The sequence below is a fragment of the Emys orbicularis genome, chromosome 4, assembly GCF_028017835.1.
Source record: "Emys orbicularis isolate rEmyOrb1 chromosome 4, rEmyOrb1.hap1, whole genome shotgun sequence".
In the NCBI taxonomy this organism is placed as follows: domain Eukaryota; kingdom Metazoa; phylum Chordata; order Testudines; family Emydidae; genus Emys; species Emys orbicularis.
The window spans coordinates 133,848,080-133,909,027 of record NC_088686.1 but is presented as its reverse complement, the minus strand read 5'-3'; the positions used below and the strand labels follow the sequence as shown (position 1 = coordinate 133,909,027).

Here is a 60,948-nt window from a genome sequence, read left to right as displayed (position 1 = left end):
GGACCTCTTGATTTGTACTGTCTTTTGCCTGTGCTGCTGCCTGAAAGCACAATCACGAGCAGGCAGATTTTGAAGACAAGGAACAAAATATGACTCTTTAGTTCTTCCAAGAGGCTAACACGCCCAGCTACCAAGGACAGCAGGGGTACATCAGGGGGTGTGCTTTGAGTTACTGGCCCCCAGAAGGGGTGCAGCATATATAGTTTAGGGGAATGTGCTTCCTCTTTGATTGTACATTACAAAGCTGCCCCTTATTCCCATGATTAAGTGGCATTGTGCTTTCAGCTGGGGCTGTTCCAGGATTTGCTCCCTGGTTAAGAGGAAGGATAGTTTTGTGGCTAAAAATCCAGGGAGCAGATCCTCAGCTGGTGTAAACCATCCTCGCTCCATCCATGAAGCTGTGACCATTTTCACCAGCTGAGAATCTGACCCGAGGGCCTTTGGATTCAGAAAGAAATGGACATTAATCCGGCGGCTGGGAAAGAGTCCCTGTTAGGGGCCATTTCAGCCAAACACAAGCTGTATACAACATGAGCTTAGGGGAAACGCCATACCCCTGCTCTCACATGGGTCCTGAATATGATGCCACAGGAGGCTCTTGTTAAATTAGGGTTAAGTGCAGCCAGATCATGGTAAAATCGGTCACTGCATGGTTCCAGACAAGGAGCCATTCCCAGGTGGCCACAGCCAGCGTCAGGACCAGGAGGGTCATGGGGGCGCATATCGATTTCACTTTAAATCTCAGAGGGCCCCACTTCCCAGGTCCTCAGCTTCAGCCGAATCAGCGTCAGGCTACGTCAGTGCTTTCAAGAACAGGCAGCCGGGGGGTTGGCCCGGGCCCTTCTGGGCTCGCGGCAGGGTTATTGTGGGTTCGAGAGGCATTCCGATGTCCGCCCAGCCCACGCTGGCTCAGGGTGGCATTCAGACTCCTCTTGACAACCTGCAGACAGGGTCCCCATGTAAGAGTCAGGGTCATGATTTTCAAGAGTGGCTAGTTGTTTCAGGGGCCCAGCCCATGACCCCTTAAAGAGAAAGCCCTGAGCACCCCCTGGCTGGAGGTCAGGCCCCTGTCAAGTGTCAAGTTGGGCCCTCCAACAATCAGAGGCCCTTTTTCAAAGGCTAAGGGGGGCCTTTGAAAAAAAAAAAAAAAAAGGCTCAGACCGTGAGGTAGCTTAACCAAAAGAACCCCCCATATGACACCCCCTCCAATGAAAAAAGACCGCACGTGCACACACAACTACAGTACAACACGGCCCCCGCCTGCTCTCCCTGCCACACAGGGAGAGGAGCCGGCAGGGGCACCTCAGGGGAAGGGCTTTGCCCAGCACATGGGAGCTGACAGTGGACACACGCCAGGTGCTCTGAACTGGATCATCTGATGCCGGCTGGCTGGGCGCCAGCCATGGCCTCGGGACAACTTAGGAGGAAATTTCCATCTTTCAACCTGCTTGTTCCTATTGACCTCCTGTAGGGTTTCGCTGGCCGGGAACGCCACGAGATGCAATCGCTTGGTGCGAGACAGAGGCCCAGCCCCCATGAGCGCTCGGTCTTGCGACGTGCTGCGGGTCACTGGAGTGGCGTTGCCTGGGATTAGCCCCGAGGGAAAGAACCGGGGAATCCCAAGAGGTGGCCACTGGGCTACATGCAGGTGAAATCTTCCCTTCTCATGCAGCGACCCCCACTGAGCGCGTGATCCAAACTCCATGGAGGTCAATGGAAGACTTTCGGCTGGCTTCGGATCAGGCTCTTAAAGAGCAGATGAAGCCCCATTAAAGCAGAGACACCCCTGCCCTGGCTGCCTCCTGCCCCCAGAGCCAGTCACACCTGCCAGGGCAGAGCGGATGTCAAGTGTTACCCCATGAGAGCAGTTGCATTCAACAGCCGCTGTGCCAAGCAGAGACTCAGACATCCTCCTCCAGGGTACAGGCCACCCACCCACACCCCAGTGATATGAGTGGCAACTCAGAGCCCCTAGCTCCCATCCTCTTCATTTCAGACAATTCACGTTTGCTTGTCCCTCTTGTTGCCAAATGGGAAAAAAGTCCATCTTTTCTCTCCCAGCCAGTTTAATCCTGTTCCATGGGGTGGGATCTTGGATATAACCCACTCTCTCGGTAGCTGGAACGCATCACTTTAACCTGCATTCCCCTCCCCCATGGCATCGGCAGAGCCTGGGGACGCTTCTCCTTTCGTTGGGGGCAGGAGTGGGAGAATGACGGGTGGTTGTCATGCGTAGCTGAGCAAACCAAGTCACTGTGTTTGGATCCCCCAGAGCCAGCACCCTGGCAGGACTTCCAAGCTCCCCATACTGGTCAGTAGCCCGATGCTCAGAGGCATGATGCAAATGAACACATTTTCCCACCTCAGAAACACTGCTTTGTTTCCACAGAGCAGCAGCGATTGGAGGCAATTTTTACTTTGTCCAGCAGGGGGCGATCAATCACAGTTTTTGTAGGGTTTGCTACTGCAAGACAGGGCAGCTGGATTATCAAAAGGCAAAACAAATAAATAAAGAGGCTGCTGATGTTTAGAAAGTGGAAACATTTCCCATTCCGTTTATAAGTTTGAAAGGAGGTCAAATCTGGGGTAAGAACCCCTTGGTGTTGTCCTTCGAGCTGCCGTGTAGAAGGACACCAGGGGAAATCACCTGTTAACCAAGGATACTGACGCTCTTGGATCCCAGAGAACACACAATCCACTGCTGATGGGGTTAGCTGAAAAGCCAACACTTCACCGCCCCCAGCACATCAACGGGAATCAATCCGTATAACCAGACTCCAACCGCCGCTTCCTACATGACGTGCAGAGCGACACAAGAAACGCACCCGGGGAAAACGGCCAGGCTGCTGCGGTTCCCTCAGGTCCGATTCGCGGCAAGTTCTGCACCCCCAGGGCGTTAAGCAGCAGCGAGAAGCTGGCTGACGAAGGGTGCGACTGCACTGGGCGTTGGCTGCGTGGGACTGGGACACCTTAGCCAGTCCTTAGGGGAGGGAGTGAAGGTAGCGAAAGACCCCAGTGAAAGTGAGTCCATGTGCTCTGGGGAATGCAGCGCTGTGGGGTGCCCACGTGGCTCTGGCAGCTGCAGGCACTTGGCTGCGGATGCCCCGGAGGAAGGGGGGCACCCAAGCATGGCAGGAGATGGTGGCGAGAGACCTTACGGAATTTTGACCTTTATAAAACCCAAATCTGGGGTGACCTTGGTGATTTAGTGTCTCGTGCCAGACTGGCAGTGCAGGTGGGTGGCAAGCAGAGCATGGGCAGGCCATGGGCAACCCCTCATTGCCCCCCCCAGCTCTGCTAATGCACCTCAAGTCTCATGTGGGCCCCTCCCGCTACCCCCGTCCTCCCCTTCATCCAGCTCCATTCTAGCCCTGCCCCGCTCCCTGCTGCAGATCCCATCCAGAGCGCCCCATGCCCTCTGCCTTTGCCAACGCACCTCTCTCCTGCCCATATAACCACCCCCTGCCCGCCCTTCCACTACTCTAATCCCAGACCTCTCCCGAGCCAGGCCCCACAGGCCGGCAGGCAGGGAACTGCCCCAAGCAAACCTAAACCCCTCCTGTGAGATGGTGTGGAGAGCTTAGCCCTTTTCCCAGCATTAAAGCCTTTCCCGGCTATTAAAAATCCCCAGGTCCCAATCCGTTCTCAAGGGTGCTTAAAACATTCTTTAAAACCCCACTATAAAAGCTTCGATCCCTTCCCGCAGCAGCTGGGAATGAGCTAGTCCCACGCACAGCAGAGATGGCACCAAGCCGGGTGTCCAAATGGGCAGTGAGGGGACCACAGGGAACAGCGAACAGACCAGTGCGGAATTAAGGCTCAGTCAGGTCAAGGGGTACCCAGAGTGAACAGATCCAGAAATTCCGCTTTTCCTTGGAGACACCCACAGGGATTATCCCCATGTGCCAGCTTCCTTCTCTCCACCCCCGGGGCAGAAGGGGGGGCATCCTGGCTCAGAACGAGGTGGGTCAGATGCAGAGGTCGACAATTGCCAGGCAGCATGGGGATTTGGTCAGGAGACCCAGCGATGGAGCTGCTGCCGGAGCCCCTTGCAAGGAGCCCCAGTGCAGTGCCGGGACTCGGAAGCCGTCTTTGGGAGCGGGTCATTCCCCAGCGGTGCTCCATGCACCCTGCTGGTGCTAGGCTGGGGTCGGCAGCACACAAGCCCTCTCCGTATTTCGGTACCGGCCGGCAGATCCCAGCTCTGCTGAACGACGAAGTGTGGAGAGGGGCCTGCAGCCGCTTGCAGAAGGAATGAGACCCCAGGCACCCAGGAGGTGCAGAGGCCAGCAGCAGGATGCAGGTGGCAGGATCCCTCTCGCACATCCAGGCTCTGGGGCTGCTGAACGGGCTGCGGGACAGACTGGAATGATCCCGTTGAGTCTCTCAGCTTGGGGTCCTCCCTGTGTCTGGCAAGGCCATGTCCCAAAGCACTGCCCTGGTCAGCAGAAAGCCCTATGCATCATGGAAACCCAGCGTGGGGCTGGACGGGAACGACGCCCCCTAGCCGTGGGAGCTGGCAGTTCACAAAGCCCCAGCTGAGACACCGTCACCCCAGAGTCCTGGAAACTGGAGCACACACAGGCCAGGCCGCTCCCAGCTCTTCACAGCCAGGGAGAGGGGCTGGGGCCTGGGCCCGCCAGGGAGCCTGACAGTCGCCCTGGCTCCGGCCTTTCCAGTGCCTAGGTTGGGCCGTTCAGCAATCTTCTCCTGCTCCAGAGCTTCACTGTCAGGTCGCTGGGGAAGGAAGAGAGAGAGGAAGTGAGGCCGGGGGCTGCCCCCGCCCCAGCTGGGAGAGGCAGCACAGCGAGTACAATCAGCTACAGGCCACGCCCTGCCCCCAACTCCCCCACCCCCAAATGCATCACGCTGCAGCCCAGGAGAGCAAGGCCGCTGTGCCCCAGGCGGGCGGGCACCGGCGCAAGGAGGGAGCAGATGCGCCCAGCTGCCCGCCAGCGGGATAATCCCCCAGAGCGCCAGTAACGGGGCACTCTGCCAGAGCGCAGGCTCAGCCAGTGGCACCTCACTGGCAGTGGCCAGTGACGCAGTGGGGGGTGGGGATGGGGCAGGGATCCCCCCAGCAGTGGCCCAGGAGGAGCAGTAGTCAGATGGGCAAACCCCATGCAGCACCGAGCTGGCCGCTGGATCCAATCACCGGGGGGGGGGGGGGGGGGGGGCAAGAGGACAGTCTCCTCTTGCAAAGAGCTCTACATGGGGGGAAAATCCAAAAGAATCTCATACCGTTAAGAAGCAGCTGAGACCAGAGCGGAGAGAGAAGAGACAGAGAGAGAAAAAAGGAGAGAGAGCCAGAGAGGGGGTGAGAGCCAGAGAGAGCAGGAGGAGGGTCAAGGCAGGCTAGTGGCACGCCCCTTTATGGCAAGGACGCGGCGAGGAAGGCAGGGGGTGAGCCCAGGCACGTAAGTCCATAGCTTTACCCGGCAGTCACTGCGGCACAGAGAGAAACAGAGGGGGGAAGAGAGGAAGAGAAAGGAAAGGAGAAAAGGGACATGGTCGGAAAAGAGGAGATCAGAGACCGTGCCAGAGACATTGTGAGCCCGGGGACCCTCTCTGGGGGCCAGGGCTGTGCACAGGGGCCGGGGAGCGGAAGGAGGGGGCGGTGGTGCTCTCATTGGAGATGCACAAGGTGCCCTCGAGGAGGAGCTGGTGCCCGGCTGGCAGGAAGCCCGTTCTCTGCACTGAGGGTGGCAGGGCCAGCAGCACCATGTCTGGCTAGTCCCGGCACATCGAAGGAGCTGGCAAGAGCATCCCAAAAGCATGGCGGGGCAGGACCAGCGCTTGGCATAACTGGATGGGGCAGAAGAGCCTCACTGTGGGGCGACCTAACAACGGCTGAGAGATGGAGGAGACGAGAGGCTAGATGGGGAGGGGTTGGGGGCCCTGCAGCCGACTGCTGCCCCACACCAAACCGCCTGCAGCCCGGCTCCGGCGCTGTTCCCATCCATCGCTCCCAGTGCCATTCCAGGCCCTGCCACATGGGGGGAGCAACAGTGGATTTGGAGAGCTCCTGAGGCTCTGCTGCACCGGGGTGAGTTGGGGGTCAGACCTCCCTGCCCCCCGCCGCAGGGGCCTAGCCCTGCCCACCGCCCTCACCTGGAAGCAGTGAATATGTGCTTGGAATTGGTGCAGATGGCATTGATGGGGCTGTCGTGGCCCTTGATCTCCCCAACAGGTGTGAAGTTCTCCACGTTCCAGACCTTCACCACGCCCCCGCGGCAGGCGCTCAGCAGCATGGGGCGGCCGGGGACGAAGGCCAGGACGCAGACCCAGTCCTTGTGCGCGTTGGGGATTTGCTGGCAGGCACAGAGACGGGGCAGAGCCAGTGAGGGCCCTGGGGCCAACAGAACACGATCCACACTGCCAGCCGGGGCCATCAAGACTCAAACCGCCCCCTGAGCTCCAGGGCAGGGTCAGGCCAGCAGCCAGAGCCAGATGCTGGGTTTGCAGCTGGCTGCTGGCTCTGTAATGGGCTGATGCAAACCCCCCACATCTGTACCGTGGCTGAGAGCTGGAATTTTTAAGCTCCGCTCGATTTCTCATCAAGCAGCAGCCGAGGATTTGAATTCAAGACAACCGGACTCTGGTGAGCTACAGAAGCAGCTCAGCAGGAGAGAAGAGGGCTCCGCCCCAGGACATAAGAACATAAGAAAGGCCGTCCTGGGTCAGACCAAAGGTCCATCTAGCCCAGTATCTGTCTACCGACAGTGGCCAATGCCAGGTGCCCCAGAGGGAGTGAACCTAACAGGCAATGATCAAGTGATCTCTCTTCTGCCATCCATCTCCATCCTCTGACGAACAGAGGCTAGGGACACCATTCTTACCCATCCTGGCTAATAGCCATTTATGGACTTAGCCACCATGAATTTATCCAGTCCCCTTTTAAACATTGTTATAGTCCTAGCCTTCACAACCTCCTCAGGTAAGGAGTTCCACAAGTTGACTGTGCGCTGCGTGAAGAAGAACTTCCTTTTATTTGTTTTAAACCTGCTGCCTATTAATTTCATTTGGTGACCCCTAGTTCTTGTATTATGGGAATAAGTAAATAACTTTTCCTTATCCACTTTCTCAACATCACTCATGATTTTATATACCTCTATCATGTCCCCCCTTAGTCTTCTCTTTTCCAAACTGAAAAGTCCTAGCCTCTTTAATCTTTCCTCATATGGGACCCTCTCTAAACCCTTAATCATTTTAGTTGCTCTTTTCTGAACCTTTTCTAGTGCTAGAATATCTTTTTTGAGGTGAGGAGACCACATCTGTACACAGTATTCGAGATGTGGGCGTACCATGGATTTATATAAGGGCAATAATATATTCTCAGTCTTATTCTCTATCCCCTTTTTAATGATTCCTAACATCCTGTTTGCTTTTTTGACCGCCTCTGCACACTGCGTGGACATCTTTAGAGAACTATCCACGATGACGCCAAGATCTTTTTCCTGACTCGTTGTAGCTAAATTAGCCCCCATCATGTTGTATGTATAGTTGGGGTTATTTTTTCCAATGTGCATTACTTTACATTTATCCACATTAAATTTCATTTGCCATTTTGCTGCCCAATCACTTAGTTTTGTGAGATCTTTTTGAAGTTCTTCACAATCTGCTTTGGTCTTAACTATCTTGAGTAGTTTAGTATCATCTGCAAACTTTGCCACCTCACTGTTTACCCCTTTCTCCAGATCATTTATGAATAAATTGAATAGGATTGGTCCTAGGACTGACCCTTGGGGAACACCACTAGTTACCCCTCTCCATTCTGAGAATTTACCATTAATTCCTACCCTTTGTTCCCTGTCCTTTAACCAGTTCTCAATCCATGAAAGGACCTTCCCTTTTATCCCATGACAGCTTAATTTACGTAAGAGCCTTTGGTGAGGGACCTTGTCAAAGGCTTTCTGGAAATCTAAGTACACTATGTCCACCGGATCCCCCTTGTCCACATGTTTGTTGACCCCTTCAAAGAACTCTAATAGATTAGTAAGACACGATTTCCTTTTACAGAAACCATGTTGACTATTGTTCAAGAGTTTATGTTTTTCTATGTGTCTGACAATTTTGTTCTTTACTATTGTTTCAACTAATTTGCCCGGTACCGACGTTAGACTTACCGGTCTGTAATTGCCGGGATCACCCCTAGAGCCCTTTTTAAATATTGGCGTTACATTAGCTAACTTCCAGTCATTGGGTACCGAAGCCGATTTAAAGGACAGGTTACAAACCTTAGTTAATAGTTCCGCAACTTCACATTTGAGTTCTTTCAGAACTCTTGGGTGAATGCCATCTGGTCCCGGTGACTTGTTAATGTTGAGTTTATCAATTCATTCCAAAACCTCCTCTAGTGATACTTCAATCTGTGACAGTTCCTCAGATTTGTCACCTACAAAAGCCAGCTCAGGTTTGGGAATCTCCCTAACATCCTCAGCCGTGAAGACTGAAGCAAAGAATCCATTTAGTTTCTCCGCAATGACTTTATCATCTTTAAGCGCTCCTTTTGTATTTTCATCGTCAAGGGGCCCCACTGGTTGTTTAGCAGGCTTCCTGCTTCTGATGTACTTAAAAAACATTTTGTTATTACCTTTGGAGTTTTTGGCTAGCCGTTCTTCAAACTCCTCTTTGGCTTTTCTTATTACACTCTTGCACTTAAGTTGGCAGTGTTTGTGCTCCTTTCTATTTGCCTCACTAGGATTTGACTTCCACTTTTTAAAGGAAGTCTTTTTATCTCTCACTGCTTCTTTTATGAGACAATGGCTCATTGGGATTGGCCAGGGGATCTCCAAGCTCCGATCAATCCAAGCTGTGCTGGCAACCCGGATACGAGACACACAAGATGGGGGAGAGAATCTCTTTGATTGGACCAATTTCTGTGTGTGTGGGGGGGGGGGGGGGGGGAGGGACAAGTCTGCAAACTCAGCTCTTCTTCCAGGGTGGGGCTTGAAAGCTTGTCCCTTCCACGCACAGGAGCTGGTCCAATAAAAGAGATTCCCCCCCACCCCCATCTCTCTAATTATTTGTCTGCCATCAATCCTCAGCGCTCCAGTGGGAAGAAAAATGAGCATTAGCCTCATTTCATAGGGGAGAGACTGTGGGGGAGGGTCACACAGCCACAAATGGTGACTAGCTCTGGGCAGCTCCATTTTGGGGGACACCCCGACCACCCCATTTTCAGAGGGGTGGAGCCCCCACTGCTCCCCTCGACTCCCACAGTGCCCAGCTCCTCTGAACAACCCGGCCCTGGGCGGGCACACAGTAGGTTCTCCAAAACAGAGCCTCCCCGCCCCCCCACCAAAAAATAAAAATAAAAAAAAATCAATGGAGGTCTCTGAAATGTTAGCCAAGTCTCATGGCAGAGCCAGACCTCCTGCCTCCCAGCACCGGCCTGCACGCCCCCTTCAGCTGCTGCTCTATCCCAGACCCACCGGAGGCCGTCCCCGCACTGCTGCGTGCCACCACTGACCTGGAGAGCCAGGCACTGCGGCCTATGGGGCCCGGAGACCAGACAGCCACACTCACCGGGGTCAGAAATAGGGACAACGCCGAGCGCTATCTACCCCCAGACCAACCTGTCCCCCTTCCCCATAGGCCACTGAGCCCTTTAACCGCAGCAGGTGGGGCCCAGCCCTATAGAACTGGCTACCGTGCATTGCCCACGGCTGTAAACTGCCTTCGGGACCCACCCTGCCAGCCACTGTCGTTTGCAACCCCCGGGGCTCTTCCATTGCCTGGAGGCCCCATGTGCAACGTAGGGATGGGGTCCCTGTGTCTACCCTCTGATCCTCTGCCCCCAGGACGGCGGGAGCACGCTCCAGACTGGACAGTGACTCTCCAGCAGGTTCTAAGTCCTCGCTCCAGACCCTGGCACTGGCCCTTGAAACGGCACGCTGCGGGTCTAGCCCATCTCTCTGCCCCCCGCCCAGCAGCAGGGCCTTCCTGCTCGTCCCCCTCCGTACCTGGAGGAGCTCCTGCTGCTCCAGGTCCCACTTCTTGATCCCGTTGTCCCTGGAGCCGCTGAAGAGCACGTCGCCCTGGATGGCCAGACACTCGATGCCATCGTAGTGTGGGGGCTCGAAGTTATGGGTGGGGCCGACGTTCCCCACCACGCTGTCCGCAATCTCAAACATCTGCAAGGCAACAGCCCGGAGGGCAGCTGCTGTGAACCCCGGTGGCAAAGGAGACCAGTCGCTCTCAGGTCATTAGGCCAGCAACAGCCCTTTCAGCAAGGCGGGGATGGCGAGAGCGTCCGACCACACAGCTACCACTGGGATGCTGAGCCACGGCCCAGTGAAATGAGACAGGGATGGATTGGCAGCGGCAGGGTTCTGCCTGCTTACGCCACGCTGGGATCCTTGGGCAGAGGCCATGTGGGGACACAATGGCTCAGCACTAGGGCTGAGATACAGGTCGCGGGTTCGAACCTCGCCCGGCTCAGCTGGGACTGGAAATCTCCGCCTCCTCCAATGGTTTGGTGGCCAACGTGCGGGCACAGCTCAGCGTCCGGCTGGCAGGGGGCCACGTTGCAAAGACAAAATAGCCTCCTTGGCAGCAGGTTCAGCAGAGGCCACGGAGGGCAGGAGGAGGTGGGTTCCACCTTCCACGCAGGAGGCGTCAGGAGGAAGCGGGGGGTGCGGAGGGGAGGCCTGGGCCGGGCACCTGGAATTCTGGTCTCCACGGCTGCCGAGCTGCCCAGCACTTTGAGACATGGCAGCTCCTCCATCATTTCCCGGATCTGGGTTCCAGGACGCTCTTAGGGGCAGTGCACAGACCCTGCTCCCCGTGACCCACAGACACACCTGGCAGGTGTGGGGACAGGAACGCAGGCCAGCTGCAAAGCCACCAGGTCCTTCAGGCCACGAGCGCTGGGGGGCTCATGGCATTTCTCAGACCCTGGTGGCATTTGCAAATGTGCTCAGTACTGGCCTCCCTCTGCGCCCGCTGCGATCAACAGAACGGCTCCTTCCCGCCCCCCATGGGAGCAGAGTTAGGCCGACGCTGGGCGCTCTGGACAACCCCACCCAGCGCGTCCCCTCCTCGCCAGGCCTTTGGTGGACAGCGAGCCCCTGTAGCTGGCACCTACAGGAGAGCGGCTATGCATGGGGGTGGGGAGGGCTGGCACAAGCAGCAGTTCCTGGGCTCAAAGGCCCCTTGTGCTGCCTGTGAGCGGGAGGGAGGGAGGGAGGGTCCCAGGGTACCTTGACGTAGTGATCCTTGGAGCCGGTGACGACCAGGTCAGGGTTGCTCACGGTCTGGTTCACAGTGAGACACATCACAGGCCCGATGTGGCCGGTCAGCTTCCCGATAGGCTGCAACCTACAAGCAGGAGCCCGGGGCCTCAGGGTGTGGGGTGCGCTCAGCAGGAGGCGCTCTTCGCTGGCCCAGTCTCCAAGGCTCCCAGCAGGGACCCTCCCAGCCCCAGGCCCCTCTCCACCATCCCAAGCAGAAGCGGGGACCTCGGGCTCCGGGGCGCAGAGCACGGAGCAATCTCGGGGATACCACATCCCTCAGCACCATGGGCCGTGATTGTGGCCTTGGGCTAGGGGCAGGGAGCTGGGCTCAGATGCGGTGTCAGGGGGTGACCGTCTTGTCCACCGATCTCCTAAGGCAGGGGCGGGGAAAGCTACGGCCCGCAGGCTGGATCCAGCCCGTTGGTTAATTTCATCTGACCCGTGGCGCCCTCTCCCACCACCCGCTGCAGGGGAAGCCCCAAGCCTCCGCGCCCCCCTGGCAGGCAAGTGGCCCGTGATTGATTTTTTCTGTGGGTCAATGGCCAGTGACAGAGAAAAGGTTCCCCACCCCTGCCCTAAGGGCTGCAGCTGGGAGAGGAGCACTGGGTCCTGCTTTCAGCCACCCTTGGGCGTGATCAGCAGCTGCTGGGGCTGATGTAGTGCAAAGCCCAGGAGCAAACAGGCTAAGCTGCTCCACGCTGGGGTTTGTGCCAGTGCAGCTTCCCCCGGTGCCAGTCCAAATCCGCCCCTGCCTCAATAACACAGCTTCCAGCCGGGAGGGAGCGGGCCCCCGCCCAGCCCAGAACGACTGCTCCCTCTGCCTACGCAGCACCCGTCTGCCTCCCCACAAGAGCTGCCCTTGCCTGGGGGCCCAAGTTAGCCCCGCCCGGACCTGTTGAGCTCCCAGATGCGGACAGAGTTCCCGGCGGCAGCGTAGAGCATGGTGCCGGCGGGGTTGAGTGCGATCTGGTTGATCTGGTGCTCGCCCTGCACGCTAGCGATGGTGCGGGTGGTGGTCCCGGCACAGGCGTCCCCAGAGATCACCTGACCTGAAGAGCTAAGCCAAAGAGACAGAAACAGGTGAGCCTCAAGGCAGAGACCCTCGCGGGAGGGAGGGGGCAATTTACACAGTGTGGAATGGAAGATCTAGCCTGTTGTGGACTGATTAGAAGGCTGGAGAGCGTCTGTCCCCAGCCATCTATAGGGTGAAGCAACGCCACTTCCTGGCCACATGCAGTGCCAGTGGTGCCAGGATGAGACCCCCCCGCTCAGCCCCACGTCCCCTCAAGCCAGGAGCAATGGCACAGCAAGGGTGACCCAGGCAGCAGCTTTCGGCACCCAAGGGAGGTGCCTTGCCGCGCAGCCAGCCAGACCCGTACCAGCAGGCGTGCCAGCTCCACGCCCAGGGCGGAGCGACACAAACCCCACCCCTGGCCTGGAGTTGATGTTGACAGGCAGCCCAGGCATATTCCCGCCCAGGGCCGGCGCTTCCTTTTAGGCGACCTAGGCGGTCGCCTAGGGCACCAGGATTTTGGGGGGGGGGGGGCGGCAATTCGGCGGCGGGGGGTCCTTCCGCGCTCCGGGTGTTCAGCGGCAATTCTGCAGCGGGTCCTTCACTTGCTCCAGGACCCGCCGCCGAAGTGCCCCGAAGACCGGGAGCATGGAAGGACCCCCCCGCCGCTGAATTGCCGACGACGACCGGGAGCACGGAAGGACCCCCGCCTAGGGCGCCAAAAACCCTGGCGCCGCTCCTGTTCCCGCCAGTCAGATTGGGGAGGCCTAGAAGAGAAGTCTCAGTCTGTGGCTGGGCACCAGAGAGAGGGGCTGATACGCTGGGGTCTGGAAACGGTGCTGGCAGCTGCAGATGGGTCATTACCCATCCCTGATCAAAGCAACTGTAGGGTGCACGGTGCCCCCCGAAACAGACGAGAGGAGCAACTGCCCTGAGAGCAGAGCACCAAGCCACGGAGCCTCCACGAGCCAGGCCAGGCTAGAGCGACCAGCATTGCAGCATTCCTAGACTCAGCCCTGCAGACCAGCCCGGCTGCCTGGCCTTTGCAATGCTGCCCTGGGTGCAGAACGCTGGCAGGGTAGCGCGTCGAGCTTGGCCAGGCCCACAGGGCAGCCTCGGTGCGTCAGGTACTTACGTGAGGGTGCGGACGCACTTGGCCGAGTCCCGGATATCCCACACCTTGATGTAGGAGGTGGAGACAGTGAAGACCAACCCTGAGTGGCTGCAGTACTTGATGGACACCACATTATTGGGGTGGCCCTTTAGCGAGGCGATTTCCTGGCCCGTCACCAGGTTCCACATTTTGCAGCTCCGGTCTGCGGGAGGAGGCAGGAGCACATGACATTGCGGGACCCTTCCTGTCCTCAGCAAAGGATCCCCATGGCTTCCTCCCTCCCTCCCCCCCCGCCACCCCCTGCTCCCACGAGTGCCCCAGGGGAGCTCAGTCCCTGTGGCCCATCCAGCCCCTGGCACCTCCGCCAGACCTGCCAACGGGGGGAGGGTCTATTAGTGCCAGGTGCGAGGTGAACATCCAGCCACTAGGAACCGTGTAGAGGCCCCAACAACTCGCTTCAGGGATGTCACCACACAGCTGTTCAGCCTAAGGACTCGTGCAGCATTGCTGCCCTCTGCTGGGGGGACCCAGAACTGCACCGGCCCGTTGTGGCTTTCAGGCAGGCCGGTGCCATCCGAGCAAGAGGCTCCTGTCCTGCCCCCGCACTTTGGGGTGGCTCAGCCCCTCCCCTGGGTAACAGGCTCACTCCCCAGTGATCACACCCAGAGCTCAGCAGCCGGCCCACCCCCGAGGCGCGCACCTTTGGATCCGGAAAAGAGCAGCTCGTCGGTGGCGTCCACACAGAGAACGGGCTTGGAGTGTCCTTCCGCCACGGAGATGCACTGCAGCGGGGCCGTCCGGGTGCTCCTGGCACCGCCCACGGGGTTAATGAGGCCCCTTCCGTGGGAGAGAGAGAGAGCAAGGGCGTCAGCAGGGGGGCGCTGGCTGGGTGACCCAGGACGAAGCCAGATCCCGCCCCACGAGGCTGCCAGGGCCTGCTAGTGGGGCTCCGGAGCAAAGCAAACCACAGACAGAAGCTGCTGGGCAGCCTGCTCCCCAGACAGGCCCCCCGGGGGCAGGTCACACCCCGTTGGTGCTAAGGGCTCAGGGACTCGTGCAGACCCTGCCTTGGCTTGGGGCAGGGGCTTGGAAAGGAAACGGGCTTCACCCCCTGGCCATCTCACTGCTGGCACAGATGAGCTACCCCCTCCCCCCGTGAGAGCTGTGGGTGGCCCCTGTGCCCCATCCAGGCAAGATCCCAAAGCCAACAGAGTCCAGGCTGCTGCATGGCACACGCTGCCCCATCCCCTGTGGAGTCAGAGACTAGCAGGGACAGGCTGGCTCCGGACCCAACCCCCAGAACCTCCGGGCTTGAACAAACTGGGGCCCTGCTCCAGCCGTGCTATGTGGGGCATAAGGGCACCACCCCGTGGCCAGCGGGGGGGGGGGGGGGGGGGAAGCGCCCTCTCTTCATCTGACCCACTCCGGTTTTGCAATGAGCTTCACCCTGCTTTGGCAGATGGGGAAGGGATTTTTAACAGGTCACGTGGCGGATCAATGGCAGAGCTGGGAACGGAGCCCAGGAGTTCTCAATCCCCCGAGAACAGGGAGAGAACCCAGGAATCCTGGCTCCCTGGCCAGGAGACAATCCTGTCTCAAACCAGTTCTAGGCTTTGCCCCAGCAACAGCCAATGGGGCTGTGAGCAGAGTTCAGAGGGAGGTTCTAGAGCGCTGAGCACATGAGAATCGACACCCCTGAGGAAAGAGCCCAGGTGGAAGAACCCATCATGGAGAGGGTTGATAGCCCCAAAGCAGCATCCCAGCCAGGATCTCTAAGCACCTCCCCTCCTCCCAGCAGGGTTGGATTACAGGTGGGGACACTGAGGCAAAGGGAGGGGAAAGGGCTAGCCCAGGGTCACACGGCACATTTGTGGCATGGTTGGAATGGATTTTTTGAGGGGCGCTGAGCACCCACTACTCCAGCTGATGGTGCTCAGGGTGTCAGAGTCAGGCCCACGGTGTCTCAAATAGGCACCCAAAGGCCAGTGGGGAGATGCTCCTCTGCCAGCCTGGCCCTTTTGATGTGCAGGGAATGGGGGAAGGAGAGTTGTCCTGGCACAGACACTGCCTTGGGCTAGCGTAATTGGTTCTATGTGGCTTGTGTTGCAAACCCAGGCATGCTGGGGGCAGAGCCAGGGCCTTAGCACACCCCATTAGGGGAACTCTGGGTTGTGGCATAGCTGGCAAGCAGCCCTTTGGGAGGTTGCAGTGAGTTAGAGCAACCCCAAGGCTGCTCTAATATATCTGGGAGGCTGCACAGGCCTCAGCAGCAGCCACAGGATCCTCGGTGCCAAGAGGCTGCACCCCAGGTGTTTACTCTTTGCAGATGGGGAAACCGAGACACAAGACAGGGATAACAATCCTGACCAGCCTCGCCATGGGTGCTGGGAGGCTGAAGCCACATTTGTCAAGTGCATTGAGATGTCTGAACTGAAGGTGCGAGAGAAGACAAAAAAAAAAAAAAAAAGCATCATAGCCTGGACCCTCCAAGCATCCACCGGCTCCAACAGCTGGCCTGCCCTGCCTCTTGCAGCTAGGCCAGACACAGCGCAAGATATCATCACTACCCGCCCTGCCCTCGAGGCAGAATAGAGCATGCAGCTGCCCCCATTCAGTGAAAGCACCGTACGCTATCCGCTTAAACACCCAGCACTGCATTTCAAGACGATGGCTCAGACCTTAAGGCACTGGAGACCAGAGGCAGAAAGGGACTTCCACAGCCGGATACGGCATGCCAGGGCCATGCGGGGAAGCAGAGAGAAGGAAAGAGGGACACACAGCGAGCAAGAGCAGCACCAGGACAGAGTCCCAATAGATTTAGCAAAGAAGCAAGGCCCAGAGTTTGGCCAGCACGGATTCAGCATGCAGGGCAGGGGGAGGGAAATGCGAGAAGCAGGAGAGTTCTAATCAATAGAAAGTTGTATGTACCTCAGCACCTCCGAGACAGAGGAATCGCTGTCATCAGACCTAGGGACAGAAAATTAGCAGGATTACGGGAGAAAAAATCCCGGATGAGAGAGGCAGCAGCGGAGTCAGAGAGTGGAGTGTTGTTATTGCATCCAAGCTAGCGGGGTAGAGAGGGAGGAGCGGACACAGAAAACCAGAGAGGAAAGGGGCAGAGGAGCAGGAAGGGACACGTGGCTCGGACACAAGATCTTTCAGGCTGGACTGGAGTCATTCAGCCAGAAGGGACTGTTACAATCACCCAGTCTGACCAGTACAGTGCAGGCCTGAGGCCTCGCCCGGGGATTCCTGCATCCAGTCTTCATTTAATCTTCCCATGGTCCCCCCGTCTCATCACTGCCACCAGCCATCCAACCTAGCCCCTCAGGTTCCGCACTCCTGGTTTTGGGGTACGGCTGGGGCGTTCTGACACGGTCCGGCTCTGCGCTATCGTGCGGTCTGCTAGCAGGTGGGATGGGGACCAGGGGCTGTTCCCGAGTTGCAGGCAGCGCCATGGGCTCCCGCCGGTTAGAACATCGCTGCCAAACTGGGATTCTGCAGGGAGGCAGATGGGAGGTGGTTGCTACCAGCTCCCATAGGGCCAGGTCCTCAGGGGCTGTAATTCAAAGCCGCTCTGCTGCCCCCATGGCAGCTAGGCCAATTTGCACCCGTGCAGGGGCTGGCCCGTGACGGTCAAAGGCAGTCCTAAGGTGGGCTCGTTCCTCCGTAGAAACCACAGGCTGCCACTGGAGAGCACCCCCACCCCACCTCCGAAGGGTCACAGCCCCTGGCACCAGGAGCAATCGGAGCACCTACGGGCCCCTGGCGGAAAGCTCGCCCCACCCAGAGCAGCCATGTCACCTCCTGAGGGGGACCGGGACCTGTGAGCAGCCGGCATCTCCCCACAGAGCACAGCGGGAGAGGGAGCAGGGCCCAGAAGGGGCAGGTGCAATGGCACAGCCAGTGCCCCACAGAACCGGGGTAGGGCCGACTGGGAAATGGCTTCCCCACCGCCTGGGGACCCCTGCCAAGCCCAGCGCCGATGAGCCCCACGCTTCGCTGGGGACGGGATGGTGGCTTAGTATCCTCAGCTAGCAGCCCCCTGGACCCACCTCACCCGCTTTATAACTGCAGCCAAACCCACCCAGCAGCGTCCCTGCGGGTGAAATTCTCCTCTGCTGGCAGCCAGTGTGACAGCTGCCATCTTGGCCAACACACTGGGGCCTGAACCAGGGCCCTCCAGAGCTACCAGCAGGAGCTAAAGAGCCCAGGGCCGCTAGTGGGGCCTGTGACAGCCCCAGCCCCCCAGGGGATCCCCACGGGCCCAGCGGGGGACCAGGCACTGCCACGTGTATGCACACAACGCTAAAGGCCAGGGCACCGCTTCGGGCCTGTTCTGAGGGCTCTAGCAGTGCAATGTAACGACGAGCCTCCAGCTGGATCATCTACAGGGAGGGCATCTGCCACCCCAGGCTCTCAACAGCAGCTGCTTCTGCCTGAGCTAAAGGCCCAGGCTTGGCAGCTCAGGGGCAGCCCCGAGACAAGGTCTAGCCAGTAGAGGGGGGCCAAAGACCCCCCCCCCCCATATCAATGGGGTTATAGACAGGTCTGGCATAGGGCCCCTGCCCAGGGAGATGCTGCCCCATGTGAAGTTCTACTGCACCGGTATTGCAGCTCTCTGCCTTCGCCCTGGTCGCTTCACGAGCCCGGCAGGAGCCTGGGGCTGACTCCAGCTGGGACTGCCGGGCCCGAGGCAGAGCGGGGACGGTACCTGGGGACAGCCATGGGAGTCACCGTCTGCCATTCACTGCTCTTGGGGCTGGGCTCCCTGGAGCTTCACCCCCCTACCCGCTCCTTGCCCCGCGAGGCTCTTACTTGTCCAGCGCGGAGCCCTGGCTCTGGTTGCTGGTGAGGCGGGAGAAGACGTTGCGGTCATTGCGTGGCCTGGTGGGAGGGGATGAGGGAGGCGTGAAGCCAACGTCCAAAGTCCTGAGCCGGGGTGTTCAGAAAGAGACCCATGATCACAAGCCTGGTCCGGGGATCTACCCCCTGCCCCGCACCTCCACTCAGCACAGGGAGGCCTGCAGTGCCAGCCCATGGTGAAGTGATTATTCCCCTCTATTCGGCACTGGTGAAGTCACACCTGGAGTATTGCATCCAGTTTTGGGCCCCCCGCTACAGAAAGAATGTGGACATATTGGAGAGAGTCCAGCGGAGGGAAACAAAAACGATTAGGGAGCTGGGGTACATGACTTATGAGGAGAGGCTGAGGGAACTGGGCTTGTTTAGTCTGCAGAAGAGAAGAGTGAGGGGGGATTTGATAGCAGCCTTCAACTACCTGAAGGAGGGGGTTCCAAAAAGGATGGAGCTTGGCAAATGACAGAATGAGGAGCAATAGTCTCAAGTTGCAATGGGGGAGGTCTAGGTTGGATATTAGGAAAAACGATTTCACTAAGAGGGCGGTGAAGCACTGGAATGGGTTCCCTAGGGAGGTGGTGGAATCTCCTTCCTTAGGGGTTTTTAAGGTCCGGCTTGACAAAGCCCTGGCTGGGATGCTTTAGTTGGGGATTGGTCCTGCTTTGAGCAGGGGGTTGGACTAGATGACCTCCTGAGGTCCTTTCCAACCCTGATATTCTAGGATTCTATGGCACAGCTGGATCCAGCACCCAGCGTCGTGCCTGGGCACAGCCGAGTGCACAGGCCGGTCCCCGATGGGGAGCTAGGCCCACGTGCTCTCCAGCCTCTCCCCACTCACCTGGCAGGCTGCCCCCGGTCATAGGATTTCCTGCGGGTCAGAGGCGAGGTGTCCGAGCCACGGGACTGCCTAGGGCTGGAACAGAGCAAGACCAGATCAGCAATCGCCCCTCCTTGGGGCCAGGGCCCTTCAGCACTGAACAGGCCTACCCCAGAGCAAGCGAGCCGAGAGCCCTGGGGCAGCGCACAGATCCACCTCCCGAGCCAGGGGTCCAGCGGGCTGGATCAGGCCCCGGCAGGGCCCAAGGCCAGGCCAGCGGCCCCGGCTAAGGGTTTGCGCTGTGAGCGCAGGTCCTGTTGGCTTCATCACCGAGACTGCTGCCGGAGAAGGCAGCTCCGTGCCTTCGATAAGAGGGCTGTGGAGACTAGACGCCCAACTCTGTCCGACAGCAGAACCCGGTTTGTGCCCGCCTTCCCCAGGCCCCATCCCCCCGACGGGCAGTTTGTGGACACTGGCAATCCAAGATGGCAGAGCAAGCTGGCCCCACCACTGCATGCTGGGACAGGCTGGGTCGACCGAGAGGAGTCCAGACTCAAGGCTCCAAGGGCAGAATACGATGGCCCAGCCCACCTCTTCCCCCAAGGGCCTGTAAGCACGTGGGGCCCACGCTTGCCAGGGCTTACAAGGTGCTGCCGCGGGTGGGCAGGCTGATGGTGCGGGAGACCTTATCCTTGTAGTAGGAATCCCGGATGGAAAAGCCGATCCCGTCTTCCTTGATCTCCATGAGGGACACCAAGGACTTGGTGATGTTCTTGGTGGAGATGTCCAGCGTGGGTCCCAGGCACTCGGCCGACACAGCCTTCATCTGGCCTGACAGCTTGGGTTCCCCCTATGGCGTGGCACAGGGAGGGGAGAGCTGAGAGGCGAGGAGTTCACTGCCCCGAGGGTAGCACGTGGAGCGAGTCTGAGACGCTGGCGCCCCTTGGCCATTCAGTTCCAAGAAGCCTCTGAGGCCAAGCACCCAGCAGTGGCAGATCTAGAGAAACCTTTCAGTTGGGCCCCGGTTGCCAGCATTAACGTTTCATGAGCTCATTAATGAGGGCAACAGGAAGTACCCCCTGTGCAAGGCTGAAACGTGTATGGCCCAGAGTTCCGGAGCAGCTCTCCCAGGAGGATTCGGCACATGGAGGGACTGGTCCAGTCAATTAGCTGCTGGGAAGGGCGCACAGCACCAGGGTGTCACATGGGTTTTATTTGCTCCCAGAGGAGGGCTAGACAGCACCAGGGCACCTTGCCTGGATTCAGGGAAGCCCAGTACAGCTCAATGATGTGGCATTTGGGGGTTTAAAGTGGGCTCTACGACTCAAGGAGCCATTTATAGGGCCAAAGTAACACGCCAGGCACGGCCGTCACCAGGAGACCAGACCCCGGGCTATTTCAGTTCCAGACCCAAGACATTCCGCCCATGGAGAAGACTCCCGCCAAGGGCCACCGCCCAGCCGTGAGCACAAAGGGAGAGGGGGTACAATGGACCAAAGACCCCACATCTGGACGTTAAATGGCCCTGTCTGTGGCTGTGAACTGACCTTGAACTTGAAGTCGTCCTGGCTGGCCGAGCCCTTCATGGTGAAAGACTGGGAGAAGCTGTAGGAAACAAAGGGTTAAATGGCCGATCCCCTTTAAGGCTTAACTTAAAGCTAAAGGAAGAAACCACTGCCCATCACCTCCACCCCATAACACCCTATCACCAGCCCGGCTACGGTTCCTCCTCCCATTCCCCGAGGTACAGCCCATCCCCCGGTCCCTTTCGGGGCCCTCTTCCCTCCCAGTTCCATCTTGCCCCTGGCCCTCAAGAGGAACGATTACTGGGACAGTTCTGTACAGCCCCTGCACGCCTGGGTTTGAGCATGGCCAGTCATCGCGTGTGGGTAGCCTGTGCACCGTCGGGTCACACGTAGGAGCTCTGAGGGGCTGGAGCATGCTCGGTGCAGACAGAACCTGGAGAATTTAGCTGCCAAGTTCTAACGGGTCTACCTTGCCAATGAGTGCCACAGAGATGCGCCCCCCTCCCTCCATAGATCCCGCCGCTCAGGGGCGCACGAGGCTGGGACACTGCATGCTCCCTGGTGCGCTTACCTCCCCTCCGAGGCCAGGCTGAACTCCGAGATCTCCTCGTCCGTGCTGGCGTAGCCGTTCTCTGCACAAGGAACAGCCAACAAGGGTGCGTCAACGCGACAGAGGGTGGGAGGGCACCGCACTGGGCCGGTCCGATCAGAGCCAGCCAGCAGGCGGTCGCCAATCAGCGTGTGGCCCTTTAGGTCCTTGGGACCCCCCCAGACCACTGCTATCGTATCATTAACTCTTTGCCACCAAAGCGCCATCAGTGCATCCTCACGGCTGGACAGGCTGTGACCATGTGGGCTGATACGTCTGGATGAAGTGGGCCTATCACTCCTGCCCACAGGGTCAGAGCAATGCCAAGAGCCCTGGGGTGGGCTCCATCTGTCCCAATGGGCAGACGTGCCATCTGTAGGGGCAGGGAAACACCCCAAGCCTTCCCAGCTGCTGCCAGCCCCAGGCCCCACTGCCGGCTGCTTTGCCAGCCAATGCCCAGTACTCACGGGGGTCCCCAGGAGGGAAGAGCCCAGCACCCACCTTGCTGCACGTTGTGGATGAGCGCCTGCAGCTCGGGGTGGGACTCCGCTTTCTCCCGCAGGGCATCCAGGATCACATGGTTCTGGGAGGAGCCGGTCACATCCGTTTGTCTCAGGCGCCCTTCCAGCAGGCGAATCTGGGCTTCTTTCTGAGCCACCTGCAGCCCCTGTTTGGCGGGAGCAGGAGGTTACCTTCCGTCCAGCACACAGGACGGGCCAGTGGGTGGGATGGGGAATCAGCTCCTGGCTTCAATCCCTGTCCCTGGGCACAGATGCAAGTTCCACACCAGCCTCACTCAGCTGCTGCTTGTAACCCATTCCCCGCCCTGGGTCCAACAGCACACAGGCCAGGCCAGCCTCTCAGTCTCCCTCACCCACGCACAAAGGATGCCCCAGGCGCAGCCAAATAGCCCTGGCTCCAAACCTGACCTGCAGCAATTGTGATCCCACCCCAACAGGGGGCCTCCTGGGATCCCATGTTCTGCGACCCGCCCCCCAGAGCTGCACCCCCACTGGAAGGCCCTTTGCCTGACCTTATCGATGGAAGCCTTGAGGAAGTTGTCCAGCAGGAGGCGTGCCTCGGCCAAGGAGCAGGAGCTGATGACCACGGAGGTGTCGGTGGAGTCCAGCTCCTCCTACGGTGCAGGAGAGGCCCCGAGGGAGGGGAATTAGAACGGCGCGGAGGGCGGTGAAGGGCAGAAAGCAGAGGGCCAGCAGAGACACCAGCGCCACGGAACAGGGGGGGTTTCCTTGACTGGCTGACGCCGGCAGGGACACAGGTGCTCTGCGAGCAGGCGGCGGGGAAGACGACTTGCATGCCAATACTGTGCATGAGCACTCGCACTGGATGTGTGCCTGGAACCAGGCCCCTGATTGGGCCATCTATGGGGCCTGAACCACACACCTGCGGATCTAAAGAAGAGGAGCTTCTACCGCCTGGATGGCAGGAGCTGCTCGCTAGCCAGGTGACCAGAGCAGACCAAGGGCAGGTTTACACTGGGAACTTATACCAGCATAGCTATGTCTCTCCAGGGTGTGAAAATCCTGCCCCCTGCCCCCCGATCCCGGAGAGTGTAGCTCTGCCGACCGAACTAAACAGCCACCTCCTTGGGAGGTGGATTACCTACTCCGACGGGGAGCGTCTACACCTAAAGCCTTGCAGCTGTAGCAGATTAAGCGTAGACATATACTAAAAACTTGTTTACGACCTCCAGCTGCTAGGAGGGGAGCAGAGAGCTACACTGTGCTGAACCTGGGTCAGACCCCACATGTCATTAACGGTGCGTCCACACAGCAAAGAAAAACCCACAGCAGCGAGCCTCTGGCCAAAGGATTCGGGCTTGCACTACGGGGCTAAAAGTAGCAGTGTAGACATTCCCGCTCATGGGCTCCGAGACCCTCCAGAGCCCAGGCTCCAGCCCTTGTGCGAATGTCTACACTCTTCGTTTTAGCCCCGTAGCCCTGCGAGCCCAAGGCAATGGATCCAGGCTGTGAGACTTGTGCTGTGGGGTTTTCCTTGCAGCACAGACACCCGACAGGTGCCAGGGAGAAAGGCCTCATTATTAGGCTATTCTTTCTCTGTGGAAATATTTGATTAAACAAAAATTTCCTTTTTGGTCAAAATCCCACCCTCCCTTTACAAACATTTGACATCAGAAAAGAGACTCAATGTTTGACAATAGCTTTCAGCACAAGTTCGCGGTTTCAGAATAGGGAAACTCTTTCCCAAGACCCCCAATTTTTTTGCCTTAAACCATCAAAACTGATTTTCAAAAACCACAAAAATTCCAGTTTCTCAGGGGGTGGGGCGGGGGGGGTGGGGGAAGAGGAGAAACTGATTTTTTCTTCCCCCTGGGAAATTTCAAAAGAAAAACTAAAAGGGTTTGAGATTTCCTACAAAAGCAAACAGCATCTTCAACCCTCTCTCGTGGCTACACCTGGAGTTGGCTCTGAATACCGGGCTGCCCCCCGTGCTTGGCTTCGGTCTAGGCTACAGGAACGCCACTGTGGAACTGGGCTGGGTCGAGGCAGTTTCTCACAGGAGGTTGTGTTGCCGTATACGCAGGGAATGGAGAAAGCCCAAGTTCTAAGCATGTTTGGCGGCGACCCAGGCTGGAGCCTGGTGCTGACATGGGTTTTTCTGTGCACACAGAGAGGATTGAGCATGGCTAGACCACGCCTTGCCCGCAGCACTGGGTACACCATGGGTACATTTGTCCCATGGTACGGACAGGGCTTCCACTGACTCCAGCATGTGCAGAACTCCCATCAGGGCTGTTGGGCCTAGCAGCTGGTGGTGGACATCATGCTCTCCGCAGCCGTCCCTTCCACAAACAAACCATCCAGCACCGATGGAGACCCTGGCGGACCAACATATTAGGGGCCTCCTAAATCCTGGCCCCGGCCTTGCAGACCGTGCAGCTGAAGAGGGCTGATTCTTGGCCTCTGCTGGTCCAAGCCAAGCCTGGCGCCCACGGGCCTACGGCAGCCTATCGCACCAGCCCCGTGAGTGCTCAGGCACCTGCTGAACTGGGCCTTATACAGCCGTCATCAGCAAACAAGCAGAGAAAGCAGCCAGACTGCAACAGCTGCTCTGTGACGTTTCTGTAGGGAGGGGGCGAGCTCTGGGGGCTAAGAGCAGGGAGCCAGCTCGGCCCTGACTCCCTGCGTGACCCACGACAGAACGTTTCAGCCCAGAAGTTGGAGCTTAGAAAGCAAGAGGACCCTGCAAACCTGCCTCCTGCACCCCTTATGCTTAAACTGCCTAGAGGAAGAGTCCAGCCAGCCAGCCTCCTGCTCACGCCCAGCCCCCACCCCAACTATCAACCAGCCCCCAGAGCACCCCCTTTCCCTTACAGCACACAATGCCCTGGGGTGATCTCCCCCGCTCCCCCTCCCGTGAGACCAACTCCCCATATACAGACCCCCTGCACCTTGCCCCCGCCCGCAGGCCCCCTCCCCCGGCACCTTGGTCTCCTCCAGCTGCATGATGGTGGCCTGGCAGTCGGCGATACTGTCGTTGATGTAGTCGATGTTGGCTGTCAGCACCTCGATCTCCTCGTTCAGCTCCTGCAGGCCCTTCTGCTCCTCTGGGCTCTCCGCCTGCAGCTTTCCCCTCTTCCCCTGCAGTGCCTCCTGCAGCAGCGCCAGCTCCTCGCGTTTCTGGGGGGCGGGTGGGAAGGAAACGCCTCAGCCGGCGCCGTCCAGGTGCCAGCAGCCTCCCAGCACTCCTGGCCCTCGGTCATGCTCAGGCCATCCAATCCCCACCAGGGCACTGCCCCCCACACCTCACCTTGATCAGCCGCTCCATGTCTGCCTCCAGGTTGACGATGGTCATCCTCTGCATGACGACGTCAAAGATGCGCCGCTCCAGCGACTGCCACTTGAGCCGGGCCGCCTTGCTGAAGGTCTGGCTCATCCCCTTCTTTGGGAACTTCTTCCTGCAGTGGGATGGGACATGGTCAGGGGGCTTCCACCGGGCAGGCGCTCGGCCATCACGCCCGCTAGTGCTCAGGACAGAGGGGCATTTACACATCAGGTCTGCCTCCAGCCAATGTGGAGAGTCTCACGTGTCAAACCACATGGCAGAGTCGCCCACGATGATAGAGCGATCGTTTCCCGTGTTCCCACAGAACTCCGCTCCCATCTAACACCCAGGAGCCCGGGGCCTGAGGGCCAAGCACGGAACGAGGCCGCGGGGGACACGGATTCGGAAGCACTGGTCTGACCTGACGGGCCGAGCCCCATTCACGGAGGGCGAAGGGTCTCCCAGGAAGTGGTCGATTTTCCGGTTCCACTGGCGCACGATGCTGGAGACCGAGCGAGAGCCGGACTCCGGTTCCGAGGAGGTGGTGCTGGCGGACACCTCCGCACCCGAGTCCAGCATGGCGGGCTTCTGACTCAGCCTCCCAGAGACCCGGTCCGACATGGGCTTGGCCAGGCGGCGCAGAGCAGAGACCTGGGTGAGAGCAGTGCCTGAGGGCTGGGCCTCCTGGGAACACCCGCAGGGGGCATCGCCCCCCAGCCACCCCAGTGGCAGAGCGACTCCAACGCTTCTCAGGTGGCAAAGTGAGCCCGGGAGCAGCTGAGCACCTTTCAAGAGAGCTGAGCCTATCTGGGCTGGGTGAAGGTCCGGTACCCTTGGATAGCAGTTTCCCAGAATGCATCAGGAGGGGCTGGGAAGGGGCTGGGATCGAAGCACCGTACCGTCCCGCGAGCTGTACGGGTGCTGGGGCAGGAGGCAGCCTGGACGAGTCACGTGACCAACTCGGCTGCCAGGACCCAGCTCCAGGAAGGAGGGAGGGGGACACAGCCTGTTGTGCACAGTCACACATGGCACGCAGAGAATTCCTCCTTCCTGACCCCAGAAGATCAGCTGCCCCCGGAGGCAGGCGTTTCCTCCCCCGCAATCACTGTCATCTCCTGCCTGGTTACTCCTAGCCATAAAACCACCAGGCTCTGTGGGAAATCCACCCCACCCAGGGCCAGCACCTTGGGAACAACCCAGCATTGGCGGAGCACGACCCACTGGGACAGCAGAGGGGACTATTCTGTCTGGAGAGGCCCCAGGGCCCTGCCCTGCCAACGGCCCGATCCAGGAGCCAGGCCTCAGCGCCCACCCAGTCACGGCCCCGCGAGCGGCTCTCCAGACCCCCGCAGGTGCAGGGGCTGGCACTCACCTCCTGGGTTTTCCTTCGCAGCACGATTTCCTGCTGCCGCTTCTGAGACTCCAGAGCCCGGATCTGAAACTGCGCGGGAGAGAAGCCAAGCCTCAGTCGAGTCCTGAGCGGGCGTGAGCCGCTAAAGAGGAACCCAGGGTCTGGGGTAGAACCCATGGCAGCAATGGGGGAAGGGGAGGGGACCCAGGGCTCCCCCACCCCCTTGCCTGAGGCCAGCACGTGGGATGTTCTCAGTGCAGGCCATGGGCCAGATTTTGATCTCACCCAGCAGCGGTGTAAAACCTGGATTTATTCTGCTGTAACCGATGGCAGCACTGTGGCATTTGTACCTGCCCTGAGCAGCAACCAGAGATGCAGGAGGAAGCAATCACCTCCTCTGACCTGGGGAAGGCGGAACCTGCCACCCCACCAGGTGCTGATCTCAAGGGATGGACAGACATATGGACATGTGGTTGGGGGAGGGGACATGCTGCGCCTTCAGCAGGGGGAGGAGTCCCCAGACAGACAGTGGGGTGGCTGGTTTCCGCACAGGGTTCCCAGCACACAGCTCCCCAACCAGGCAGGGTTTTACGCTGTTCTATGCTGCCGGCCCCATTCCTGGCTTCACAGGACCTGCAGGCCTTGGCCGGCCAGTGGCCCAACACGGGCTCTGAAAGGAGCGGGCCTGGATGCCAAGCCGGGCACTGATTCCAGCGGCCGGGCACCCGGAAGAGCTCTAACACACTGTCGAGCAGAGGTAGGGCAGGACTGAACGTGGAATGTTCTTGATGCAGGCGACGGCTGGATTCACATCGCAGCAGCAGCAGTGTAAATCTGGAGCGACTCCGCTAATGTCAATGCAGTTACTCCAGATTTACAACGAGCGTAATAGAGAGAGGAATCTGGTCCTCTGTTGGTGCAGCGCTTGCTCCAGATTTCCCATCGCCTTGCTCAGCCATCCCTGCGGCTCAGCCCCAGCTTTGCAGGGCTCCCCTGCTGCCCCATATCCCGAATGGCCCCACTCCCTGTCTCAGCCCTGCCCCGTCACAGGGGCTCCCCTGCCCCTGCCCCACCCTGCGTCAGGGGCTCTGGGTGCAGGCTGCCTCACCCAGGTAACTGCTCACCTGTGCACAGGGGAGGGGACCTGACACATCATGCATCAGCGAGGGCTCTCCAGCACCCTCCCCATCTGGTCCCAAGGAGCCTGGCTTGGGGCATCTCCCCAGGAAAGGCCCAGACCCCTTGGAGAACCCGCACTCCCCGCTGCACCCTGGCCAGCTGGTGTGGGAGCTCAGAGCCGAGTGAGGGGCGCAGGCCCCAGCCAGAGCTGCCCTATCTGCAGAGCCCTGGCGAGGAGCTGGGTTCTCACCTCCTGCCTGCGCTGCTCCTTCTTCAGCTGGGCGATCTCCCGATTCCGCTTGGTCTCCACCAGCCGCCTCCGCTGCTGCTCCTCCCGCATCTGCTTCATCAGTGCCACCTGCGGGCCCCCCGACAGCCACACCCAGCATAAGGAGTGTGCACAAGGGGCTGTGCCCATCCACCGCCCCTCCCCAGTTTGAAGAGCTAGCACAAGCGGGCCATGCCCCTCCAGCCCCCTCCTCCTCTGCCCAGCCAGGTACCTTCGCCTTCTTCATCTCTGCCACCTCAGCCTGCAGCTTCTTGAGCTCCCGCTCATAGCGCGACTGGTTCTTGAGCAGGCGAGCGTGTTCCTTCTGGGCTGCCTGCAGCTTCTGCAGGTCCCGATTCATCTCCTTCAGCCGCTTCTCGTAGTCCGCCTTGATTTTGTTGGCCTTCTCCTCCGTGTAGCATTCCATGGTGCCTGAAGGGGGTGGCGCAGAGACGCTCAGAGTGCCAGGCTAGGCCGAGCCCATCACGCTGCATCCCACCCAGCTGCCCCCTGGACCCACCAGGCCCCCAGGGAAAGCACCCTCAGTGGGGGGCACTTTAGATTAACTCTTGGCCTCCAGGGACAAGTCTGCCTGGTCCAGCAGCTCAAGAGATGTTCAATGGCCGAGTAGCCCAGACCAGTCATTGCCTGCAAGCCAGAACCATGGGCCTATTTTAGACCAATAACCCCGGCAGCAGAGCAGTGCCAGGCGTGTGCCAGGGACCGCACCGCTCCAGGGACTGGGTGCACACTGTTCTCCTCCAGGCAGCCATTGCTGTTCAGCCCAGAGGGGGATGCTGCTGAAATGAGTTTGGTGGGACTCAGCTGGGGGCAGGTGTCTCAATCACTAAAGTCTCAGTTATAGCATCAGCTGCCCCACTCGGGGAAGATGCCCAGGACTGAAAAGCCCTGGAGATGGAGCTCTCTGCATGGGCAGGCTACGCTGCTGCTCCTGCATTGGAGAGCCACAGTTTCCTCGCTGGGAGGAAGTCGGGAGCAGCTGGGAGCTTGGCCACAGATGCCAGGTGGCTTTGCCTCTTTGCCTGGCCCTGTCTCCCTGACGCGTGTCAGAGCTTGGAGCTCCTCCGAGGGAAGGGACTTTCCCTGGGCCCTACACCCACTGTCTCCCCACAGCCAGCGGGCTGCACAGCTGGGAGGTCACGGGGTCACCAGGCCCAGCCCTGATCAAGAGGCGGGACAAGTGGCACACAGCTGAGGAGAAGGATCGATCCCAGGAGCTGGGAAGCCAGACACTGAGCAGCCAGCGGGAATCTCTGGGGACCGCAAGAGGGGCATGGAATGCAGGGGGCAGCGGCCCAGTTTGGGCCTCATTGGGCGCCGGGAGAACCCCAGGGTTTCTCCTGCCAGCGCTGGCTCAGAGGACCCGTGCGGTGGGATGAGCCGGGGGGGTGGAGGGGGCACTGCCCGTACTGAGGTTCTGCAGCACCCGGTCCCTCTCCAGCTGGGTGTCGCGGATCTTGTTCTGCAGCAGGATTAGCTTCTCCTCGTACTGGTGCTTGAGGGTCTGCAAGCGCCGCTGGCTGTTCTCCAGCTCGTCAATCAGCTTCTGCTTGATCTCGATCTCGCAGGTCAGGTCGGCCAGATCAGCCTGGAAATTCACCACTAGAGGTGGGGGGAGAGTCAGTCAGCCAGGCAGCCCCGGGGAGGTCAGGAGGAGAGAGCCAGGCAGCCCTGGGCCGGCCTGGAGAGGGGAGGGGCAGTGCCTGGCTCACGGGTCCCCTATGGACTCTGGCGTTGCAGAGGAAAGGAGACAGATGAGGCAGGACTCAGAGGGGATGGCATCTCGCTCCTGCGGTCTTAGCCTTGCCTGGGTACCCGGAGGCGAATGCGGGGGGCTGAGGAGGAAGGGACAGAGCTTGGCAGCCAGGCCTGTGCCACTGAGCACCAGCTGAGCCGGACCACCTTACCACCCTGACTGGCACCTTGTGCACCTCCAGCCAAGACCTGCCCAGCTCACCCTACAGGCCCACTGCAGCCGCCTACCACCTCCCCAAAAGGGGCACAGCCCTGAGTCACTGCAGATATCCCCGGTCCCAGCCTGAGCACAGAGCTGGGCGCCGTGCCCTCCGAGTTACCCTTCTCCTCCACATCGGAGTCCGAGTCCACCAGGCTCTCCTCGCTGCCCGAATCCTCGTCCTCATCCTCACAGCCACTCTCCTCCCGCTCCTCCTCCTCCTGGGAAACAAGCGCAGGGTTAGGGCAGAGATCAGGAGCCTTCGGCCCCTCTCCTATCGTCGCAGGGGCTCAGGCCTCTCCCCATCCGCCACCCCCAGATGTGGGGGAATTAAAGCGATTGCCTCGGAAACCAGTGCCAGGCAGAGGCAGGAGAGAGGACGTTTAACCCGGGGCCAGGGGCAGGGCTGATCCCTGTGTGCAAAGGGAGTGGGCCATGTCTGGGGAGCTCCCCCCACCCTCCCCGCTGAGATGGCAGCTGAAAATGAAGGGCCTGATGAGAACCTCCGGGACGGCTGGGGCAGAGGGGACACGGTTCACGGGACAAAGCCCAGCTGCACGGAAAGGCCTGTGGCTAGTTGCCCTGCCCCACCTGTTGCCAGGGTGTCAGATGGCACAGGGCACTGCCAGGGGGCAGAGGGGACTGTCTTACCCGCCATCCTCAGCCATGCCCTGCCCCCATTCTCCACACCTATGCGGGGCCAAACAGCAGCAGACTGGCTGCCCTATGGGGGGGTGGTCATGGACCCTGCCCCTGCCCCCCGGATCCCCTGCGACTCCCACAGACAGGCTGGGATTTGCCCCACCTCCCAGGGTGCGGCAGGACACAGCTGCCCCAAGCGCCGGCGAGGCACAGAGAAGGCCGCTGGCATTCTGGCTAGCAACCGGGCTCCCACCCCCCACTCCACGGGGGAAGCCTCCCTCACCTCCTCGTTCTCGTCCGTCTCCTCCCCGTTCTCCTGCTGCAGCTTTGGCCTCTTCTTAAAGGCCTCCTTCTCCGGGCTGCCAGGAAGAGACGGGATGAACCCCGGTGACAGGGGAGCCCTGGCACACGGTCCCCTTAGACCATACATCCCCAACACCCTCCATCTCAGAGCCCTTCAGGAACCCAGCTTCACTGCCCTCCAGAGAGACGGGCCAGGCAGTGTTACCAGATGGGGAGACTGAGGCACAAGGAGGGGAAGGGACTCACCCAAGGTCATGTGGCACGTCAGAGGCAGAGCTGAGAAAAGAACCCAGGAGTCCTGATTCTCTGCTGTATGGCTTTGGCTTCCCAGGGATGGGGCAGGACAATGTCTGGACCAGCAGGGCTGATGGGGGCTGGAGGGTGCCAGGGCTGGAAGCCAAGGGAGAAGTGGGCATCCCAATAGCCATAATAATGAAGAGCCAGGGGTGGGAGCACCCAGAACAGCCCCCCCCCCTCTGTCCCCAGCAAGGAGTTGGCCATCACCTCTTCCTCCGCTGCCTGGTCTCCTTCTTCAGCCGCTCCAGGTCCTGCTTGGCCCGCCGGAGGACTTCGGTGGCCTCTGCCTCCATGGAGACCACGGGGCTGCTGAGCGCCCCCAGGCCTGGGCCTGGAGACGAGCCCAGGGAGTACGGGGGCCTGGAGGAGACCCGCGACAGACTCCGGCGGAGCGACTCGTTCATGGCTTCGCTCTCCAAGAGCTTTGTCCTGGGGATCGGAGGGGCTTTTGGTTACGGAGATCTGCTGCCCTGGGCAGATGTCCAGACACCCCAGGGGAAAAGACACCCCCTCCCCCCAACCTCTAAGGAGGGGTGACCGGGAGAGTGTGTGTCTGGAACCTAAACTGCCCTCGCTCAGCTTGGTCAAAGGGGCTCAGGGCTCTGCTCCCGGGGAGGGGGGCTGCAGAAGGACATCGCAGGGAAGGAAAGCTGGCATGGCCACCACTAACCATCTGCATGCCTCTTGTGGGAGCAAAGAGTCACAGCAGATGCCACTTCACAGATTTAGTGCCTTCCCTTAGATGGCAATGCAGCCCAGGCCTCGTCACAAAGGCCCCAGGGCTTCCCACCAGGCCTGAACGCTAACGGGAGAGAAGCAACCCTATGGCCGACAGCCAGTTCTCAACAGCCACGGTGATACGCTGACATGGCAGCCTAAGGGTTAATCTTCAGCAGCGGCTGCGCTAGACAGGGTGGGGCACCTCTGTTTTCTAGCATTACGGACAGGGGTCTGGATCCTCAGCGGGAGGGGGGTAAATCGGCATTGCTCCAGGGACCCCAGTGGGACAAAGCTGATTTTACACCAGCTGAGAATCTGGCCCAGAATGAGTGAGGGGATTCCTGTCTCCGGGGTTGTCAGTTTCTCCAGCACGGAATCCACATTTATGAGCAGCACTAGCTATCAGACTGCATTTCAATGTACCCCTGGGAGGCATTTAAGTCTGGATCAGCCAAGGCTCCAGAGAAAGCTTGGGAGCACAAGGGCCGGACAGGACGCCCTACAGGATGGAGACATTTCCATCTCGAATGTGGGGCTTTTATTTATATTTCAGCAGCACCGAGAGAGACGGGATCAAGGCCCTGTTGTGCCAGGTGCTGCACACACCCGTGAGACGGGCGCTGCCCCAAAGTGCCGACAATCTAAATGGTCGCATCAGACCAAAGGCAAGAGAGAGGGGAAGTGACTTGCCCAAGGTCATTGGCAGAGCTGCGATGCCAGCCTACTATTTGAACCCAGTGCCCGCGGCACCGGGAGCGGCAGAGCCAGAGAGGTAATCTGGGCCTCCAGAGCCCCAGGTCAGCAGCCCCCCCGCTAGCCCGCACTGCCTCTTTGCAGGTCCTCTCAAGCTGCACGCGATACGTGGCCCCCCCAGACGGGCGGAAGGAGAGAACGTGGCCCACGCCCACCTGAGCTCCTCGATCTCCCGGATGTAGTTCTGGATCAGGGCGCCGATGGCCTCGTTGCCATCACCTGGAGGGACAGAATTAGGATCACGGACTAGATCAGAAACTCCTAGCAGCTGGGCTGCCACTCAGCTGCCCTTGGACCTGAGCTCCGGGGTGGCTGTAATTTTCGTGGGACCGATCCGCATGCCCCACCTCGCATACACATCCTCCGGAGGTGCCCATCCTCACCTGCCTTGGCCAGTATCAAATTGGCCTCCTGGCTCATCAGGTGGGTGACCCGGCTGTTGATGGCATCAATGGCCTCCTGCATGGCCTTCACCCTCATGCGCAAGGTGGCATTCTCCTTCTGGAGCATGGCGTTCTCCTGGAACAAGTCACTGTAGCCCTCGGCGCCGTCCTCCCCGATCACACGTTTGCCCTGCGGGGAGAGGAGAAAGGGAGATGCAGAGAGGGCAAAGCCACAGCGTCCGTCAGCCCTGGCCGAACCCAGCCGGCCACGTGCTCAATGGCGCCGCACTGAGGAAGATGGGTAGGGTAACCCTACGTCCCGTTTCGGCTGGGACAAGTCCCTTTTTTAAGCCATGTCCCGGGCGTCCCGACTTTTTTTTTGGCAAAAGTGGGCATTTGTCTCCAAGGGCAAACGGGACAAACACCCAGTTTTGTCAAGAAAGTGGGGTGCAGAGGAACGTGGGGGGGAGGCCGGGATCCAGCAGGGGGCAGGCAGGGCTCGGGTGAGCAGCGACGCCAGCCCCAGCCTTTGGGAAATAGTCGACCTATCCCATATGTGCTTTGCTGCTCGCCCCAGCCCTGCCTACCCTCTGCACAGGGATGGGGGGCTCGCGTGAGTGGCTCAGGCCAGCCCCACATGGGGGGAGGGACTCAGGCGAGTGGCTCGAGGCAGCCCCGTGGGGGGCGGGGGAGGAGGAGGAGGGGCTCAGGCCAGCCCCACGGGGTGTTCTGGTTTCCCTGTGGGAAATATGGTCACCTTAAAGATGGGTCACAGCAAGAGGAGCAGGGAAAAGGTAGAGACTCAAAAAATGGCAGGCGTGCCCGTGGGAAGGCCGTGCTCGGGGGACGGCAGAAACAGGGAGCAGCTGACATGCTGTAAGTGCCTTTTACTCAGGTAAGGTTCTGATCTGAGCCCCATGATGGCAGGAGCTGAGCACCTCCCAGTTTAATGCATTTACCCTCATGCACTCCCAGTGGGCAGGGCAGTGCTCTGACCCCGGCTGGGCAGATGGGGATTGAGGCCCTGAGGCTGAGGGAGTTGCCCAAGGTCACACGGGGAGTCTGTGGCAGAGCAAGGAATTGAACGCAGGGCTCCCAAGTCCCAGGCCAGTGCCATGACCACTGGGCCATCCTTCCTCTCGGGCTGGGGAGATACATGACTCAGCTCAATAGCAACCTCTGGCTGCTTAAGGGCTGGTGCTCATGGGAAACCAGTCCAGACAAGCTCAGCATGAAGCAGGATGTCTGATATGCCGCACAGGACAGGGATATAAAGCAGGAGGTGCCTTCCCAGCTCCGAAAGATACCCTGAAGCCTTCTCCCTGTTCAGACATGACATACAGCCCACCTCGCCATAGTCCCTTGCATCCTACCCACAAACTACAGCACCATTGAAACACAGCCATCTGTGGAGCCCAGTGGGGTGGAGCCCAGTGCCACAGCATACACCGCACCCAGGAGGGCATGGTGCTGGCCAAGACCAGCAGAGGAGTAGCTGTACACACAGCATGGGGCCAGATCTGTGCAGGGGAGGCAGGAATACTTTCCCCATGCCATTCGAGGCTGTGTTGCTACAGCTGGGATTTGAACCTGTGACAGCGAGGAGTCCAGGTCATACCCAGGCTTTGTACATGCAAGTAGGTCTCCCTCTAGCAGCCAGCCCCAGCAACCACAACAGCCTGCCACAAACTCAGTTAGTGGAGTTACTCCATTAGCCCAAGCGGCAGGGGCCGGCGTGGAAGGTCCTGGGTTCGATCCTCGCTGGTGACCCGAGTGGGCCGTACACACACGAGGCTTCACCTGCTCAGCCGCCCCTTACCGCCTTGTACTCCATGAGCTCCATCTGGAGGCGGGCAATCTCGGCCCGCAGGGCGCTGATCTGCTGGCTGGTTTTGTCCTGGTTCACCACCACCTTGTTCTTGATGTTGCGAGCCCGGTTGGCGTACTTGAGCGTGTTTAAGGTCTCCATGAAGTCCCGGTCAGAGGGGCTGATGCAGGCGATCATGATGGTTTGGCTAGGGAGGACGGAGAGCCAACGGGGTCAGCTGGAGCTGCCATCAAACAATGCAGCACCTGGGCCACGTCAGATCAGCCAATTCCAACGCTGGCACATGGGTGCCTATTGGCAGCTCCAGCCACAACCCCCTTTGGCCTTTATTTACTTTATAAACGGGGTGTGGGCCCCTTCCACCCTGGGCCGGCACAGGCTGGGAGTGTGGCTCAGGCAGCAGCCTGCTTTGCGCTGGCAAAGAGAACCCTGGGTGGCCTCCCCTGCTCATTACAAAGTGGTGTTCAGGGAGTCGCCACCCCGGGCAGCCCACGGCAGGGCATTCGGGGCATCACTGAGACAGGAAGGGGGAGGGATTAGAGCAATCCCGTGCTGGGAAACTCAGCTGCCAAGTCCCAGATCACGAAGGGCTCAGACGCATTTTGCAAGAGCTAATTCCACGAAAGCTGCCTAATTGCGTCTGGGGCCCGGGACCAAGAGAGCCGAGATAATTACCTTCGAAAAGTCACTATGGAGACTCCACCGGACCCTCAGCAACACGCCACCCCAGGAAACCCACACGGCACTTCAGGTCCATCCCTGAGCCCGACCGGCCCTCCTGTTACTCAGAAATCCCCCACCCGCCTCAGGCAACACTCCCAGGGTGCAGACCCAGCGAGGGCACAGCTCTTCCATTCTGGGTCACACACACCCAGCTGAAGCTGACACCCGCTGGGTGACCCCACGCCCTGGCTCAGGGTGCCTGTTACCTGTTCCCCCCAAGCGAGTCCTGGAGGAGCCGGGTCAGTTTGGAGTCTCGGTAGGGTACGTGCACCGCTTTCTTGCTCTGGTCTCCAAGGGCGCTTATGACGTTTCCCAACGCCAGCTGCCAACAAAAAACGGAAGGGACTGAGTTTTCGCCCCGTGCTGGGGAGGGCCCCTCCCTGTAGAAAACAAAGTTCAGGGTGATCAGAGCCACCTCTTTCCAGGGAGCGGGGGGCTCTGGACCAATGCACTAGCAGCCAGTCAGTGCAGCTATACCAGCCAGCCAGTGTGCAGCCCCTCTCCTGCCTCCACGTTATTCCTGAGTCCCCAGATCCAGGAATCTACCCCTACTGGGGACAGTGCTGGGTAGCGCAGCTAGTTGCCCCATCCCTCACCACCGAGTCCACCGCGCGACCCCTAGTGGTGACCCGTGGTGGCTCAGTCTGGGAGCTAGTGAGCCAGGCAGGGTCTGTCTGTGTCCAGCAGCCCCTTTATATCCACTGCAGCCTGTCCCAGTCTCCTCCACCCGCTAAGAGCCTACCAGGCCGCAGTTGATGGAGATGCCCTCCTTGGCTCTCTCGCCCGTAGCTCCCGTCCGCTTCAGCCTCTCCGAGCCAGCCAGGTCGACGAAGTGGAACTTGGCGGTGAGGGTCTCGTACTCGCTGGTGGCCTGGGATCCCTCTGGAAGGCCGGTCACCTGGCAAGCAGACAGGCTGCAGCGTCAGCGCCTCCCGCAGGGGAACGGGGCTTTATCCCTCTGCTATGATAGATCCCAACCCGCCCCCTCGCAGAGCAGCCCGCTGCGGCTCCGCTGTCAACCAGCACGTGGCAGGGAGACGTAGGAACTAGCCTGACAGCGGCTCACGCCTGCCGTGCTGTGGGGCGAAGGGCGCTCCCCTGTCCCTCTCGCGCAGTCTCACCAGGTCGGGCTGGGCACAGACTCGCATTTGGCACAGGTGGATGGTGAAGATGGCGTGGGAGCGGGAGCTCTGGACATTCATCTGGGTGCTGGCGGTTGTGCGAGACAGAGCTCCCTGCTTCAGGCACTGGATCAGCTGCAACAACAAGGAAAGGGTTCAAAGAAATGTCCACCCCAGCCTGCTGGGAGGTGGGGAGATGCCAGAGTGGGGAGGGCACCCTAGGTCAATGTGCCATAGTCACCCTGGGATGGGGGCAGCCGAGCCCCTGCATGGCATGCAGGCTCTCCTGCCGAGCCATCCAGGCCCGGGTGCCAGGGCCCCGCGCTGGGAGATCCCTGCCCAGTGGCCACAGGGAACAAGGGAGCAGGCACTGTAGGGAGACCCCGGAACAGCCCCGCTCACGAGTCACCAGGAAAGCCAAACCCCAGGCAAGAGGCCAGGGCGGAGGCTAACTCAGGGTCTGTGTGCTCGGAGACGGGATTGGGAACCCGCCCATGCACAGCCATGGCGAGTAACGTGACACTCTACAGACCGAGGCCCTGGTGTGCTAGGTGCTGTACAAATGCTGAGAGACCACCCCAGCCCCAGCCCCACGCAACTGACAGAGAAGGGACTTGCAAAGGTTACGCCGCAGCAAGTGGCCCGGTGGGTAACAACCCAGCTCTCCCAGGGCCCAGCCCAGAGTCCTAAGCACTGATCTACGCTGCCCCCTGTGCTCTCTGCTGCACACGAAGTGTCCAGGGGCAGCAGAGGAGGCATTTGACCTCCAGGTCCTGAGGGTCGTTTCTGCTATCCCCAGTGGCTGGGAGACGTTCCCGCTCACAGACAACGCACAGGGCAAGGGCTTCTCCAGGACCAACCCCCTCCATGCGCTTGTGCCAGGAGCTACCCACTTGAGGCAGCAGTAGAGACGCGTCCCGGCTTCACGTGCTCACAGTCCTGTCTTTGGGCCTGACTCATCTCCCCTGGGACCAGAGCCTCCTGCAGCGATGCCTGGTTAACAAACGGCTCGTACTGCGTGCTAGGTGAGCGATTCCCTCGCCCCGGCGCTACAGGATGGGGGCTGCATTCCCACCCCCCCTTCGCCCCAGGACGCTGCTCCCATGGGAGACAGGTACCACGTGCCAACGACACAAGGGGGCATGGGAGGGCTGGGCATGGAGCCCAGACGCCTGCCCTCGGGTAACAGGGGACGAGCACGTGGGCACTGAGGATGCCAGCGGGATGGCTCTCGCTAGGCCCTGCACCACATGGCACAGAGGGCAGGAGCGGGGGCCTGGAGAGAAGGAAGGATCCAAGCACACAGATTGAAGGGGTAGGGAGTGAATCATAGAATATCAGGGTTGGAAGGGACCTCAGGAGGTCATCTAGTCCAACCCCCTGCTCAAAGCAGGACCAATCCCCAGAAAGATTTTTACCCCAGTTCCCTAAATGGCTCCCTCAAGGATTGAGCTCACAACCCTGGGTTTAGCAGGCCAATGCTCAAACCACTGAGCTATCCCTCCCCTCTGGGGACTGGCAAGGAGAGAGTTAACTCTGTCCAAGCTGGGCTCCCTTCTTGCTGCAAGGGGGGCTGCTGAGTGTGGGCAACAGGAGAGGGCTGGGATCAGCAGGGGGACAATTCTCCTTCGAGGGGGGGCTAGTAGAGCAGTTTTTTGGGGGGGGGAGGGAAAATCCATTCACAGTCCATCCCCCTCCGCCCCTCCAGACCAGCTTTGGGAGCAGGGGCACAGTTGTACCGCGAAGCCACCACAGGAAAATCCAAAGCGTTCGGCATCCTGGTGCAGTGCCCTGATGCCACCCAGGGGCGCATCAGCCGGGCACATGTCAATGCCACACCCTGAGTGTGTCTGTCCCAGGGCGGCGGCAGCCAGAGCCTCGGACAGCTGGCTAGGAGAGCTTCTGCCCTGGGGCTGGGGCACGCTAGCGCCTGACTCCCCTTGTCGTCACTGGGGGCTCTGCCCCTCACAGCACCCGGCCCCTCCATTCTGCCCCTGCCCGCTCTCCGGCGATCCAGAGCAGCCGACCCCCCCGCAGCAGCCAGGTCCCGGGCGTCACCCACCTCATCCTGGGAGCTGATGAGGCGGGAGGTGACACCCGTGGTGTAGATGCTGCCGCTGGCATCCTCATGGATTTTGATGTTGGACTTGCGGTGGCGGGAGTCAGGGTCCCGGGCACTGTCGAACAGGTCCAGGATCTCCTCGTTGTAGAGCTGTGGGGGAGGGAGACAGGGCAGCGGGTTACTGGGCGGCACGAGGCTTGCTGCAGAGCCTGGCATGGGGCTTCACAACTTACCTCCCGCCACTGCGGGGTGCACAGGGGCCGTGCTCAGACCCCTGGGGCCTCCTGGCTCCCTCCAGGTAACCCGACCTCCCCCATATGCCTCCTGGGTCGTCCCCCCCACCTCTCCTCCAGGTACTCCCAACCTCCCCCCCAATGCCTCTTGGGTCCCCCCCCTCCTCAAGGCCTCCCCTACCCAGCACACGCAGAGCAGCACAGTGCCAGCGTGCTGTCCCGATGATCCCTAGCTAAGGGCACAGACTGGAGCAGTGAGTTCCCCAAGGCCATGCGCCAAACCAGTGGCAGAACCAGGAATAGAAAGAACCCAGGCATCCTAGCTCCCAGGCCATGCCCACTAGGCCTTGCTCTCTCCTTAAAAGCTCTCAGAGAGCAGACAGGAGGCCGAGGAGCCAGCTCACCGCACCTGGCATTCCCCCCATCGCCATGGCCGTCAGTCACCCAGCACTGTCCGTACGTCTGGGGACCCTGCTGTCCCCCTAGTTATCTGGGACTAGAGTCCGAGCAGGGTAATTATCCAGAGCCCAGCAAGTCAGGCCTGGCCCGCCGGGGGTGGGGTGGGGTGGGGGGTGGGGTGTCATCACTGACAGATTGACCTGCCCCGGTGGAGAAAGGGGCTAATTAGGGCTCCAAGCCGGGAGGTCCCCAAAGGCAGGGAAGCCAGAGCCAATTCTGCACCTTGCCCTGGATTAGCTTTGCAAGCAAGCGGTGTATCACCAGCCCAGCTACTGCTCCCCTGCTGGGAGCAGGAGCAACATGGAAGGGGCGAGCACTGAGCAGAAGGCGGCGGCGGAGGAGAAATGGATTTAGTGCCTGTGGCTAATCGGGGGAAGGGGCAAGAACAGCAGGGCAGGTGCATTGAGCCCATCCCAGTCACTACAGGGCAGGAGAACGGGTGGGCTCAGAGGAAGCCCCCTGAAGGCCCAGGTCCAGAGGGGCTATGTAGTGGCTCCTCCTTGGCAGAGCAGCGTAGAACAGACAGGCTTCACCCCATCTACGATATTAACAGGCCCCTCTTTACCCTAATATGCAAGCACCTAACAATCTACCGTATTTATCCTCACGCCTCATTGTACAGATGGGGAACGGAGGCCAGAGAGACCAAGGGACGTGCCCAGAGAGTTACCTTGGGCATGCATGGCAGAGCAGGGAGGAAAACCCCAGGTCTCCGAAATCCTGCCGTAGGGCTGATCCAGGCTGTGACCCTACACGAGGGATAGGTAAAGTGACCCGGCCGTCCCCCTTCCCCAGCCACCACCTGCAGATGGGATCCTGCCCTGGAGTGGTGGGCGTGCCTGGCCTCCCATTCCTTCGCCCGGCTGGCTGACAGTTCTATGGGTGGCACAGGCTGGGACCTGCCCATTTGCGTAAGTGACGAGAATCCAGCGAATCATTAACAGGGTGGGTGGTGCGCTGAAGTCCCAGAAGGAAGCTGGGCTGGGGCCTCACTGCTTGTGGTGCTAGACAGGCTGCAGATCTCAACCTGGGCCTCTCGCCCACCCGGCCTTCGCCAGAGATGCTGGGAGGCCATGTTCCGATCACAGGGTCTGGGCCCTGGCCCAGGACACAGAGTGGAGCAGTGAGTTCACCAAGGCCACATGCCAAGTCAGGGGCAGAACCAGGGGTAGAAGCCAGGAGTCCTGGCACCTGGCTGGCATTAGGCCCGTACGCAGTTCATTGCAAGGATCCCAGCTCAGGGGCTAGCGGGAAAGCACCGCAGAGCGGCTCTGAAGATAAGGCTAATCCGTTCCACTGTCCCTGGAAGTTAGCTCCAGAGGAGTAAAGCCTCCCCTCTAATGAACCTGCCCAGAGAGGTCACAGGACACGGGTAAGAGCACAGCAGATACAACAGCACAGGTAATTACCTTGCATGCTGGCAGCCTCGGGAGCTTTAACGGACCCCCACTATCACCCCAACGAGAGCACCTTTTATTCCAGCTGTGCATACCACGGCGCCGAGATGCAGCCACCTCTGGGGTGGAGGGCAGCTATCAGCACACCCCACTGCGGGAGAGGGGACATTGGGGCAAACCAGTCCCCACAGGACTGCGCTACCCTGCTGGGTTTGCAGGGAGCGTGGGTGTTCAGCGTGGAGACGACAGGCGCTATAGGCCAGCTGAGCCGGTCCCTGCATGCGTAGTGATGTTCTGGCAAAGCAGCCAAGCAGGCAGCTAAAGAAGGCCTTATCTACCCTGGCCATCTCGTGCAGCTGCAGCCAGCCAGCCAGCCGAGGAGCCGGTAGTGTGGCCTAGTGGCTAGAGCACTGGCCTAGGACTACAGAGACCTGGGTTCTGGTCTGTTCCCAGCTCTGCCACTGGCCTGCTGGGTGAGTGACTCCCCCTCTCAGTGCCTCAGTTTGCCCATCTGTAAAATGGGATCATGATACTGATCTTCCTTTGTAAAGCACCTTGAGCTCTCCTGAGGCAAAGCGCTAGATACCAGCTGGGTCTCGATGATGCGACGGTAAAGCCTGAGCTCTGCCTACACTAGGGCCTTCGCGGTCACTGTGATTCTGTGGATCGCCTGGAGCGAGCAAGGCTGGGCACAGCCTGCCGGGGGAATACGAACGGGTGACTCTGAAATAGACCAGAGGGGTTTGTCTGGCGGAAACTCCTGCCTCATGCTGGGACTGGAGGCTCCAGAAGCCCAGACATCTAAGTTTCTGAAACTATTTAACAGGCAAAAATATCCTGACCAGAAAACAGACAGGACACAATAAACTCAGCAGGCAGCCCCCAGCTCCAGCACTGCCAGTGTCATTAACCCTTGCAGCGCTGGAGTCTCTGCTGTCGCCCCAGCAGCCTCTGGGCTTTGTCAAAGCTTCTCTATAGCCGAGAAGCTAGCATCTGCCAGCCCGGCCTTCAGACTGGACGGCTTCTGGTGCTGAACCTACAGAGCTGCAGCAAGGCCAAGGAGAAGGGTTTTCAGATGTAGCTCCTCTTAGCCTAGGTGGGATGGTTCAGTCCACGTAAAGGGTCCACCAGCCACCCCGTGGCAGCCACGGCGTTGGCCAAGTTTGCACAAACTCTCCACATGCCAGTGCAGTGGGGCCAGATCCTCAGACATAGCTTCATTGAAGTCACTGGAGTTACCCAAGCCCATAAACTCTAACAGGGCGTTCCCAAAGTGGGTGTCGCTGGGAGGAAAGGGATCGAGCAAAGGGAAATGTAGGCTGAATAGCAGGAGGTTTCGACAACAGCGAGATCTCCTTTGGCGACTTACGCGGTGGGAGTCCCAGCACCCTGTGGCATTCACAAGCAGGACTGGCTGGCTCTGGGGAAGATGGGATCTCACAGGGTTCACTGCAGCACTTGTGTCGGATCCTATAGCTCATGCCCAGGGCTGGGCAGTCACACAACGCTGCTGGCGGAGGGGCACTCCCCGCCGTACTGAATGAGAAGCAGGGTTAACCACCACTCAGAATAGCCTCGCCCCGACAAAGGGATTTCAAAGGAGGTGCCAATGAGCAGGAAGTCTTCCCGCGTCCTGCTTCCGTGCCAGCTCACAGGCACTCAGGGAAGAGCCAAAGCCCTGCCAAGGCTAGAGATCCTTGGGAACACGGTCGCACTTCCGGCTGCTTCAGATCTGGGGCAGAAGAGATGAGGAGGGTGTCATGGAAGCCGGGAAGGTTTCCTATTGGGGTAACTTACCCAGCCAGGTACAGGGGTCTGAAGTCATACGGGTCTCAACTCTTTGCCCAGATGGAGAAAATGGAGCTCAGAGACTTTCCAGGGGGAACTCTGTGCTCTAGTGGTTTGGGCCTGATCATCTGGAGATGTGCAATCCACTTCTGGTTCGGACCCAGGCTTGCCTGATCTTTGGCCAGTCACTATCTGTACCTCCATTGTAAAATGGACCATTGGTATTTATCTAATTCATCAAGGTGTTGTGAAGCCCAAGAAAATACTCCTCTGAAGGGATAGATATACAAGGATCATTGAGGGCACTGTGTCAGCAGTGGGATTAGACTCAGGACCTCCCTGCTCCCAATCTTTCAGTCCTTTCTAGGCTATATAGCCTTACAGCAGATGCTTTCTCCTCTACACTTTCCAACAGGGGAGGCATTTCTATGTTGAAGTGGGACTAGTTTTCAGATCACTTGAGATTTTACACATTCTAAAAAAAAAGCTCAAGTTTCAGGATTCCATGAAATTATGCAAAAGTGATTTGGCAAAATAGTGTCACAGTGGTTTTCCGTGATTTCACAAAATCCCTCTCACCCAGCTCTAGTCACTAAACACAAGGATGGCATAGTCTGGATCGATTATACCACAGCACACATTTCTCTATCAACATGATCCGAAAGTAAAATGCAAAGCCAATCCTTTGAAAAGCTCCTGGCTTTTCCACATGCGTTTGGGGCATTACCAAAATAGAAACTTTGTCAGAACAGTGGGGCTAGCTATATACAGCCTTCCTGCATTCGCCCAGATAAGTCATTCTAAACCCATTCCTGTCCTGAACTGCTGATGGATGCTGCATTTGGTTTTTTCATATTCCACCCCAGAACTAGCTGCGTGTGGGTAAGAGCTGAAGCAATCACAAAGTACACAGTCTGCAAGGCATGATGGGATCGTTCTAAATGAAAGGTGCAATAAGAAAGGTTTGGATAATGATAGGAACATGCTAAAATTAGGCTCTGGAGACTGAGAAACAGGGCAAAGAGGTGGGAAGGGCCAGTACGTTACTTTCAAGGTGATGAGAAAGCCTGAAGCAATAGATGGGGTGGAAGGCGCTTGAGAATTCCTGCTCAGCTGGGGAAGGCTGGGAAAACCTGCATCCTTTGTACAGAAACTGGACTTTGGCCCAAATCTGGATGCAGACAAGTGGATGCAGAGTACACGGACTGCAGTGGAGCCAGCCCTCCAGCTCCCAGACACAGAGGGGGCACAGATAACCAGCACCACTGCCTCCCAGAGAAGCCAGAACATCAACAGTCAGCACCATTTTATGTAGGGCCCACAGCACGTGCCCCCCTGAAGCAGTGCATGAGCAGCTGTGGTTTGCGGTCGCTGGGACAGACACCCCCACCCATACCCTGTTCCGGGGTGTGGGAATGGCAGCTCCTCATGTTCTGGGGCCCCAGCTTGCTCCCCCCTCGCTCACACCCACCTCCAGGAACTGGGCGCTGACTTTGAACTCTGGCACGGCTGTGCCACGCTCCTGCGCTGCCCGCTTGCGCCGCTCGATGCCGCTGAAGAGATGGGAGATGGCCCGCGGGATGATCCCGTGCTCCTCCTCCGAGATGTTTGTGTCAAAGCCGGTGCCCATGGTGTACGTCTTCCCAGCGCCGGTCTGAAAGGGCACAGGACGGGCACTTAAGACAGCCCCAGGGCGCATCAACCTAAGAGCAGCCCCCTGCAGCTCCAGCCCTGGGCTGCCAAACCCAACCTGCACCCGCCCCTCCCTGACTATTCCCCAACAGCTCTGTTGATGCCCCAAAATCCCAACCCACGGCCCCCCCAATATTCCAGCCCTGGGCCTCTGCCCCTGCACCCCACCAACGAGCCTCAACTCCGACCTGCAGGCCCAGCCAAGCACCTTCCCGCATGGCTTTGCTGGCGCAGCCAGATAGCCCACAACTGCTAACAGCCGAGCCTGGCTTCAGTGCAACAGCCCAGGTTTACCGCCGAGACACAGGACGGGGACAGCCGGTACCTGGCCATACGCCAGCACAGTGGCATTGTAGCCTTCGAAGCAGCCCTCGATGAGTTTGCTGACGCAGGTGGTGTAGATCCGCTCCTGCCACGTGTCCAGGTCGAACACAAAGTCATAGGTGAACGCCTTGTCCTTTCCCAGCAGCACCTGGGGCTCCCCAGGCGTCACTGAAGTGCAGATGTGGCATCCCTCAATCTTCTCCTTTGACAGCTGGGGACGGATCCTGCCAGCGGGAGAAGACAGACAACTGAGGACACAACAATCTTACTTCTCCCAGAGCACCCTGCATCCCTGCAGCAAGGGGGACCACCTTGCCCACCAGTGAAATGCAGCCACCTCTGGGCTGCAACCTGACAGCAGCTGCTTAACCACACAAAGTAACAGTCTGGAACAGGAATACCACACCCAGGTGAACCTGCGGGATGCAGGCTTTAGAAAGGCAGCTGGAATTTGGTCAGGGTGGCCCCCCGACTCTTGAGACTAATGCAGTAAGATACTTAGAGACCACACAAAGGGTAGGGACCGAGGTGTTACTGTCACCTCAATGTTGCTGGTTCAAATCCCCCCAGTCAGTAGCTACTGACAGCAATTCCCATGTGATGGTTGCTTGGCCCGTAGCAAGTGATATTGGTGGGCCCCAATATACACACACTGGTATATGAGGGACAGTAAATTGTGGGGGAAGGTTTATGGAAAATATCCTTCTGCTATTACAAAAACAGTTCCTTATGATTATTGGTCTTGCAGTAGCTCATAGGAGCCCAAGTTATGGATCATGACCCCCTGGGGCCAGGCGCTGTACAAACACAGAACAAGAAGAGGGTCCCTGCCCCAAAGAGCTGCTGATCAATTGTGAGACAAGAGACCCCAGGCGGCTGCTGACAGACGACGAGCACAAGGAAACACGGCCCTGCCCAAGGCTAACAGAAGTCTTAGGGCTGGTCCACACTGAGGCGGGGGATCGATATAGGAAACGCAACTTCAGCTACGAGAATAGCGTAGCTGAAGTCGACGTTTCCTATATCGAACTAAAAGTACTTACTTCGGGTCCACGCGGCGCAGGCAGGCTCCCCCGTCGACAGCGCTTCCTCCTCTCGGCGAGCAGGAGTTCCGCAGTCGACGGGGGAGCGCTTCTGGGATCGATCTATCGCGTCCAGATGAGACGCGATAAATCGATCCCAGAAGATCGATCTCTACCCGCCGAATTAGGCGGATAGTGTGGACCAGCCCTTAGAAGCACCTTTCCTATTTATTAATGGCTCCCTGGCCTAGTCAGACGCCTATCTCCCTCCTCCTCACATTCTGCTAGAAAGAGCAAGACCCATGTTTTCAGCACTGGCCTCTGATTCTGGAGGCTTCTCTTTCTGGGGAGCCCATTTTGAGACAATTGGGGCCCAATTCCCAGAGGTACTGACTGTCCCGCAGCTCCCACTGACGTCAGCTGGATTTCCTTGTGCTCAAACCCTCTGGAAAAAAAAAATATCAAGGCCCACTGTGTCTCAGGCTGGGCCCCCCAGAAGCAGAGGCACCCCAAATCCGTGGCTGCTATTGAAAGTTTGTGTTGACCAGCTCCCATTTTCATTTGCACAATAAGTGGGTCAGGTCAGAAGATGCTGGATGCTCCCTAAAGACTGTTCCCAGGGGCAACTTGGGCCCTCGGGTGGATTATTTCTCCTTCCAGACCTCTCTCCCACTCCTTTACTGCTTGCAACCCCTCACCCCATTAGATACGTAGGGGTCCCAGCTGCTAATTTATGGCAGTGGGTGCATCAGAGTGTCCTAACTGGAATACGGGTTTGGATGACCTGGGCACGTACAAACTACTAGGACAGGTAACACCTGGTTTAGATATGCAGATCCTCAATCTGCAAGGCATAGGTACGTAGCCCCCCACATCTGCGCACAGCCCCAAACTGCACACCCAATTCAGGGATCTAGAAGAATGCATGCTCACTCATTTAAAATGTTATTTATAAATTCCTAGAGGGACCATTCTGATCACACAGTCTCATCTCCGGCATAACACAGGCTTTCCCCAGTAACTTCGGAATCAATCCCATGATATGTGGGTGAGCTAAAGCAGATGTATTAGAGATGCACATCCTTGATTTCAAAGCTTCAAGGGATGGAGTATCCACCACAGCCCTGGGTAAGTGGTTCTGGTGTCTACTTACCCTCACTGTTCAAATAAAACACAAACCTGTGCTTTATGTCCAGCCTGAATTCATCTGATGTCAGCTCCCAGCCGGTAGAACTCATCGTTCCTTTGTCAGATAGACTACTGCAGTGCACATGTTCAATCCACATCATTAAAAGCTCCCTTGACGCAGTTTCCCATCGTACAAATTCGAGGCTTAAACATTTTTGCCCAAAATCAGTCATTAAAAATAAACCCTGGGGTAATCCGAATATTGCTAATCAAAACAGACAAGGGAAAGAGACAATACAAACCCCACATGAGCGAGACCGGGGAAGCCAGAGATGAAAATCAACCCAATCTGAGCCAGGAAGGGAAGAGCTCGGCTAAGGGTCTTTTCAGTACTCGCTCTCAAGTTCTTCATTACCTTCTAAATCACAGCGCTGAAGGCCAGAAGAGACCATGAGGCAGTCTGACCTCTGTAGCTCACAGGCCATCAGCGCCACCCCAGCATCCGCACAACCCAAATCAGATCAAGTAATCGTAATTTCACACACACACCTAAAATACTGCTGTTACACGGGAATCAACAAAGAGAAATGTACTGCTAACAAAATGACCTGCAGCTTTGCTTGTGTAAGCGGGGGAATGGTCCCGCTATTGTGGGGAACTTTCCTGGCTTCTGCACTACCCCGGTGAAGTGGGCTAGCGAAAGGATCCGAGTCCTCGCTCCCACTTCCTTTACCCAGAGGCCTCCCTGCCCTTGAGGACTCCCCTTCCACTCTCCTGTCTGGCAGAGTCCTCGTAAACCCCGACAAGGCTGGGCCCAGGATTCCTGGGGGGCTTGACCCCCAACCCTGCTGTGGTCACCTAGGACAGGGGCTAGGGTGTCCCCACTCCGGGGTACTCTCTTTGCACTGGGCACCTCCCTGACCCACTGATCATTTTATACAATCTAAAGCAAATACAAATTGTTTAATTAACAATTATTTTAAAAAAAAAAAAGAATAAGGAAAAACGGGAAAGGTTAAAGGAAACACATCACCCTGCTCTGAGGCAGGGAATATCACAAGCAGTGTCTCTGGAACGTCAGGGCAGTTCACAGTCTGTTCCTTGTAGGTCCCGGGCCTCCTTCTCAGGCCCTGGCTGTGCTGCAGGGACGCTGTGGGTTGGACACTTGCTCTGGCGGTGGCCACACGCTCTCAGGCTCTAGGTGGCAGGACCCTTCTTCCCAGCGTCGCCCCCGCCCTGTCAGGGTTACGATCCCCCTCCAAGTCTGGCCTGCAAGGCCTCTTGGCTGAGGTATCTCCCTGCGCTGGGCCCACTGCCAGGGTCCCCCTCACTCTCCCCAGCTGCTCACCGCACCCAGCTCCGGACTGCTCCAGCCCCAGCTCCAGCTCCACTCTGCCTCAGCACGGCTGCTGCTGCTGCTCTGCCTCCAGCTCCCTGAGCTGCTTCTCTGGCCTCTCTGGCTCTGGTTGCTACAGCTCTGCCCCCAGGACAGGTCTGCTCTGCAGGCTGCTTCTGTAACTCTGCCTTGGGGCTGCAGCTCTGCTCCCAGCAACTTAGCTCAGGCCCCTCTCTGTCCTGGCTGTGCTCTGGCTTTGGGGCTGCGCCTCTGGCCCCTCTGGATCTGGCACGGTTCTGCTCTCCAGCTCAGCTTGGGCCCCTGCTTTCTCCTTAGCTCGGCCCCACTCAGTCTGACCCAGGCAATTCCAGCTCACACGGAGGACGGGACCTCCCTGGCCTCCTGACCCTCTGATTAGCCTGTCAATCAGGCTGATCTGGAGCATTGGCCTCTCCCCATTGTTCCTGGGGACTGTCAGTCTCAGACTCCTGATTTGCCATCGACCCTTCCCCTTTTAGTGCTGGGAGCTAGCCAACCAAAACACCCCCACTGAATGTTAGTAAGGGGGCAACAGTCCCCTTACACTTGGTAAAACAGCTGCTTTTGCTGAGATTTTAAAGTCTCCTATTTTCAGGGGATCGGCCTGGCAGCTCTGAAGCTGGCTTGCCTGGGAAGAATCAGGGAGAAAAAACATGACACCAAATACCCTGATAAAAACTCTTTTTGGAGACTTATTGACAAAACTTCCCTCATTGGCTGTTTTATAAATACTTATATTAATTCCTTTAAAGCCATGGAAGCCAATAGAATGGACCACATGATTAATACCACCACCCTCTCACTAAGTGGGGCTTATCAAATAGTGTCCGATATTATCCTCAGCTACTGTTTAATGTACTTTAGCCATGGGTGAAGCAAATCCTGCATGGCCACTCTGTGCCTCAGTTTCCCCATCTGTAAAGCAGGGATAATGATATCAAATACCTTTGTAAAGCTCTTTGAAATCTCTGGATGAAAGATACTGTGTAAGCGCTAGGTGTGATAGACTCAGACTTTAAGGCCAGAAGGGGCCATCTTGATCATCTCACCTGGCCTCCCGCACATCGCAGGCCGCAAAACCCCACCCAATCCTGTAATAGACCCCTAACTACTGGCTGAGTTACTGAAGTCCTCAAATCATGGTTTAAAGACTTCAAGTTAGAGAATCCACTGTTTACACTAGTTTAAACCTGCAAGTGCCCCATGCTCCAGAGGAAAGCAAAAACCTCCCAGGGTCTCTGCCAATCTGACCCGGGGAAAATTCCCTCTAGACCCCAAATCTGGCGACCAGGTAGACCCTGAGCATGTGGGCAAGACCCACGAGCCAGACACCTGGGAAAGAATCCTCTGTGGATAGTTTGTGTATCACTGAAGGATGGAAAAGGGTATCAGATTATGCCAGCACAAAAGTCTCACTAAGTGGGGGCTTTTCTCCAGGGTTCCCAGGCTGGCACTTTGTTTAAAGCCTACAAACAGCAGAAGGCTCAACTGGGCCCTTTGGGCCAGAATTTCCAGACAGAGCTCAGCGACCACAGCAAGGTTCAGATTTTCAGAAGGGCTCAGCACTGGGGCCGCTCAGGTTTCTTCTCCCCAAAGACGTTTCCTTCCCTGTCCCCTTGGACCAAAAAAAAAAAAAAAAAAAAAAAGGCTTTTTGACAAAAACGATGCGGGTGGAGGGGCTGTGTGTGTGTGTGTGTGTGTGTGTGAGAGAGAAACATTTTTGGTCAACATTTTCATTGTTTCTTGGGGGGGGAGGGGAGTAAAAGGTTTTAAAATATTTCTTGCAAAAAGAATGGGGAGCTTTCAACCAGCACCCGACATGCACAACTTGCGTGAAAGCCGGGTTGTAAGGGTCACAATGGGAGCAGCAGGAATAGCTAGCCCCAGCTGTGGCTGCCGAGCTCTTCTGAATATTCTGGCCGACTGCAACTTTGCATGGCCAGCTGCACCCTCCCTGAGATCTCTCCCGAGTCACAAGAAGCTACTGTTAAATGCTTTGGCTTTCACCCTAATGCCCAGTAGCACCCTGCTCTTCCCCTCCCCTGCCCTGCTTCCCTATGCCACCCCGTACAGCTGGGAGAGCTGGCACCAGGCCTGCTGTTCGCTGCTCTGCTTCTGTGCTAAGGGAGGCAGACAGGACCCACAGTGTTGCAGGGCTCAAGCTTAGACCAATAAGCTGAGCCAGAGGGTCTGAGCTAGGCAAGGTATTCCTGGCTGAGTCCTCAGACCTGATCCCACCAGATACCCCGCCCAACCACTCAGAATCCTGCCTCAGGCCAATGCCTGGTGTCAGCTAACACTGAAGTTCTGGGAGTGCCTAGAGGTACAAGTCAGGATAGAGGCCCTATAGTGACTGCAGAGTTGCCACCTTTCTAATGGCTGGTAATCGGACCCCTGAGGCCCCGCCCCCTGCGCTGCCTCTTCCCCGAGGCCCCGCCCCCTTCCCCGCCTCTTCCCCAGATTAAAAAACAAAAAACCACCAGGGCTTGTCAAATGGCACCCAGACACAGAAGCCAAAAACCGGATGGGTGACAACCTTACAGTGGCAGGTGCTGTATAACTTCACCAGGCAAATGCACTTAGCACATCACCCCATACCAGAGATCTTTTAAACCAAGGGGACCTGAAGGGTGGTGTAAAATGAAGAGGCAGGGGATGTGTTCAGTGTGACAGGGAAGGATGGGGCAAGGGCATGAGAGCTAGGAGCACTGGGATAAAACTGAGCAAAGGAAATCAAGACTGAACATCAGGAAATGCAGAACAAAAGTCATGAAGAATATAAGAAGAGAATAATCCTTTATTACCCAGCACAGAGTTAGCAATGAGTTCCACAGGCTATCACGTAGCCCAGATGCCAAGAGCTTAGTTGGACTCAAAAGAGGGCTGGATATTTACAAAGATAGTGATAATTTGAGAAGGTTCTTTTAAAAAAAAAATTATAAAACCTCATGCTTCAGGGCATGAGCCAACTTCTAAGTGATGAGGGTCAGGAAGAAACTTTCTGTGGGCAGGTTATTCCTTAATTTTCAACTTGGTGGGTTTCTTCTACCTTCCTCTGAAGCAGCTGGAGCTGCCCCCTATTGGAAATGGGAAACTGGACTATGCCAGTTCCTAAACCTGTGCTGGCCGGGGAGCAGGCAGATGGACGGGACCGGACCTACTGACATTAGAGATGGAAGAAACCTCCAGTAGGATTAGCAGAGCACACGGATTTGTTCACCTTGCACAGCCCCTGTAATGCTCGCTCCATGCCTTGTCTCAGCTGCATTCTTGAGAGCTCCCAATAACAAATTAGAGACGGAAATAGCCACACGATTACCCTGTATAACTAACGAACTTGCCTGATCATGTGTCTAACGGTTACAGTATTACAGCACTAATGAGGCCAGACAGATGGTGCCATTCTAGTCACTGTCATGCCTCAGGTGGGTAGGATAAGGCCCAGCAGATCTATGTTCACAGAAGATTAAAATAAAGCCAGGGACAAGACTAGACCCTTACAAATCAACACTCAGGGTTGTAATCCCAGATCTGCCACTGACCCATCATGTGACCTTGCCTCAACCTCGCTATGCCTCAGTTTCCCCACCCGCTCAATGGGGCTAATCACACTGACCAGCCTCACACAGAGCCAGGAAATTGGATCCAGCAGTGTTTGCAAAGCACACTGAGACCCCAGGCCAGGAAAGTGTTCGTAATGAAAGCAGTGAAGTTGCACCAGAGGTGAATTTGGCCCATTGAGGTCAGAGTGGCATGAGGCCTCCGTGCGGCTCCCTCTTGGTTATTAAAGCCGTGCTGAGGAGTGGCGGGATGCTACGGACGTTGGAAGGTCCCGTCAGAATCCATGCAGCCCAAACAGCAAAGCGGGGCGGGGACTTCGCTCCCAACCTGATCCCAAACCCACGGGAGTCAGAGCCAAGACTTCCAGTAACTGCAGGGGCTGCTCCAAAATGCATCAAGCATCGCACTTGTCCGCCCAGATGCCTAAGCCCCTTTGGCAGTTAGGGAGTTACCCACTGGTCCCAAAGCGGCACCTAAAACAGACCAGGGCTTCACAGGCAGGGAAATCATCCATCGGGCCAGAGGGGAGGCAGCCTCCTGCAGGCACTGCCCAGAAAGGATCAGACCCGAGCCCCATCTGCACTGGTGCTGAGAACAGTTTTACTGCCAGTTGCGCCTTCTACACCGGAGCACAGGACGGGGCTTGTTCCAGCCACATGAGCCGCTTCCAGTCTCCATTTCAGGGGCACAACAGCTGTCAGCCACTTTTCTAGGGTAGAAGGGGCTTGAAAGTTCCCAGAGCCCTATTAGGAGTGGGGTGTGAGCACCAGCCCTGGCTCAGCACCCGCTCCCTCCTGCTGATGGCCCCACAGCAGACATGACACCAACAGCATCCAGGGGGCACTGGCAATGCATTCTGGGAGTACAGCAACCCTTGGGGCTGGATGCAGTCAAACTGGCCGACAAGCCCATAGACAAACCTATTCACCATGGGATCACCGGCGCCGGGGTTCAGGGAGGGGGAGAGGGAAAGGAGATGGACACAAAGGACCGCACAGCGTTCACTGTTAGCAAACAGCCCTGCACGACACTCCGGCTGGAGCCTTCCTGACCCTCCGGAGGGAAGAGGTGGGGGTGTGACGGATGCCACAGCTGGGTGCAAGAGGGGTTGGGGGAAGAGGAGAGGACAAGAGTCCCCCGCCCCACTAAGGCACATCCAGCTGGCTGAACTGTTTGGAGGCGCGGGTGGTGGGAAGGCAGCAAATAGATCTGGTCCGAGCAAGGACCATTGGAGCACCAGGGCTGACTGACACGGCCGGACGGAGCTGCAGATCCTTCCTGCAGGGCTGGTCTATTTGCAAACCTAGGCTTGGGCCAGCTGAGAGAGCCAGGAACACACAAGGCAGAGAGCTGCAGGCTGACAGACACAGTGGTAGAGACAGAGACATGGGCAGGGGGAGAGAGCTTGCCCTTTCCAACTGGGAGCTCTCGCTGGGCCGATGACTGACAGTGCTGGGCCCCCAGAGCCAGGAGGCTGCTGTCTCGCAAAGTGGCACTGTGTGCCAGGGAGCCCCTATCCTGCATCCGGGCTGCGCCGGAGCCAGACTAGACAAGGAAAGAGAGACACACAGAGCAGTTTATAAAGCAAGAGAGGCGGCACAGGGGGCGCCCCGACTGGGAGCCTCTGTCTTTTCTTTCTTTGCTGGCAGGATGTGAAAGCAGCTGTCACCATGGCAAGATTGTCATGGCAACCAAGCATCTGCCGGGAGAGGAGGAGGGAGCGGGACACTAAACCCGAAAGGGTGAAAAGCTTTGACTGACACTGACGCACACACACTTATAAAAATCCCCGGTCAATTTCTTCAGTGGCCCGGAGACGCACAATGGCCAGCTTGTTCAGCTCCGTCACCATAAGCCAACATTTACAGAGGGGGAACCAATTGGGCTGGCGTCCAAAGTCTTGAATGGGCACTGGCCTAAGAGCGAGTGCGCAGTCCCCACGCCAGCAGCGAGCGATTCAGGGAGCCTTCCCCCACCTCGCTTCCTCCTAGTAAGAGGCCTCAGCGACCCACTGCAGAGAAATAGCTGGTCCAGAAAGATACTACGATTCCACAGAACCGCGTCAGACGGGTCCCAGGCTCCATGGGATAGTCTGGAAGACCAGGGGTTCATTCCCCAAATGTTCTGTATGGCACCCAGCACTCCAGGTGTCAATCAATAACCCAACCGCACCATGGACCAGACAGGGAGGGAAACCAGTGTTTTAAAAAGGGGATGTCCCCTTGTCCCGCCGTACACAGCTCATCAGGGGCCACTAAGAAGCGTTTGATTTGATAAGAGTCTTTTGAAGCCCTGTTTGCGCACAGCATCATTGCGGATGAAGTCTGCGCAACTCAGACCCTAGGACTTGGGTCCCCTGAAGCTCAGGGCACAAACCCAGATGATCTGCCGAAGTTCTAGAGAGGGTGCTGTCCAGTCACCTCTCCAGTCACCTTTCCCCTTCCATTGCTAAATTCTCTCTATGGGAATATTTTACATCTATCAAACTCCGTTCTGCCCACAGCACTTTGCCAATTAACACTTGAACAGCCCAGCACAGACCTGGCCTAGGCTTTCAAGAGATCTCAGCTCCCAACAGCCCCCACCACCCACTGGGAGCTGAGCAGTTTTGAAAATCTGGCACTAAATTAAATCTCCACTGCCTCCTCCTCCTCCCTCCCCCCCACTCCCAGCATGGTAAGTGTACAGCAACATGGAAATGCAGCCACTTCTGGGGCAGAGGCACCATTAGACTGCATGCAGCATGAACAGGGGAAGAGAAAAAACACAACCTTGGACACTTGGGCAAACCCTCTGCTCTTATGAGAAGTGTCCCACCAGGCAGGTGAAATGGGGGGGGGGTGTGTGTCAAGGCTGTTTCCCCACTCTGGCATGTCAAGTGCAGAAGGTGGGGGCCCGCAAGGATTCTAAAAAGGAATACTGGCCACTCCAGGCTTGTATTAAACTCCCAAGGTTACAGCTTCTCTCTGACCTTGGATGGGTAGATTCTGCCACCACCCAAGTGCAACCCCCCCCTTTTGGAACCCAGGAAGGCGCACTTGGAAATTCCTTCCTGTGGGGTACCCTCAAGCCCTGTCACCCCCCTCCAGGGAAGAGCTGAGAAAGAAAACAAAGGAAATCAGCTGTTTCCACCAGCTAATTAAACAACATGTGCACAAACCTCTTAGGACACAATAATCCAATTCTATTCTTAAAAAAGGTAAATTTTATTAAAAACAAACAAGAAAGAAAATGCATTTGGAACTTTGTTGTTTAATCTAGCAAAAAGCCTATTACAAGGATTAAGCAACAAGATAGCTCTCCTGAGGTCCAGCTTAAAGGTTACAAGCAAAACAAAAACACCTGGGGTTAGCACAGAGCTGTCCACAAGCCATAAAGAAATAAAAAGTGATAAACCTGATTGCATCTTCCTAGACATTTCCTGATCCACTTACATATCTGGGGTTTCAAATAAGTAAGTTTCTAGGTATGATCTGGTGATTTCCATACCTGGCCCACAGCTTTTTACAGATTAGCTCCAGCCCTGTCTCTGCTCTGTCCCCTCTCTCCGGAGAGCAGAGAGAGACAAAGGGAAAGTTTTCCCCAATTTTAAAAAGTTCTAGCCCTCCCATTGGCTCTTTTGGTCAGGTGCCCACTCCCTTCCTTTTACCTATGCAGGGAGACTTTTTCACCCTTTACAGGTAAAGCAAGTAGAGAACAACTACTATGAGGGATTTTATAACTAAGTGGCTGGGTGTTCATAAAAGGGAGCTACCCCCCCCACCCCCATTTATCACAGGGGGAAAGAATTATTTATCACCCACGCAAAGCAGACAGTTTTTAAGATCTCACCCCAAAACCCACCGAGACACCCACCGAGCTGTGCCCACTAGTAGCATTAGAGTTTGCCATGCTGTCTGGTCACACGTCCACACGAGGGCTTGGTAACCTGTAGCTCAAGCTAGGGCCTGCTAATGCTGTTTGCACAGTTGCCCAGAGCAGCTGCTGTATGGATGTGGCTGTAGAGGTCCAAGGGTCACCCTGCACTGGACAGCAGGGCAGGCAGAGTGACAGAATCATTAAATAAAAACAATGCAAGGTCTCGGGGCTGCAATGCACCTGACCAGGGAACTCTCCCCTTAGCGGCTCAAGACACACACACACACACACACACACACACACACACACACACACACACACACACACGAGTTTTCACACAAAAACACCCGATTGATGAACACACACACACACACACACACACACACACACACACACACACACACACACACACACACACACACACACACACACACACGAGTTTTCACACAAAAACACCCGATTGATGAACAATCAATGGTCTGGAGGCAAGAAAACCTCTGTTCAACGCAAGTCAGTATCCAGGCCAAAGATTACCTCGAAAGACAGAAGATTCTGACGTAAGATGGGGGGGGGGGGGAGAGATCCCCTACATGGTGGAGCAGGAAGCCATACATTTAGGGAGGATAGAAATGTCTCTTTGGTGCACTCAGCCAGCAGCTGGCTCAGACAGAGGGTTTTCTTGTTTAGTCCAGCTAGCTCCACTTTTCAAAGGGATTAGACTAGCCGAGTGGACAGGCTGCTCAGAGTCCTTGGGGGTTTCTACCCTGTACCACTCAAACATGGCTAACGTTGGCCCCGCTGGAATTTGGATGGGGTGTTGCTGCTATGTTAGCACCATCTGCCCCTGGCAGAGACCTCGGAGGTCAGGTATGGAGCAGCAACAGGGCAAACAAAAACAACGCGGAGTCCTTGTGGCACCTTAGAGACTAACAAATTTATTTGGGCAAAAGCTTTTGTGGGCTATAACCCACTTCATCAGATGCATGGAGGGCAAACACAGTTGTAGCTTGGCTGTGGGCGGGGTGAGGATCGCAAGCGTGAACACTTCCATCTTGGCCAATGCACCAGGGACGCCCACAGCTAGAAGTATGAGCTACAGACAGCGAACAGTCCCAGACTCGTGTCCTCTCTGGATCAGCCCAGAGGGTCAAAGCAACTTGGAGGAATCCAGTCCTGGTTCTAGCCACATGCCCTGGCCTGTTTTTCTAGCTTGGAAGGGCAGAGCAGACCCTGCCTGAGCAGAGCGCTGCCTAACGTGTAACCTACATCTGCTCCGCTGCAGCTCTGGCTCCTGGCACCTCGTCGACAGCAGAGGCTGTGCTGGTCTATTTCTGCAGCAGCCGTGCGTGGATGACTCACACTGAATCCGCCACCCGCTCCAATCCCCCTGAGCTTTCGATGTGGTGCGACTGCCTGCCTAGCCAGTCCCCTCCATTCTCATTGGGCATCTGAACCACGCTACGGGGGCCTCTGTTCCAGCCGGCATCTCAGTGCTGCTGCTCAGCCCCATGCATCCTCCCCAGCTTAGGGGTCGCTCCTGATTTTAGAAGGCACCCGGATACTGTTTGAGGGCAGCATAAGCGCCTAGGTCAAACTTATTGGCCACCAGTGTGATTAATATTCTCCAGGTCGCTAATTAAAAATATTGACTAGGACTGGACCCAGTATCGCCTCCCGAACGCTTTGGTCCATATGCTGTTACTATTGTAAGTGCACCGTACTGCAGCAACAGGATAGCCATGACCCATTTTTCACCACCGCTTTGCCATTCTCCTGTCCCAGTCTCTGTTTCACACGTTGGTCCCTCGTCCATTGCAGAAAGGATGCAAGAGATTCCAAGGAGAATGGAATCGCCTCTCAAGTGGCAAGAGAACAAGGCCTCTTGTTCTGGCACTGGTAAGATCGACCCAGAGCGACCCCCCCCCCCCACAGCACAAGGCACAAGGTCTGCTGCCAAGGTCCAGATCCACAGTGTTGAGCAGGTGCAAGTGCCCAGACAGACCGGCTACCTTGGGACACACCCAGGAGAGCTGCTGCTACCCAGAGACCACAGTGAAAGGCCTTGATCCCCACCTCCCTCATGTCACCATGTGCCCTTGATCACTCGGCCCGGTGGTAGCATTTCACCTTAGCGTACATGGTGGCACAAGGTGTGAGATGGTGGCACAAGGTGTGAGATGGGGAGAATCAGGCTGATGTGCATGCTGTAGCTCTGACCACGGCAACATCTTGCCAGCAGAGGACTAAGCCTCTGACTACAGCAAGAGAGGGCTGCCAGCCTCCCTTGGGCGGGGGGGGAGGGAGGGGAGAAAGAGGATCGGTAGACATGTTCAGATGGGTTCTCTCCAAGGTACTTACGCAACCCCCCTTACTGGGGTGCACTGACCATCAAACCCACTGCCAGGGCGTTGCTATTACCCCATTGTACTGAGGTGAAGTGAGGCCCAGAGCAGCTATGCAAGGCTGAGAGACTTGCCCAAGGGCATACGGAGTGTCTGTGGCAGAGGGGGGACTGGAACCCAGGTCTCCAGAGTCCCAGGCTAGCCCCCTATCCACTGGCCATTCTTCCTCTGCTGCAGCAAGCAGCTCAGCCGAACCTCCGCTCCAGATCTGGGGCTTTCCCTGTGGGGCTGGGGAGAGATGCTGGGACCACTTTGTCCTCTGGAGGGAAGGGGCCAAGTTCCCACATGGGGGAAGGAGAAGGAGGAGTCACTGGCTTAGGTGTGGGTTGGGTTGGGCCCTGTACATGGGGTGGGAGGGGAAGAAGAGTTTGCTGTCTGCACATGGGACTCTCTGGTTGGTTTGGACCAAATTCAAGCCAAAGTGAAGCATTTAATTACAGCAGCCAGAAGGCAGCTCAGGCAACTGGAGAAAATCAAATGAGGCTCCCACAGGACTGTCGGGCCTGATCAGCCAGCGCTCTCCCCTATGACTCAGATTAAAAGACACCATTAGTCACCTCCCAGCAGGGCATTAACTTGGTCCTCAGCGCGCCTGCCTGAAGCGGGGATTGGACGTTTGAGCTTTGTGCGGAGGTTCTAGGAAGACCTCCAGCAGCAGGCAGAGCCTACGACCGGACAGAATGGCCTAGCGTCTAGGGCACTAAACCGGGACTCAGCAGATCTGGGTTCAATTCCTGGCTCTGCCGCAGAGTTCTTGTGGGACTTTGGGCACACCCTGTCATCAATTTTGTGCCTCAGTTTCCCAATCTGTGCTCTGGGGTAACAGCACTGCCCTGCCGGGGGTGGGGGGAGATAGAGAGTAAATACATGAATGGCTTGAGGGGCTCAGATACCCCAGAGGTGGGGGCCAGATAAGGGAGAGCTCAACGTGTTTAATTTAACCAAAGGGTTAAAGGGCAACTTGATCCCAGTCTACAACCATCTACCCAGGGAACCCGAGGCTGATGATAACGGGCTCGTCCGCCTAGCAGAGGATGGTCTAATGAGATCCAGCTGCTGGAACTTGATGCTAGACAAACGCAAACAGGGAGGGTCATTAACCCTTGGAACCACCTCCCAAGGGCTGGATTCTCCAGCACTGGCAAGTGTTAAATCAGGACGGGGTGGTTTGCTCAAAGCCCTGCTCTAGTTCCACCAGGAATTAATGCAGGGGAGCCCTGTGGCCTGGGTTACACAGGTCAGACTGGGGGATCCCTCACCCCAGAGCAGGTCCTCTCTTGTTCCTGTGCAGGGGGCTGCACTAAGGGGCACCCCCCACGTTACCAGGGTTGTCTCCAACATGGTACTCCCTACAAGTTCAGTTTGGCCACAGATCCCTGTAAGGACCCAGCTCAATGCAGCCTTTGCCCAGCAGGAGCAATCCTTCCAGGGGGCACTCCCTGCCCTGCCCTCCACAAGGCCCAGGTTCAATTCCTTCCCTCATCCCTGGGGAGTAGACCAGGAAACACCCTAACTTCCCCCAGAGGCTGGGGACTGCTCCTCTCCCTCCCCCCCAACCCCTCCAGCCATTCAGGAGCCGCAGGGCCTGCCCCCTCTGCCTCTCTTGAGCCCCATTTCCCAGAATGCATAGCTGCCTGGCCCCTATAATCCCTGTCTCTGGGCTTCCCCAGGCTTAGGGAAGCCCTTTAAATCAGGCATTGGGCAGCCCACACGTGCAGCTCGTTAGCTCTGGCATGGTACACCTGTGCTGAGCCACGCCGCCTGCCCTCCGTGTTTCATTGCAGCAGGCTCTGGGCGGGCAGGAGACTGGTTTTCAGAGAGGAACAAACATACAGGCTTTAAACCAGAGAAGACCCCGCAGAAGGGAAACTCCACCCTCAGGGGCCCAACCAAAACCCCAGCAGAGGAATACAAGGGGCAAACATTAGCAGCCAGTGCTCCATGCGTAAGCTAGCCTCACGCAGGGCTGAGGGGCTGGCAGGCCAGCTATAGGCTTCTGCCGTCCGGATCCTCAGTGGAGTCTCGAACAGCAGCACCCAAGGCCGTCCGTATTTGTACTGGAGTCTAGAGCCACACACTAAAGGAGCTTAACAAAAACAAAAAATTTTTATATATATATTACACACACACACACACACACACACACACACCAACCCATCCCTGCAGAAAGAATCGCGCTGACGTGCCCTTTGCAGCTCCTCTCCGATGGCTTGGCTTGTCTGTTTCAGCCCTCTCCTGCAGCCAAGTGGCAGCTTGTCTCTTACTGTGTGTTTGTACAGCCCCTAGCACAATGGGGCCCTGGTCCCTAGGCACTGCTGAACACAAATTCTGGACTCTACTGGGTATTTCTACCCTCCCAGAGACGGGTGGAGTTCTGATCCGGAGCCGCCCTCCACGCCCTTTGGGGAGATTCTGGGCCCCCATCCCTACCAGCCCCTGAAATATTTGTGCGAAAGCAGAGGCTGGTCCATGCTCTGTTATACCAGTGACACTGCAGAGGAACTCCACTGCCACCTGCAGAACTGGCAGCAGCTCCTATTTCCTTGCAGCCCCACACCTGTCCCGCAGGCCCAAGGCTTTCTCCTCCCTGACCCCTGCCTTCAAATGGGCCGTGTGCACGTGGCCGGCTGACTTATCCCATGCACAAGCCAGAGGGGCTTGGAGTATCTCAAGTCCTTGCCAAAATTGGAGCGGCTTATTACATGAAGTGTCAGTTCCTTGGGGGGCCTTTTGGTCAGTGTTTATCCAGGACCTACACAATGGGGACCCGGTCCATGACTGGGGTGGTAGGCAGGCACTATTACTACTACTACTGACTGATGGGGGACGGGTGCCAGGCAGATCCAGAGGGAAAAGCACCTCCTACTGGATCGCCAGCACCCTCTCCTGCAGCGCCTCGGCATTCCGCTCAGGGTCCCATCCGGGGGGGGGGGGGAGGGCAGGAAGGGTGGGAGCAGGGGAGGGCAGAGGCAGTGCAGCAGCCAGGGGGGGCAGGGAAGGGTGGGAGCAGGGGAGGGCAGAGGCAGTGCAGCAGCCAGGGGGGGCAGGGAAGGGTGGGAGCAGGGGAGGGCAAGGCAGTGCAGCACCCAGGGGGGGCAGGGAAGGGAGGGAGAAGGGGTTGCTGGATTTTTTGCTTTTCCACAGCGGGAAGCTTTGAAGGCTTCCCATGTTCTCAGAGTGCCTGGCTCTTGGAGAGCTAGTT

General features: G+C 57.8%; 1 protein-coding gene across 1 annotated transcript; it reads right to left on the bottom strand.

Annotated features, from left to right (window-relative positions):
* Positions 1-4,682: 4,682 nt before the first annotated feature.
* Positions 4,683-46,660, bottom strand: LOC135877873 (kinesin-like protein KIF21B). Its single transcript, XM_065403400.1, has 35 exons — positions 46,602-46,660; positions 44,402-44,624; positions 43,856-44,038; positions 38,508-38,657; positions 36,446-36,580; positions 36,067-36,222; positions 35,531-35,646; positions 34,593-34,788; positions 32,774-32,963; positions 32,546-32,609; positions 31,125-31,346; positions 30,601-30,676; positions 29,797-29,896; positions 29,132-29,323; positions 27,933-28,132; positions 27,683-27,790; positions 26,335-26,403; positions 25,384-25,613; positions 24,948-25,095; positions 24,623-24,817; positions 22,189-22,290; positions 21,657-21,822; positions 21,138-21,198; positions 20,588-20,645; positions 19,685-19,890; positions 19,062-19,136; positions 18,182-18,295; positions 16,292-16,330; positions 14,064-14,200; positions 13,385-13,565; positions 12,130-12,294; positions 11,205-11,322; positions 9,966-10,136; positions 6,112-6,311; positions 4,683-4,737 (listed from the first exon to the last, which is right to left on the bottom strand). Exons 1-35 carry the CDS (start codon positions 46,658-46,660, stop codon positions 4,683-4,685), a joined length of 4,860 nt encoding a protein of 1,619 aa, XP_065259472.1.
* Positions 46,661-60,948: the final 14,288 nt, after the last annotated feature.

Coding starts and splice junctions, on each gene's coding strand:
- LOC135877873 (XM_065403400.1), bottom strand. CDS start 46,660: ATGAGTTCTACCGGCTGGGAGCTGACATCAGATGAATTCAGGCTGGAC. Junction 32,610..32,773: donor TTTGATACTGGCCAAGGCAG/GTGAGGATGGGC, acceptor CTGTCCCTCCAG/GTGATGGCAACGAGGCCATC. Junction 4,738..6,111: donor CACATATTCACTGCTTCCAG/GTGAGGGCGGTG, acceptor TTCCTTCCCCAG/CGACCTGACAGTGAAGCTCT.